Raw genomic sequence first — 63,891 nt, forward strand, 5'->3', positions numbered from 1 at the left:
TATCATCAACAGTCAGAGGTAAAGCGGCAGTTAGGTTTTCCGATGCTGGAAAATCTTCATGATACAGGACTTTGGGTCACATGGCTTTTCAGCAATATGACATGTTGCATTTTTTGTCTTATTAACTCTAATAGAAAGAAAAAGACCGTGTGTTTGGCTTTAGTCTTCAGCTGCATATGAATTCCTGTCACCGTTATCAATGCACTCTCTGATGAGTGTCATGTGTGTGCCTTTTAAAAGGTCAGGTGTTTACACACTTCTCTACCCTAATAATAACCACACACACACACACCATGCACAGGTGCTGACACTTATATTACGCAGCTGTCCAAACACAACACAGATGCATAAACAAAGCAGGACACCTTTCACTCTCTCACGCTTTGCATTCTGCCAATTCCAAAAAAAAAAAAAAAAAAAAAAAAAAAAAAACATCCATCACGTCTCTGCCATTAATATGTCAATGAGGAGAATAAATGCTCACTGTCTAAATATTGATTGGGACAAATTTATGGCACCACTCCTTCTTGCTGATGAGGTAAACCAATCAGAGCTGATAAACTAGTCAAAACAACCGTCCAATCAGTCATCCACCTGAGGGACGACCTTGGCGGTGTCAGAAATTCCTCATACTATATACCAACTCGAGGAATTTTACAATTCATGAGATTAGAAATATACTGTGCAGTCATTAATGAATGACACCTTTAACTTGTTTTTTTTCCCCCACTTATAGTTACATTTAATGTTGTGGAACCTCCATGGAACAGAATGGACCTTGTCATGTTACTGAAAAAATACACAGTGTGAAAGTCCTCTGTCCTGAAGACTCTCCTGTAGCAGAAAACCCGACAGAAAAGTTACAGCTTTACCTGTGACTGTTACAAAACACAGGCACAAGAGACGATCCATGCCTACTTACAGAAAGTTTCACCACATCAACATTTACACATTGTTAAATAATAATAAAAAAAATACCCATGGAAAAATTATACCAATTTAGAGTCACCGATCCACCAACAAGCATGTTTTTGGGACTTGGGAGGAAACCGGAGAACCCAGAGGAAACCCAAATGGACACGGGAAGAACATGTGAAACTCCACACAGAGAGTAACCCAAGCTCAGGATCCAATCAAAGACCCTGGAGCTGTGAGGCTGCACTCCCTAAAATCAATCACAGAGCGAGGCACATCCATCAAGATAAGCCGACACAGAAGGATTAGCCATGTGAAAGCAATTTGTTAAAGAACTTCTATGAAGTAAAAGTCTTGCTCTGGGAAACAGTCTATACAGTATATTGGCAAACAAGCATCATGTTTAAGACGCAGAGCTACCTGTATCTCATCAGTGGGGGATATGACAAAAATATTATAAATTCTAACCACCTAGATCCTCAGAGTGCTTCATTTCTGACGGTGTGGTGCTGGACAACTAGAGATTGAAATTACTGTGATATTGCGCAACATCGAGCAATTATTGTCAGATTTTTCCATCACTAGGTCAGACCAGGTGCTGCTAAAAAGCTACTAAAAAACCCACACAGACAACTGTCGAATTTACCCGACTTCTTTGTGCCGCCTCACCGTGCAGACGAGCTGTGTTTTGTCTGCAGACACAAAGCGGAGCAGACGGGTCAGTTTATTGAAGGTTTACCAAGGAATACCAAGCAGGCTTTAATCCTACTGAGACAGCTTATGAGGAGTAAAGAAACCAGCTAGACACAGAGCCGACAGCAACCTCTACATCTCCCCCATGTCACACACACAGAATACAAATGTGCATGAAAGATACAGACTGTAACAGATAAAAAGGGCTGGTACATCATACAGACTCATTTTCTAGTTGACCTTGTTTCACCTTCACATTATGAGAATACTAGCACAATGGTGTAGCATAATGCCACTGTCTGTATCCATTTAGTGTTCCAAATATCTGTATCTGTACTTGGATTTAAACCCGAAATGAGTGTTGTTTTTCCTGGCAGTTCCTCAACCTCAGCTACATCACCCTAGTTCATAATTAGTCTCACCTAGAGATGTTCCCAGGACTGTTTTTTTTTTTTTTTTTTTTTTTTTTTTTTTTTTTAAAATCTCACTCACGTAGTTATTTTGGTTTGTACTTTCCCCTTGATATTTTCTAACAAATTTAATTGATTTCATTTCCCAAAATGTAAATAAACTAGCAGCCAATGCTAAAACACCACAATCCAGACCAGGCAGTTACTAAGGATGAATGAATAAACGCTGTAAATGCATCATACAGCACTGCTTGTTCATGTTAATGAACATGGGCTTTGTTTTCCTACTTTCACGCACTCAAACAAGTAAAAACCTCCCGCTTGGGCAAATATTTGCTACATCCCACAAAATCTCAATCATGATGCATAACTTTCATCTCAATCAGATGCTCTGTGAACCTTTAGGAAAAGAGAAAGAAAATCCTGCACCTCCTGTTCGTATCAGTACTTGTATCTGTTTAGAACATATTATCTGTTCATTTCAATGACATATTCGGTAACACCCCTAGCAAACACACACGTTTTTGTCCACCTGCTTTCATGCAAACACACTGCATGTGTGAAGGGAGTGATGCATAAAGGAAGAACCTTAGTACAACCTTTGTTCTTGCACCGTGAAACGTAATCCCTCATGACTTCAGACAGACAGACATGGCCTCCAGGCTCAACCTCAAAAGACCAATCGATCCACAGTAAGAGTGGCGCATGAAAGCGTTTGTGTGTGTGTTTACAGACAAACCCATGCTACTGAAAGCCCACTTGCAGAGTTGGTGTACGTACGTGAAATATTGTGTTCAACCTCATCAGCTGCTGCTGCCACTTCAATACAGTGACCTTCTCAATGACGAGACTTACAGCCACATAGACACTCATACACACTCCTCTAGGACACACATTCATTCCACGCAACCTTCTCCTAAAACATGTCCTTTCAAACCAAATATAGTCCATGTACAATCTTGCATAGTTTGTTTTTAAACCCCAAGAGACTACTAAAAATAGCTGAGAAAAACCTCGAAACATTTACCTTCTAGATCTGTGAATGCAGTACTTTCGTCCTTTAGTCTGTCCAGCTCGCTTACCTGTACATCTGTCCACTCTGCTCAAACAGATCAGCTATTAAAGCCTCAACTGTCATGCTAACACCACCATCAACGCCATCACGCTAATCATCTTGTGGATCACTAACTAGCTGAGCCGAGTCTCTGTGTCGTAATTCAGCTCGACTGTATCGTATAGCATTTGCACGTCTGTTTTTAGGAGCTAACTGCAAAACCTGACCGTTATCCCTATGTTTGAGATTGTTGAATTTTTTTTCCTATTAAAACAACACTGCAGCTACACTAGCAATGTCCCTCTGTGAAGCTAACCTCTCATAGGAACCATAAAAACAGCACCAACCAAAAAATTTGCACCATCTTGCTAAGCACATTATTTATGTATTGAAATATTTGTTAGCTAGTAAAGATATGCAGTTAGTTTCCAGTCATTATGTTATCCAATAGAAATTTGTATTTCAACGCAATGATCAGTTCTTCTCTTGGATAGATCAACCTAGCCATTTAAACAAAAATAAAAACAAAAACACTACATGGTTTAGCTCAGTGCTTTTTTACACACACACACACACACACACACACACACACACACACACACACACATTATATATATATATATATAAATAAAACACACACACATATATACATACACACACAGTATATATTTATTTGTTTACAATTTGTAGTGATATGTCCAATGCTGTATTTAGCAAAATTAGAGACCAAAATTTTTGCTAATGTTTGTTAATGACACAAAACCAAACTAAAGAATATCCTTCATCTTGCTATTGGAAAAATACAGCTGGTTATTTAAGAAACTAGCTTTGCTAACAAGAAGCTAGTTTTGCTAACATTTTCTAATGTCTCTGTGGCTAAACAGGGACACAAACAGGGCCATTTTGTGCAGCATCAGCTATTCATGCAAGCTAAAAGCTAAAAGCTGATGCTTTGAGAAATTTGTGTCAAACTTTTGAAGCAAATTTTACAGCATCAGCTTTTGGCTTACATGAGAAGCTTATCCTGTGAGAATTTTCCCTCAACTTTTGACCCAGAAACCCAGAAATAAATTCATTCAACATAAAGTAAACTCAAGCATATGAGCACACATGTAAACCACAAACCAAAATTTGCTACATAAACACAAAACCTTACAAACATTACATTTTATTAGAAGTTTTATCAGCCTTCATTGCAGTTCCTCCATACTGGAATACTGTTAGCGTGTAATATTTGTATCTTCTTTGTCTCTGTACGATTCCTCTCACTCATTTACATTCTATCTGTCAGTCTTCCTTACAGGGGTCAGAGGTCACCTGCTCTGCTTTCGCAGTGGTAGACAGAGGTGATGACCCTGATTTTGAAGAGAAAGCTTTGCTGACTCTACACTACTTGACAGTCTGAGAATCCACCATCACAACTGCTTCCATTCTCAAATGCATTCACCGGCCACTTTAATAGGAAACATTGTATAATTGTACATTCATGCATTTATCTTACCAGATAATCATGTGGCAGCAGCACAATGCAGAGAATCCTGCAGATTGCAATACAGGCTAGTTTGAGTATTTCATAAAATGGTGTGAAAAACAAAAACCATCCAGTCAGTGGCAGTTCTGTGGGTAGAAATGCCTTGTTAATGAAAGAGATCAGAGGGGAATGGTCAAATTGGTTCAAGCTGACAGGAAGGCTATAGTCAGTCAAATAACCACTCTTTACAACCACGGTGAGCAGAAAAGTATCTCAGAATGCGAAACACATCAAAACCTTGAGGTAGATGGGCTACAACAGCAGAAGACCCCAATGGGTTCCACTCCTGTCTGAGGATACAGTGGGCACAGGCTGACCTAAAGTGGACAACACAGATCTTTTCAATTAAACAACAGTTACAGTTGTATAGCTAGGAATTGTAGACCCTCTAAAATTAGGCTGTAGGGCCTGAGATTCTCTCCAAGCTTTCACCTCAATAAATATGTCTCTGCACTGAGCAGTCAAACAAAAGTCATTTAATAGCTGTGGCACAGACGAGGGTGTGTCTGCAGACCGCAGACAAGTGGGCATGTCTGACTGGGACATCCTTACGGGTCTTTGATCCTATATATAACAACTCTGACACAGCCTTCATTACTTATGTCTGGTAATGAACATGATTAACATTCATGACCAACAATCACCTGGCGGACATGTTGGTGATAACTTCTCATGGGAATAATGAAAAAAAAAACATATTTAGCAAGAAAATCACTAAACACATCACAAATATTAAAGTATAAACATATTTAACGTTTCCTTTTAAACTCTTCATATCAGCCGAAATGGTTTTAATATAAGCCACTTATTCATTGCATTACACCCACAACCTTTTCAGCAGTCATGAGCTGTCAGAGTGGAACAATCTCTCTAAAAGTGACCAGCTCCTTTTTATTGATATCATTAACAAATGCAATGAGACACATGCTCACCAGGTTTCTCAGTTTATTGTTGTCTTTCATCTTGGCTATGACCAATGTTTGACATTTTTATGAGTCAGTGTGCTTCCTCTATATAGGTGGATTCATCGGTCAATCAGCATTACCTATTTGAACTGATCTGACCAATGGGAACATGGAGACCCAGCCAAAGGGGTGGAGTTTTGGCCTTAAAAGCAGCACAACGGAGCCCTTTATGTTAAACAATTGGCTCACTTCCTGTTTGTTTGCGCCACTGTTAAGCTGTTTCGATGTTGGTACTTAGTCCTTGCCCTCTCCAACAGTTACTTTGTTTGTTTGCCATTTATGTGCTAATTTCTCTCTCTTTATGCTAGCTCCCTTGTACTGAGAACAGCACACACCTACACATCAGCACTAAGACACTACTGAATGTCTAGACTTACTTAAAATATAGACTTGTTTTTGTTCTGTTCTCTTCTTCCTGAAAAAACACTGACGCACGCCTCCACGGGCTATGGAAATGTACTTTTGAAAATCTAATATTGCAGGTGGATACAGAATTTTATGCAAAATCTGCTATACTATAACATCAAGATTCAACCTGACTTAATGAGTGACAAAATTGGCAAAATGCTGAACAGCGACATTGGCAGATTCTGCAAAATCCGAATCTTTCTAAACATGGACTGGGTAAAATCAGGTGAAGCAGCGCTGATTAGGAATTGAATATGGATGGAAACCCCATTAAAAGGCATTAATTAATCATCCAAAAATCCCAGTGGAGTATAAGCAGCCTTTTACCAAATTCACTGACGATGTACATTGTTTACCAATCACAATTTTGATAATGGTAAAATAGTGCATTGTGAATGTGCACAATATAACTGTATGTTTGTATGAGAAATAAACACTGAAATAAATCAGCATCTGGTTCAGTTTGTATGCGATTTTGTACAAACAAAGCTTCATTGCCAATTCCCAAATCGCTGTGTAGATACACAGTAGCGTTGCTGCCATGTATATTAATTTCCTATAAAGTTAATGACCTGATGCGAAGAGGAAAAACAAAGCAAATGACTGTTTAATGCAGGAAACGCAGGAAAAAACTTCATCACGGTTTTAAACTTCTTTAGAGCAAGATGCAAACTAATAATAGACCCGAAGTGTGAAGTTTAAAAAGACCATACTTCCCAATTCATCTCTCCAACTCAATCCAACTCAACTTTACTCTCCTGAACTGTATATTTTCTTCCTCCAACACACCCATCGAGGGTTTATTAGTGGGCTGATTAGTCCAGGGTGATAAAGCAGGATTGGGAAACACTAAGATAAAAAATAAACCTTCCCCATTAGGTACGATAACAGAGGAGCAGAATATAACAATGCACTATAGTCTAATTAGTGACCCATGTCTTAAAAGCAGTAGGAATAGCAGATGAGAGGGGAAACAAATACTCCAAATCTTCCGATTTGTTCAAAAGGTTCAAGCTTTTGAAATATAGAATACTTTGTTTATAACTAGAAGCTGTTGGCTATAAATCTGTGTTGGAAAAACACAGCAGTGGCGCTAAGGAGAGCAAAGTGGAGACAATTCTCTTAGGAGTAGAAAGGAGACCTAAGGGGGCCAAAAATTATGCCTCACACCTTTGGGGCTTTTTTTTTTTTTTTTTTTTTTTGTATAAGCACAACTTCAAAAATTAACCAGGTGACAATATAAAAGGAAACCAGACTCCAGATGAAATGATTTGGAAATTTCCACAGCCCTGTTTTAGTTACTCTTGGCAAGACAGTCAGGAATGTTAAAATAATTCTTTGACTTTATGATGATATTGATTTCTGTCTAAATTTGCATAAATATTAATGATACTTGCTTTGGAAATTAGAATCGGATTACAGCTCTATTGTCAAGTGGAATAACAGGTTATAAGCTGTTTCCAAAATTAGGGGTCCAAGCATAAAATGTAAAAGAGTACAGTTACATGTTTAATATTTAGGGGTCCAAGCACTGAAACACAAGCACAGAACATCAAGAGGTCATCACCTAGAGCACAGGTTCCTAACCCTGGTCCTGGTGAACAGTGTTTTCCCTGCTTACCCACTTCAACTCAGGAAGGGCTTCTAATTAGCTGATTAGTTGAATCAAGTGGCTGAGAAGAGGGAAAACACTAAAATGTGCAGGACAGGGGGTAATCCAGGAGCAGGGTTGGGAACCTGTGACCTAGACAACAGGCTACAATTAGGGGTCCAAGCACTGAACCATAAGCAGATATCATTAAAAGCTCACTCAGAGCAGTGTCACTGATACATATGTGAGCCAGATATATGAAATATAGGCATCCGACCCTGAAAAACTATTGATACCATCAATAGCTACTACAACCAAGATTTGGTTGGCACACAAACACATTATGGTGCATTTACTTGCTTTATGCAGCTCTCTTTATGCAATCATTTCAGTCCAAGCACTACCAAGTACCAAGCATGATATGTTCATTATTTTTCCACAATCCTGTTTTTATCTTGCGACTACCTGTGCTAGGAAAGCAGAAAAACCTTTTCACATATATTTATATATGTTAATAGCAATAGAAATTCACTTATATTCACCAACAGTTCACCATATTCTCATTGCTTTATACAGCTTTATCCTGATTCTCCAGTGGAAAAACAGGGTATTACAGTTTACAGACCCGTTTAATCTCATGCAGGGCTTATTAATGAGCTGATTAGTGGAGTCTGGCGTCTTAGAGCAGGAAGAATACTAATACGAGCAGAGCAGGATGGGAAAACACTGCATCAGGAGAAGTACGAACAACAATAAAAAAATAATTAATGATCAATGTGTCTTCTAATTCTCACTTTGTCTAAAAAAAAAAAATCATGCCTACCACATTAAAAGCTAAATCAAGCAGTAAATCATAATGACATACTCCTGAGAGACAGTAAGGTATAGCCTGGACCTCTAGTATTTGATGAATTAACAGCTACACAGTGTAATGCACAGTGTAAGAGTTAATTCAGCAGTGAGGACTGTGTTGTGTGATGATGCATAAAGGCACCGCAGAAGGGACCAGACAAAATGTAGGTCAAAGAACAGATCCTGACAATTGATGCGCCTAGAGACAGGTGCATGCAGCTGTGCAGCTGTGCAGCTGTGCAGAGGCGCGTGCAGCTGTGCAGCTGTGCAAATGCGCATGCAGCTGGATCATCCACACACTAACCTCGCAGTCGTACAGCTCGCTCAGCTGCTCGATGATCCACTCTTCCAGCACGAGTCTCTTCCGCAGCTCTTTCCGGTCATACTTCACGGTGACTTTGCCCTGCTTCTTCTGCACCGGGTCGTCCCGAGGCACCGGGCCGTTGCCCACGCAGCCCACACCGGGTGCCGTCTGAAAGAATACCCGGCCCGGGGACGTGGGGATCTGCGCGGACGGCTCGGGGCTGGCGGCGGACATGGCGCAGAGGTCACGAGCGAACAGCAGCAAAAACGAGCGGCGCCTCAAACACCTGCTATTTAAAGCTCCGCGCGAGCTCTTAAACTCTGTAGGCGGGGCTTCGCTGCCAAATTAACGCTGTGAGCGATGCTGATTGGTCAGCGGTTTCCCCTTCGCGCCTCTTATTGGCTGCCTTGGCTGTTGTTGATGAAGCACGCGCTGTAACAGACTAACAGGGATGCACTCGTTGCCCTTTGTGGTATTTTTATTTATTTATTTATTTTGGAGAGCTCGTAGAAAAATGTAAGAATTTTAAATCGTGTTTGAAACAATGAAGTATAAGAAATAATGCAAAAAATATATATAACACCAAGTGATACGTTATATACACCTGTTTTTTTTTGTTTTGTTGTTTTTTTTTAATAAGGAAATGTAATCCATGTGAAGGTTCTTTTGTCCACAGAACATGTACTAGGTATATTCACCATATGGACCACAAAATAAACTGAAATTTTTTCCCTTTCCTTTTTTTAATGTGTGGCAATCCATTATTAGGTTTGAAAGCAATCCATGCAATTCCTTACAGCTGTAACACCCCATGAACAAGACATATAATTGGTTATTTGTTGCCACAACACAGCCTTAGCCTCAGTGTCACCCTCGAGATCATTTTGCACTTCATTAATTCTTTTCCCACATGAACACCCTAAAGATTTGCACAACCAAAAACCATTTATGCCCAGGTCTCACCCTTGCATCAGTGTATACACCATGTATACTGGTAGATTTATATTCAAGAACTGCTGCTGCAATCATAAAGACTCTCTCATGCTCATCCCAGGACTCTGGTTCATAATTTGCACATACCGTACATCTTTTTTTTACACTGAGTACTATTTTCCTCACCACTTTCGCCTCTGGTTTGGTCATAAGGGATCTAAATCTACATCCGGCTTTCTGTAAAGCTGCTTTGTGTCAATGTATATTGTTAAAAGCACTATACAAAGCATTGTATCGAGATTGGAGTTTGTGCATTCAAGCGGCTGTGAGTTCAAGAATCAATACCAGAATCTGGCTAAACAGATAATCAATGAAAGATTTAGTCATTGGCTAGAAATCTCTTTACAACATCAGTATTGCAAAGCCAATATTGATTAATTAGCAGACAATACACCTTATATCATACATCATCATTTTACACACACACACACACACACACACTGAAGCATAGAGACTATGTGACGAGTGCAGGAGAGACAGAGGCATTAGTGCTGAGGGAACAGAGAGGTGTAATATTGTTTAGATGGTGTTCTCTGTGTCCCTGGCTAACCTTCATTCAGTCCTCTTATCACCCAGCTGCCCGTATTGATCTATACACAGCATGGATAAAATAAATAAATAAATAAAAAAACCTGCAAACACACAGACACACACACACACACACTCACACACTCCTCGAGGTAGAAAAACAGAACACAATTTTTGTTTTGAGTCTGCGCCATCTCATTAGTGGGAGTTTCATTAAGTTATATAAGCCCATAATGCTATTACTTTCTCACACACACAAACACCACCACACACTGTGTACACCAGGGGCGGCTGGTATAAATGGGCTAGCTGTGCTAAGTGCCCCCCGTCTTTCTAAGATTAAAAAGATATGAGTGTAGGATTTCATTTTTCGCATCCCGATCAGATTAGGTGCTGTTAATAATTGTTTTTAAAGCCGATTATTTTGGATTTTTATGGAACCAAAAAGCACAGCAGCACTTCCAAAAGTTGTAATAAAAATACACAGAATGCTAGAAGAAGTGATGCTGAGGCTGATTTCTTTCTAGCCCAGACTGTAGATTCATGCAGCCTATCAGTGACAGTCATGTCAGGTGATTACACAGAGTGACACGCCCCCTAGATTTGATCACCATTTGGGCTGACGGTTTTCACACAGCTTCACTGACACATCTGTAACACATCAACAGGAAGGTGCCATCGATGAGACCTCTACTTTAATTCTATAATTAAATAATAATAATAATAATTGATTCTATAATTCTTTGCACTGAATACCCTAATAGTTTTATTGTCAAGCTATTGATTTATAATAGATTGAGCTTCCTATCTGGCTTAGCACTGTTGATTCACACCTCTGGGGTTGGGGGTTCGACTCCCACCTCCACCCTTTGTGTGTAGAGTTTGCATGTTCTCCCCCTGCTTCGGGGGTTTCCTCCCCTACTCCAAAGACATGTGTTGTAGGTTGACTGGCATTTCCAAATTGTCTGTAGTGTGTGAATGGGTGTGTGATTGTGCCCTGCAGTGGGTTGGCACCCTCTCCAGGGTGTCCCTGCCTTGTGCCCCAAGTCCTCTGGAATAGGCTCCAGACTTCCCTGCGACCCTGAGTAGGATAAGCGGTACAGAAAAATGGATGGATGGATGAGCCTCCTATCTAACATCACCACCAGCAGTCACTATTTGTACAATATTAGAAAGACTTGGTTCTGATGTTTCTAAAAATTCTGTACTAGATTTTGAGGAAGAATACATACAGTAGATCGCCATTGAGAAAGCACATATTATACTGTACATCTTTGCATAAATACAATGTGAGGTTGTGTGTGTGTGTGTGTGTGTGTGTGTGTGGAGAGAGAGTTCTGTGTATACTTTAAACAAGTTTAAAGTGACTGTTAACTCATACATCTTTTGTCTGCGCTAGTTATCACAATGTTGTGAAGTCAAATCCCATTTGCATGAGATATTGATGGTTTCATTAAAAAACCCAGAGAAATGTTAGCAGATGGTCTCATGACTGTAATAAATCTCAGTCTTTTACTACCACTCTTACTGTGAGACATATTGGTCCGAATTAATCTATTTTATGACAGCTAACTGACAGCACACTGCCTTTCTGATCTCGTACTTTCTCAGTTTTGGAAGAATAGTATCATCTTAAGGAATAGATTGCATTATAAGGGCATTCGTACTTGGTTGTGAGTTTGCTGCTGTAATCATGAAGACTGTCATCCCAGGACTCTTACTCACAATTTGCTCATAATGAACATCCTGTAAAGACACTTAGTAGCCTACTGTTTGTCTTTACTCCTCTACATCAGTATACTGTAACGATTTCTAATCACACTATCCGGTGTCACCCAGATGAGGACAGGTTCAAACTTTTCTGGAGAGAATTATACACTGAACTCCTAAAATTGTACCAAGATGGATACCACACACACACACACACACAAACACACACAGTCACTACTCTTACTACATTTTATGTCACTATATTTATGGATGATTCAATGACAGAATTCAGTCATCTCATCAACTTCCACACCATCCATTATTAATTTGGAGTGTTAGAGATGGAAAACAATGACCTGAGCCCTGACTGGATGTGCATACTGTATGTGTGTGTGTGTGTGTAGTCAAGGACAAGTTTGTGAAGAATTGAAAGCATGAATTGTGATGCAGCGCCCCTCTCTGGACACTGAAATTGTGCACCTATAAATGCAGCTCAATAATCCAAAGCTCACATCTGGAAAATCTGAGGAGGAATCTCAACAAATTCCAACAACCCACCTTTGGTCCACACACACACACACACACACACACACACACACACACACACACACACACACACCAATACACACACCTAGGCACACTCACTAATGTTATGCTAATTAACCTGACTAAGGTAAATGTAAGCAAAACAGGCAAAGCAGATGTGCACAGTGTTTCACTTTCAGAAAGGGCCATTGTAAAGTTATCCCTAAATGGGATTTCGTCATTACACACTGGAAAAGCACTTAAAGTCATATAACCTCCAGCACAGAACATGTTATGGTATCCTTTTTTATTCAAATTGATTGGTCATGTGATCAATATTTTGGCTACAAGGATATAAAGAAACAGTTTGGGTCAAAGTTAGTAAAAAGAATGGAAAATGGATGTAGTCCCTTCTTTCAGTGAGATCGAAGGCATTTTACATGTAGACTAATAAAAATCAAGACCCCACAGGACAAAAAAATTATTCATTAATCTTCAGTACCTTGTGGTGGATCTGTAGTGGGAACACAGCACCTCCTGGATGAAATGCCAGTCCACTGCATGGCCAAAATGACATTTATGAAATAAAACAATGTTTCTATGATGTTTACCACAAATGTGGCATAGCATGTAGTGTTGCCAAATCACAGATCCAGGGTTTCCAGTTTGATCCTGATCTCAGGTTAGTGTCTGTGTGCATGTTCTCCTCGTGTCCATATGGGTTTCCTCCGGGTTCTCCAGTTTCCTCCCGTCTCCCAAGAACATGCCAGTAGGTGGACTGGCAACTCTAAATTGCCCTTAGAAATCTCAACTCTAAATTGCCCCTTAGGTGTGAATGTGTGTGTGTGTGTGGTGACTTGGTGCGTTCCTGCCTCGCACCCTGAGCCAGGCTTCAGATCTACATCATCAAACACTGGCCTCCAATCAGGTTTAGCTCAGTAATACCATTTTATTTATTTATTTTTTAACTTAGACAGTTTCATAAAATAGCAGAAAAATTCTAGTGCCATTGTTCTTAAAGTGGGGTCCATGGTGTACATTTCCAGGGGAACTCTGGATCCCATGGCTTGAAAGAAAATGGGTTAAAACTCTAAAACTCAGTCTGATGCTATTCTGGACAACACCAAATCAAGATGGATACTATTCCTTTCTTTTTCTTTTTTTTTTTTTTAGCCCTGTAAAGTCAATTTGCAGAGACAGCAGTGGTTTAGTGTTACATTTATATACAAAGATTTACAACTGAAGTAGCTTGGTATTACAGAATAACCCATAAGCTGAATAATTATTACATCACATCCTATATACTGACTTTCTGGCTGACTGAGAAATCTCACATTACTTTAACTGTGATTTAAAAAGTGACTTCATCATCATCATCATCATAATCTTCGTCTTCTTCTTCAGTTTATTGGCGGTTGGAGTGTAAAGCATCGATGGGAAATGAGAATTATTCCTCTAATAATAAGTAATAAAAAGTAAATAATAATAAAAGGAATAACTATATTCTTGACTCAACTCCTTTTGCTTTTAAAAACCCCAAAATCATTCATTGGTATTCTCCCATGGTTTTTAGCCAGAAGATTTTCAAGTGACATTATATTAATTTCCATTTCCTGCAACTTTTCCTGTAATACTTCCCTTTCATTATTATTATAATATACTGTACAGTGTAGAATGATGTGTTCACCTGTTTCCAGTTCATTGCACTTCCTGTATATCCCTGTAGGATGCTTATTGATTCTATGTAAATAGGCATTTAACCCTGTGTGTCCTATACGGAGAGGGTTAATTATTGCTTTTTCACTTCTGCTAGATACTGAAGTCAAATCTCCTGTTCTCACATTTAAAAAGTCACTTTTGCCTTTTCAGTCCTTTCCACAGCCAGTAATGAAGAACAGTTTAGCACCACTAGGTGGCAGCAGTGATCAACCTTCCTATAGCTCATTCATTCTTTTCTGCTCTCTGGTTATTTATTTATTTATTTGTTTGTTTGTTTATTTATTTATTTAACATCCTTTATGCAGAGACTGACATCAATAAATGTGCATACTTTATCTGGTGTCCTGTATTTTATATTTTATTGATATTTGTGTGAAACTGTGCATTAGATGAAACTATATATGAGTTGACTCTTTTGGGAGGAAAAAAGCAGCTCTGTTTGAAATGCATGGAGGTAAAACTCATTTCCGGTTGGAAAGCTGTTTAAAAAAAAAAAAAAAAAAGAAAAGTTTATGCTGAATTTTGAGTTGTGTAATGTATCCCACTGTTGTTATTATGTACATGACATAAAAACAAACAAACAAACAAACAAACAAAGGAGGCAAGGCAAATTCTGCTACATGGAAATAACGTTGAAAATGTAAATATGAAAATATTTGAAAATATTGAAAATATTGTTGTCTGAAAGTATCTTTGAAATTCATCAATACACTTCAGTTTTTTTTATTATTATTATATTAAATTAAATTAATATATAACATTATATATATATATATAATATATAAATTTATATATAAAATATATAAATTTTAATTTAATCTATTATTTTAAGATTATTATTTTTAATTATAATTATTATTTTTATTTATTTTTGCATTGAAACGCATTGTATTAGGACTATAAAAGTATAATCATCCTAAAATGTAAACGCTTTAATTTTTTTTTTTTTTTTTTTACCTGTCCACTAGGCGCGCGCAGGATCTGATGACCGGCTCTGCGCTCGCGCCCGGTAATCCTTTCCCGTGACGTCGCGAGAAATGGCGGAGCGCGAGGCAAGCGACGTCTGTCGGAGTTCCAGCCAAGGTGAGCGCGATTTAACTGAAAACTTTTTTTTTTTCCTCCGCTGTCATTTTTTTCCTTACAACAAGAATAAACAGTGTTTCAACCCGTCTGTAAAGGCGGATATTTAAAAAGGAAAAAAAAAAAAAACATGGCAGGTGAATTTATTGGTAGAACATCGACCGGCTCGCGCTCGAGCGGTCACGGGAACCGGATTAGACTCGAATGAGATTCTTAGTAACTGCGAATTTGTCTGAATTTCACTCAGAAAGCGCACTTTATAACGACTTTCCCTGACATTGCAGCCTTATTGTACTGTAGCATGAAGCTACATCCGGGTGTTGAAAGTTAGCGAGCGACCTGAAACACCTGTTTGAGTTTTGTTTGTTTGTGTTACACTGAGAGAGGAAGCTGTGGCACAACAAACAACACCTCAGCCACTTTAAATGTCTTAAATATCAAACATGAAGCAGGATAACAGCCATTTGAAGAGCTTCGGTGTAATATTTGGGAGTTTATTTCACCTGAATTATTTCCTCAGTGCTGTCAGTGCACCTGCTATTCCAGCTCATAATCAAATAAAAGCCTCAGTGTTGAACTAACCGCCGTTTAATCAGCATTACCAATGAAGGAGTCGAATAATAGGAGTCGACTCATGATTCATTTCTAGTAGCTGTATGTAGAAATATGTGTTTTCAAGCTTTTTATACGACTCTGTTGGTACTCTAGACATAAATAAGACAGTATAAATATCAAAAAACTGTTTTTTTTTTTTTGTTTATAAAAGATAATCTTATAGTTTATGATTTACAGGAGAACTGTAAACAATTTTAATGATTCATCCTGTACTTGTTCAATTTGCATCCAATCAAATGCTCTCCAGAACACATTTGCCCCGCCCCTTGAAATAACCTAGGTTATGCTGCGTTCAACTTCCCCCTCTTCGAACGTTGGTACGTATGAGTTCGGAGGTGGTGGTGATTACGACATGTACTGCGTCTTAATTCGCCTACACCCTAAATAGTATCCGAGATTAGAATTAGCGTGTCCCAAATCGTAGTATGTTTAAATAAGTGTCCCAAAGGTACCTGGATGGTCTACGACTTCCGGTAGATTTTCCAAGTGTGGATCTGTGGATACTTTTTCAGCTAATTTTGCCCACAATTCCTTCCGAGAAGGAGGAGGATTCTTGTGACAGTTTGCGTCTCCGAATTCAAGGACGCATTTTAGAGAGGCATAACTGAAATTTGGAAAAAACCCAAAGGAATGGTAAATTAAATTATATAGTATAAATTATATAAGGAATAATGAATGAAATGCAACAAGGACTTTGTTTACGATGACATTTGTCCTCTTCCGGGTATCAGCGTCCTCCTCTTTTGCATGACCTGTTACTTAGTATGTCCCAGTACTTGCATACTCTTGCTACACACTCAAAAGTATGTACTTGTTCTTCACAAAAAGAGTACATACTTTTAGTGCATAGGATAAGTAGGCGAATTGAGACGCAGAGATGGTGGGTGTTCAAGTGGCTTTGGTCAGAAAAATATGGATGGCGTTAGAAATTTTATGCTTTATGTCTTTTTTAAATTATTTATTAATTTGTCTCTTTAATGACAAGAAGTTGATTTAGCGTTCCTATAAGAAAATGAAAAACTGAACAGTTAACGTTCAGAATTGCCATTTAAGTCTTACCTTCTGTTGTAGGCGTTGCATTTGTATCAGGGGCCGCCATGATACGATGCTGCCTTCAAGTCCTGTCAGAAATATCATAACTGTGAGGTGAATGCACATAAACGCCACCACAATGTCGTAATTACCACTCGAGAACTCATTTTTTGGGGGGACGTGCCAATAACAAGGAGCCATGGTGATCGTCAATATGATGGTGTGGTAATTATGCATGTTAACTCTTCAGATACAAAAACAATAAATAAAAAGAAAGGACATTTTCTCAAAGTTTTTCTATGACCAAAATCACTTGAACACACACCATGTTGTAATTACCACCTCCGATTTGGTACGCGCAAACTTCCAAGAAGGACTTGAAGGCAGCATTTTTGTTATTAACACGCCCCCAAGTCAGAACTTCAGGCTCATAGAAAAATCAGAGCAATTACGACACTGTGGTGGTGTTCAAGTGCGCTCACCTCGTGATTATGATATTTCTGACTGGACTGGAAGACAGCATTATTCTCTACAGTAACAGCAAGTTAGCATCGATGTGTAGTCGTGTTTGTGCAGACTTTGGTATGTTATTCTCTTTCCAAACCAGTGTTTAACAGATGGGTGGAATTCCGCTCCTGTCGTCCGTCCTTTTGTGTTAGTTCCGCTTTGACTGGACAAAATGTGCTTTTTCCTCCTTAATGCAAAAAAAACAAACCCTAGATTGTGTAAATAGTCCACCTCGTTCATATTCATTACATCCACAACTGCATATGTCTTCTTGACATGCTTTACGGATGTGTCTGGAAAAAACATCAGCCCAAATGGAGAGCAAATCTAGGGGGCGTGTCACTCCGTATAATGACACAACTCGTCACTGATAGGCTGCAATGAATCCACAGTCTGGGCTGGAAAGAAATCAGCCCCAGCCTCTTCACTATTCTGTATGTTTTTATCCTAACAGTCAAATATTTGAATACTTCTGTAATGTTTTATCATTTAATGACAAAAAATGCAAAGTTTGAAAAGTGGATTGAGGGGTATCATAAAATATGAAATTCATTTCAGTTATCCTACTGGGGATTTGTATATTTGTTGTAATAAAGTATAACATTGTTTGTGCACTATTGAGGCAGGTTAAAAAGTAAAGTTAGGCTTAAACTCTGGGCAAAGATCAAGATTGCTCAAGTCTGAGCCCTTACTCGCTGATGTGAACGGACACCGTGTGTGTGTGTTTGTTTGTGTGTGTGTGTGTGTGTGTGTGTGTGTGTGTGAGTGAGTGAGTGAGAGATAGTGCACCTTTACTTGGGTGTGCAGATTTCCGCATGGTGGTTCAGCCGAAGGAAAATCCCCAGTGGTGCGCTAATGAGTGAGATGCTGAATTGCATAAACCCACAGCTACTTTAGTGTCAGTACATTCGTATCCATATACCCAGTGACCACAAAACAAGGACCAGAGCGATCTTTTTCCATAGGAAGTGTGGAACATTTGAATTGGGAATGTCATGGTAAGGTTTCCTCACTACAAACAGTGTGTGTTCTGCTTTGATCATAATAACCAGTGAAAATGACTAAAGGCCCTAAAGGCTTTATTAATGTCCTCACAGTCGCTGAGCCTGCTGATGGAGAGAACATGCTGTTTCAGCGAGTACACGCTCATAACCTGTATGAGAAGCGCTTCATCGTGAGATGCGAGTGTCTGGAACGTCACACCGTCAAATTTAACGACGCTTCTTCGTCCTTGATGGTGTGTGATATTTGATAGACCAGAGAGCCGGAACGCCATATGGTGTGTAGCGATAAATGATGTTTATGACGTTTGCTTGTTCAGCAGGTTTATGGTTTTATGAGTGATAGCAAACTGAAAGACACACTTCCTGCATGTCTGGAATATATGTGAAGATGAAAGGATTAATCATTTAAAAAAAAAAAAAAAGTGAACAAATGATTTAAATCATATGATGGACAGGAAAAGCTTTCATCAAAAGGACATAGTTTCATCTCTGGGTGTTTTGCATTTATGGCTTTATGAGAATAGCCACAGAGTAACCGTAACCATAATGGAGCTGTGTGTGTGTGTGTGTATATGTATGTGTGTGTATGTGTGTATGTGTGTGTGTGTGTGTGTGTGTGTGTGTGGAAGAGGATAACCAAAAGAGATTAGTCCCAGGAGTGATGACAGGCTCCTGTGTGCTGTTGAATTGCTTACGATGCATATTTATATTAGACACACACAGACGGGAGTGTGTGTGTGTGTTTGTGTGTGTCAGAAGAGCAGGAATAATTATACTATTTTTGTTCCAATTGTTTCAATACCCTGTCACTCTTTTGTAAAACACTTTAATTTAAAAAAAAAAAAAAAAAAAAAAAAAAAACCACAGTAAGTGCCACTATAGGTTTTAGGGCAGCTTTTTTTTTTATTTTTATTTTTTAAAATTAAAGCTGCCCTAAAACCTATAGTGGCACTTATTGTTTTTTTTGTTTTTTTTTTAAATAATTTTAATAATTTTTCCCATCTTTAACTGTCCAGTTTCAGTGAACATGTGCCCACTGTAGCCTCAGGAGTGAAAACCGATGTGGTCTTCTGCTGATGTGGCCCATCCACCTCAAGGTTTGCCGTCTTCTGCGATGCTTTTCTGCTCACCACGGTTGTAAAGAGTAGTTATTTGAGTTGCTGTAGCTGTGCGATCTGAGTCTCTGATCTCTTTCATCAACAAGCAGCAGAACTGCGACTCACTGGATGTTTTTGTTTTTCGCACCATTCTGTGTAAGCCCTGTGTATGCAAAAGCCTGGGGAATTGGCAGTTCTGCATCAAAGTGACAGCTCTCTTTCGTGTTATTTTGGAAGAAGGCGTACGCTTCATCCGTTCATCTGTCCATCCGTCCATCCATCTATCCATCTATCTTTTTCAACCTTGTGTGGTTGTACAGCGATCATTAACTGACTGGCTCACCTTGCCCTATTTCCCTCCGCACTGAATATTTCAGTAGGAAATAGAGAGGCGTGTGTGTGTGTGTGTGTGTGTGTGTGTGTGTGAACCAGAGAGAGAGGACGAGCAGTACAGCAGCAGTACAGACCTTGAGAGAAAGTGGCAGCATCGCTGTGGCTTAGAGACTGATAAAAGCGAAGAAAAGAGGAAAGACTGAGGATTCTGTGACGTTCTGTAACATTCAGCAGCATGAAATGTCTTCGCTGAGCTGTTTACCTCCTGGATTAACAGATTTCCTTTTTGTAATTCCTTGTCAATTATTTTATCCATCTTTCTGGATCTATCTGCTTTTAGTCACTTCTTGTCCTGCTATCTCATTTCTCGCACACTGTCTCTTGCTCTTGCTGTCTTTCTGAGTGCACTTGGATCAGATGAGCAGCCTGAGTGCTAGTAGTTAGCATTAGCGTGAGTAAGCTCACTGGACGGAAGCACACACACTCACGGAGAGGGAGAGAGAGAGAGAGAGAAAGAGAGGAAAACACAGAGTAGAGCCAGGACGAGGGCTGTGCAGAGGGACGGAGGATGCTGTTGCCCCCCAGGATAAGGAGGGGGGGCAGCAGGTCGGTCATCACCTCCCTCACCACCATCACCGAGGAAGACGAGGAGCAGCGGAGCCGGCGCAAGAAACGCAGGAGAGGAGGTGAGAAGGAGGAAGAGGAAGGCAGAGAGGAAGAGAGGTCACAAAGTGATGGACGGGTGGGGAATAGGAAGAGGAAATCGAGATCTGCAGTTATACAGGATTCAGTTCGAGCTCTAATCTAGGTCTGATCCGGTTAATCGAATAGACTGATTATCTTTAGCAGGCGATGTGGATTAGAGCTGCAACTAAATTCTGGAGATCACAAGAAACGGGGTTGGGGATCAGTGATGTGGGCTAAAGTCGGATTAAGTAGCCTGCCTCAGAGATATGCAAAGTTGCGCAGTGAAACTTCAGATTTAGGCTAGAGCGTGTGTGTGTGTGTTTGTGTGTGTGTGTGTGTGTTTGTGTTTTCCACTGGTTTGTATTGTTGCATTTATTTATTTATTTTTTTTATATAAAGGTGGCACAGTAAAAAAAAAATTTCTCAGTAACTGTCACAGTATTAATCAGCCACTTGAAAACACATGCTGGTAGTAAAAATGAAAGGAAAAATGGATTACAGAATATTTGCACATTAATGTGTGTGTGTGTATATATATATATTTAAAAGATTAAATACACCAATTGTTCTTTTTTTTTTCTTAGAAAAATAGTTTTGAGAACGACAACTCCATTAAATCTCTTACCCTGTCAGTATTTATCACGTTGTTGTTGTTGTAAGCTGTGAGGAAAGGTACGACTGAGTCCACAGGGAAGGGGTTGCAGAATATTTTGGGGGTCATAGACGAACACAACACTGATGAGAACCACTGGAGTAAGGAACCTGATCCGTGATTAGAAGTGGTCTGGGATCCTGACTGAATAATAGAACTTTAAGAACAACCTAAAATCCAAACTGACCTCGTGTCAGATTGCGCATGATTCATCTGTACTAATCGCTTGAAAGACAAAAAGTAGAAGTCCTCCATGATTGACTGCAGGTTAGCTTCTTAAAGCGGCAGTCTGGATTTTGAACATGCACTCGTACACATTTTGATGCAAGAAAATCAGTACTAAAATATCAGTACTGAAGTTGCAGTGTTTAGTGATGATAGTTGCATGGCAGTCTATCATACTTGAGTATGCATGGTTAAGTGAGCAAGTGTGCAGATCTTTTCTCTAGATCTATCCGGTATAATTGTGATGTTTGGGTTGTTTTGCCGTGTGTGTGTGTGCGTGCGTACGTGCACGCACATACCTGTGGGCTGGCCTGAGGTTTTGTCTTGACTGTTCTTTGTTTTTTGTACCCACCTGAGTTGTGTATATGATTTCATCTTTTCAAATATCAGTTTTGATTTTATTCTTATATGCTGCTATTGTTAAATTAAGTCATAAGCTAACTTCCTGTGAGTAGAGCCTGGGTTTATTTGGCTATTGGGAGCGGCTTTGTTTAATGTGAACCATTAAAACTGCCACGCTCACATCAGCTCACATGACCCGAGGGCGGAGAATGTCAGTAGTAATGACGTGAGGTGAGGTGAGGTGAACATGCCGTCTCCTGAGTGGCAGACAAACTGGATTGCCAGAACGTGCCTTGTGTCACTTTTGAATTCAAATATACACGGCAAAAATATTTAAGCCTTCAAGCCATGGTGGTGGGAGGAACTCTGATTTTACTATTTTGATGTACCTGTGCGCTCGAAAACGTGATTTTTTTGCATAATTAACTCCTGTTGGACGGCTGAATGTTATTGTATTGATTGCTGATTGGTTATAATTCTTAGAAATTTGCTACTTTTTTCATTTAAAGCCAAGACTTTCTCAGTACTTTTATATAAAACTGATTCAGTAAGCATTAAGTAAGAGCTCAGTGTGCGGTGTGACATCATAACTCGTCATAACGTCATAAGCGTCATGAGCCTATCATGTACAATATGCAAATTAACCTGCGATGACGACGCAGTACATGGAAACTTCTCTGGAACCAACAGTACCTGCGTGCTAAATATTTGACTAGCTAGCTAAATTTTGGAATAATATTATATTAGATATTATAGTATATTTTGATAGGTTTGACTATTTGGAAATGTGCATGTTCATGCATATTCAAATATCCATGCATTTTTAATGAGGAGAAAAGTGTAGAAATGTTGAATCCATTTTTAGTATTTTTTATTTTATTTTTTTTAAAGTTACTACCATCTGTATGGAGTTTTGCATGTTCATCTCATGTCTGTATGGGTTTCCTCCAGGTTCTCCGGTTTCATCCCACCTCCCAAAAAACATGCCAGTGGGTGGGCTGGTAACTCTGTATTGCCCCCAAGTCTGAGTGTGTGTGTGTGTGTGTGTGTGTGTGTGTGTGTGTGTGTGTGTGTGTGCGTGCGCGTGCATGGTGCCCTGCAATGGATTGGCGTCCGCTCCAGGGTGTATTCCCATCTCGCACCAAATGTTCCTGGTGTATTCCGGTATATTCCCTCCGCAGGACTGAGTGCTTACTGGAGACGAGAGAGATGAGATCATTGAGCACTTTCATTTTTAGTTTGATCCAAGAGCTGAATCATTTCCAGAAATATGATTCACTGAAGATGATATTTTTCGGTACTCAATATCTCACTTTAGACTCTTTCTAGTTAAACGTTCATACACTCATCGATTCAGTCTCTAAGAATTAGCTTTCAGGAAGTGCTCTAATGTTCTAATCATGGATACATGGGAGAATGAAATATCAATACTTGCTCCTATTTTGGAGTCAAGAAACATTTAATGTAAAGAAAAAAACTCAGGGATAGTGTGTGATGGTGTATGTGTGTGTCTGTGAACAGTCCTTTGTGCTTTGTCCTTGATTGAGCAAGCGTCCTCCTGCACTCTTTCTCAGATTAGTGTAAGGAGATGCTAAGCTGCTCAGGTCTGGACTCGGAGGCCTTATCCTTCTCGTTACACACACGTACACACACGTACACACTCATAGATTGGTGCTGTGTAGACGTGAGTCTCCATCTCTGGAATGATCTCTTGTCACTCTTGTCTCTTATTGACCTATTCATACTGCACATACACACAATAATATTAACCACACACACTAGGGTGTGTATTAGCTAACATTATCACTTTTTTGACTGGTGTTTTTTTTTTCCTTGTCAGATGGGTGGGTTAAAGGTCACTTTTTTTGTTTTCTCACTGAACTCACTCTAACATGGTCTCTTCTATTTATTATACCACAGCACTGTTGAATTCTTGAACCTGATTGGTCAGAAAGTGTTGATTAATTTTCCATAACAGCAACACAAATCACATGTTTATGTTAATTTATGCTTGTTTAATGTGTTTCTCTAGTAACAGTTACTTCCCTGGGACTTGTATAGTGGAACTACTGTGTTTCAAAGATGTTCCACAACGGATAAAAATGGATAAAAAGTCCCATGAGGCATTCTTTAATGAATTTAAAAAAAAAACTTGTGTTACTGTGGTGTGAGAGGAATAAAACACTTCAAAGACCAAAGATGTGAAAAGATATCGTTTATGTCTACATGTGAGGTATTTGGAGGCACATGATGTGTATAAAGCTGAGCAGGAGTAGTGATATGGGAGGGGTGGTCATGTGTTTGCGTTTAGTGGACTACACACTAGCATAGAGGCTCCGAGCGGGACAGAGAATCTCTACTCTGACCTTTGAACGCTGAACAAAGTCAAAGGCAGGGAGGTGAGAAATAGGAAAAAACGTGTTGACGTTTTCAGAGAATGTACCATGAAGAAATGCAGGAATGAATGGAGATTGTTGAGAACAGATATTCAATTCGATTGTATTTATATAGCAATTTTGACAATAGACATCGTCACAAAGCCACTCGGCAGAAATCCCGATCGCAAATGAGCAAACTGGACGTGACAGCGGTGAGGAAAATGTCCTTAGATGATATGAGCAAGAAACCTTGAGAAGGAATCCATCCTCTTCTGGGTTACACCAGATAGTGGGATTGAAAATCATTACAGTAAACAGGCGTAAAAACACTACATTACTAAGTGCGTTCAGGATGTTCAGTATGAATAGATTGAGATTATCTCACAAATTACGCTTTCACAGCGTCAGAACCCCTCGTTGTCAATGACCGCTAGCGGCTGATCATCAAGAACAACATCCTGGATAAGAGCTGGTATTTTCATTCACCTAGGCTTGCTGTACACTTTTCTATGGCTAGCAAAGATCTCCTCATGCTGAGTTAAGGTTAAGATGTTTTTATGAGTAAATGAGCATGGTGTCAGACGGATACCCGGTATCGATGCCTAGTTAATCTCCAGCTAATTTATAGATACCGATAATGAACAAGCACCAAACAAGCTGCAACTATTCTATCTTTTGCTAAATAACAGGTAGCTAGCAAGTTAGCCTTAGTGGCTTCGTAGTTTATCAGCATAAGCTAGACACATAGATATCTACCAATAATGGGCCTCATTTATCAAGCTGGATATGAACGGATTTATTCGTAAATCTCTTGTACGAGCATTTATACAAAAAATTTGGTATTCGTGAAAATCTAGTAAAATTCGGAAGAACTTTGTAGCGCGCCCCAGCTCCTGAGTGTGTGTAAATTTATGCCTAAGAAAACTAACTAATGTAAACCTCGATTGATTGGCTTAATCAATATCATTTGTGATGAGTTACTGCACTTATTTCAAATACGCTACAAATTAAATATTTTTTAGACTCATCATTTCATAAATCCTAAGTGCCATTAAGGAAATATTATATATGTATATAAAAATGACATAACATAACAGTACTTAAACTTCTGCCTCAGAGAAATTTACAATTTTGTGTTTTCCGCTCTGTGAACTTGGCCTTTTATGATGTTTTGTGGGCATCACCAAACGCAAATCAACTATGGCGTGCACATGCTTGGTAATTTACGGGTGATTGACATTTATCAACATACACGTGAGAATATGAAGAAAATCTGGCATAAATTTTTAGTTCGGATTGGCTTACGCAGACGTTTACACACAACTTTACTCCAAGGTTGATGAATGAGGCCCACTGATCGTTAAGCAACTGACTTGCGTTTGTAAACACAGTCCTAAGCCAGAGTGCTAGTTTTAACTGCTAACCGAAATATGCGATTGTTTAGACTGAGAAGGCTTTATATAATGCAGTCCAAAAGAAGGAAAACATAGAGGATAACTGCTTTCTGAATATCACAGCCCTTTATCTCAGAAGCGTTAAAAATGATCTGATCGTATCTATAAAACTCGAACAAGCGTTGATTACTTTTCTATTAACCGCGTCTACATTTTTACGTGTGCATGTAAATTCACGGAGAGCTATTCGAGGGCACTGAGAGAGGATGTTCTGCTAAATCCTCCTTAACCCAGTTAGCCTGCACCAGGAATAGATCCCTAAACGTAATGTAATATTGGACTACATTTTTAATCTGGCACAGTGTTAACATCTCGTGTGTAGAGTCCAGTTTAGCGCTGTTTTGAGTTCCCCTTCTCTTTCTGGCAGAACTGGCTGTTGTTGCTCTACAAGTTCTGCTTGTCATAGATACAGTCTAATTTTCGGGGGGTGATTTGGTACATATTTAATTCCTAATCACCGGAATAAATCGTATACTGCTGGACCCAAGCGAGTGAGGGAAAGAGGATGAGGCAGCAGCTTTTTCTATTGATCAGCAGGCTGTCTGTCTGAGAGAAATTGAGAACCATTGGTTGTGGTTATCACAATCACATTTCAACTCAAACTGAATGACGTGCTAAGATAATATAGCATTCGTGTGTTCATCTTGCTGTTCTCTATTCTTAGGGAAACAGAAACCTCTTCATTTAAAGCTAATCATTATTGGTAATGTGTAAAGCACAGAATTTATAGAATTTTAATTATTGAGTCAGGAGACAAAAAACTGTATAACCCAGGATTATTCAACTAAAATTTCTAAAGGTCCAGTTGTGTATAATTCTTTGCTTCCAAATGAAATAAGTGACTAACATGACTGAATGGCGATAGTAGTTACCTTTTAATGCATACCCTTTAATGATTAGTTTCTGATAACGAAACTGATACTGAGACTGAAACCTTAAACATCAGCTCATATTGATACCCTTCTAGTATCTATAAATTGATATTGATGCTCTTAAATTACAGGCACTTAAAAATACAAAAAAAAATGGCATAGCTTTAAAAACCACTTGGACAAAACATCAGCGTTCATGCAGTCACTTTTCCAAGCTTTTCCATTTGTTACAGGATTGGGTTAAGTTCATTGTTTTTTTCCTCTGAAATCCAATCCACCATTTTTTGCTGATTTCGTCCGGTACCTGATTCTGGGTATCGGCTCGGCACCATCTCTAGTTTATGGCTATAAATTCAAACTCAAAATGGTTACGTTTTGTTTCATGGTGGTGCTTCACATTACCAGTTTTGACTAGATGCCATGGACTCTGAAAAGATGAATAAACACTACTATACACATAATCATCTCTTTTCATTGTAGATTTTTCTTTAAACAAGCTAATTTAGTTTGCTAGGTCACTAATCAGACCAGGGAGAGTAAATAAAATGAAAATCGATGAAATTCAGTGAAAACCTCTTTCATTTCTGAGCTAATGTCCCTAGCTAGTCTGTAGCTAGTCTCTGTAGCTAGTTTCCTTCAGTGAAATAATTCACATAAATGCATGTGATTGGATAAACTGAAAACACATAATCTGCTACAGAAGTCAAACTGGTTCATGTTTACGAAACTAGAGTTGCCAGACTTTTTTCTTGGTTTTTGCTTTGTCTCTGCTGTAGTATTATTTCAAGTACTCAGTTCAAGTACTCAGTCCACCACTTGACGAATCCTGGTACAGTATAATACGATGTTTGTGAGATGCTGTCAATGTCCCTGGCAATCCTGTAACTCAGCACCCCAACAGCCCTCAGCTTACAGTTCCAGCATCAGGAATAGCTGTAGGGTGCAGACTATAAAGTACTCTGTCGTATTCTAATTCAGTAGGTCTCTATGGGGAACGAATACATACAGATTAGATTACACTGATGTGCTAATGAGATCTGGAGCTTTTATTATACATAAATTCCCCACAGGTGTTTCAGCGGTACTACCAAGACCGAGTGATATAAGATATTTTTTCTTGCTTTTTGTATTTGACTGTATTTCTGAGGGGATAAAAACTATTGTTCATCGATATAAAGGTTTGGAAATTGATACCAAGTAAATGGGTCAAGTGAAATTGGGGCTTTTTATATTTGTGGAACAGGAGTGTTGCTTGAAAGGCTTCAGGCCTAGAGGAAAAGGGAATCTGGAGCAGACGGTGGCCATTTTGGACTGCTGAAGTCACTGAAAATATCTATATTTTTTTCTTTCTGCCCCAAATGTTAGATCATTACGTCTGTTTGCATCTGTACATGTTTGGCAAGTTAATAAGTCGTCATGACTCAAAGCTGATTTTGTCCGTTTCAGATTTGAACCTATGCCTTGTTATGGTCTTATTTATGACGTTACCTCTAATTGCAAGAGCAGTCTGCCTATCTACCCGTATTATTATTGGATGCACTTTGCTGATTGGTGATTGGATTTTTTTTTTTTTGGATTGACAGCAGTGAGAGTAACACCATCCTTCCCACCCAGAGATCACTCTCCTGGGCTCCCAGCCAAAGATGGCTTTGACATCACCGTGATTTGACCTCGTGAACTCTTTCCTGGCACGTCATTCAGAAAACCAGTTTTCCATATGTATGTTAATAAGAAGCCCTGCATCAAAACATCAGCCCTGAAGAACACTACTAGCGTGATCACTGAGGATAATTACAGTGCACACGTTAGGTAGGAGAAGGGATATGTCTAAAAGCACGTTAATAACCACACCAGTCCTGAGTGCTACCGGTGTCTTGAGAGAGTTCATGAGAGTTCATAGACCACTTTTTCCACTGAGTTTGTCTCCTGTTTTTCGTGTTTAACCTGCTGTAAAATTGAGGTGCAGCGATTTTGTACGGCATATAGTCTTCCTTTAAATGCTTAATACACCTTACAGCTGTCATGCTGGAGCATAGGATTGTCAGTGTTATGTTGAAATGAAATAACATTACTCAATCTACACTACTGCAGGTTATATTTGACTGGCAGCTTAAAGACTTTGGACTTGACGTGGATGTCCTGAAGAGTGTGTGTGTGTGTGCGCGCACGAGTGTACTCAACCTTGTCTTTAATGTATGTGACTTGACTGCACAACTGCTAGATGTGAAATGTGCAAGATTATTATTATTATTGTTATTATTATTATTTATTTATTTATTTATTTATTTTTACAGGATTCACACGTATTGCATGGCATTTGATAATTTTTTTCTCAAATTACTGTGCTGCATTATGCGTTATGTAAAGTATACCTAGTCCAGATTTCCTTATTATGGCATAACATCATAATCATGCTCATAAGACCAGGAGAATCGAAGAGCTCATTAGAATAATAACTCTCACAGTCTTCAACCGTGCTGATTCAGATCAGATGGAGAGGGTGTGAATACATATAGGAGAGGCAACATACACACAGGGGGTTGTTGATTGCTTTTAAAATAGAAATCAATATGGACCGGACTGACCTCAGTAACTGGTTGATAGAATGTCAGTATCCAATATGGCTGATCAGCAGTTTCAGATCAGGGTCTCTGTTTTTCTGCCTCCGTCATGCCTGTATTTATAAGCTAGGCATTAAATCTGAACTGAATCAGGCTTTTTGAATTAGTTATAATTCTTTGGCTTGGAGGAGAATCTGATTCTCGATCTGACATCTGCCATTCAGGAGTAAAAGTATCTGAATCTGATTTAGAACCTGCCCCTGTTACATATTTATGCTGATATAGGAAATAAAAACAGTTCTCTGACCAGTATGCTTGTCAGGATTGCAAATGTTTGACTATCGATTGTCATATGTTAAGGATGATCTTAATGCTAATTTTATAATATAAGCATAACAGTAGTGCATTCAACTTTTTCTCGTTCGATTTCTGATTGCCTTTCTAGACTAAATAAACGGTACCACGATTAATAATTATGCCACTGTCCTATTGAATTCTCCATTCTACAGAAAATGTAGTCCCTCGTTCAGAACACACCTTCATCCTACATCCTTCAATAAACTTCCTTTCACATTCAAACCGGATCGCACATAAAGGTAAAGTCAACATCACCTGACCTGAAGTCAGCAGGCGAGGCCGAGCCTACATGCAAATAGACTGCAGAGACAGTGCTGATTTTCCTAACAGCTTAACGCTAGTTCCTGACTGGGAAGCTCTCTGTAACTGGAAAGCTTTTGAGGATAATATAATGAACTGAAGATGTGATTTACTTAAGACCTTATTCTGTGTCTGTAAATCTGGTTATGTATGACAGAAGATCTTGTTAGTTGTTGTAGGCGTGCTGCAGTGTTGCTGTAGACGTGTGGAAAAAGCCTTTGGTTTTTTTTTTTTTTTTTTTTTTTTTGCTTTAGAGATGCACTGATGTGAAAAGTCTGGGTTGATGCCAGCAATCGACTCTACAAACACGGCTGAAGCTGATATTTTGGATCATCTGTGTTTTAGGTGTATATATGAACAACGTGGTTAAACATTAATGTGAAAATGTCAAGCATTTAGTTTTGTATTGAAGCGGAGTCTAGTGTGACAGGATGAACAGGGAGTTTTATTCTGGCTGACGAAAATAATGAAAGTAAATCCATTCTTGTTACCCAAACAGGCAGGGCAAGGTCAAAATCAGAACACAGAAAACAAGACGAGGAGTGTAAACGAGAAATTAGGCAAGCAAATAAGCTGATCAAAAGACTTTGTGAAGTAAACAAAGTATGTACCCTCTCTGATGACTGTTCGTATGTCTCAGTATTGATACACCATCGATATACATCCACAATGTGACGTCTGGTTGTTTGTGTTCTCGCTAATCATTCTATAAAAATCTACGGCAGTCTGTGTGTGTGTGTGTGTGTGTGTGTGCGAGAGAGAGATGCGCTGGGTTTTTGTAAACAGTTTATTCAAGGCTTAACTTTTTTTTCCCTTTTTTTTGGCCCTTTTCTGTCTTTCAGACTCTGACTCCCATCTCAGAGGCGACGAAAAGAAACCTTTAAGTCGGCCAGACTCGACAACCCCTGGACACAACACGTACATTATATCCAGCTCTACGGACATACAGAATACAGGGAGGCCAGGTGACACACACACACACACAAACACACACAAATGAGCGCACACACACTGGAAAAGCATTCCTAGAAATGCATTAGAGTACTGAAATATGTTGAACTAGTTGAACATGTACCAAAAAGGACAGAAAATCTCAAGTTTTCCTTTTTTGTGTTGTCTGTTGATTCACTAAACATGTGTGTGTGTGTGTGTGTGTGTGTGTGTGTGTGTGTGTGTGTGTGTGTGTGTGTGTGTGTGCATGCATGGGCGCAGAGGCTCTGGTGCTCAAACTCGATGAGAGACAGAGACTGGCTCGAGAGAGGAGGGAGGAGAGAGAGAAACAGAGTGGTATGACACACACCCACACAGATACCCATTCATACTGCACTTGTTTTCTCACAAACACACAAAAAGCACACAATATTTTAAAATGTTTTAAACTGTATGCCAGTGCAGAAAGATGTTCTTTCTTTCTGTCGTTCTTTCTGTCTGTCTGTCCTTTTTGTTTTCTCTGGGCTTGTATGGCAGTTAAAAAAAAAATGACGATGTATAGTGTAAACCTTCCTAATAATGGTCATTGTACAGCGTGTGCTTCTGTGCAAGTGTAGGTGGTGATGCCTCTTATTTAGAATCGTCATCTATTTTCTCCCTAATTTGGTCTCGGCCAATTCCCTAACTAAGCTAAGTAAGCCTATCATACAGCAGCTACCAACCCGGGAGGATAAGGCTAAGACGTACTTCCTCCAGGACACGTCAAGTCAGCTAACCACATCTTTTCACACTGCTGCGTCAATGGGCAGAGGGAACCTGCTGTCGGCCCTCTTCTGCATACATGAGCTCACAAACACCCATTACTGGCCAGTGTCTCTGTGATTGACAGGGGAGAGAGTATGCAATGTTGCTGTCTTGGACTCCCAACCACAGACGGCTGTGGCATCGTAGGGATTCGAGCTCAGGATCTCCAAATGATAGGATAATGAACTCGGTGTCATCGCTGCTGCTTGTGGGCTCCATTTTGTGTTTTTTGTGCAAACTTTTTTAACTTTAAGCATTTTTTGCTTCAAATATTAGCAATATTTTTTGAGCATGTTGTTTAGGGTTGTAATGTTAATAGAAGCTCTTGCCAATATTTTCCAAGTTTATGTCTGTCATTAATTTCTTTTAAAAATTAATGACAGTTCATGAATAAGCCTCTAAACTGGCATCTTGTGCAGGTTAGGTTGGACACAAAAAAACCTCCTAATTGCTGGATGAGAAACGTGGCTTTGATGCTGGTTCATTTTCACGTGGCCAGCTCAGGAACAGCTTCAATTCACATCAGATAAAATCACTGGCTAGAAGATTAAGGACGTGTATTAGGTGTATTAAATCCTCACCCTGAGAGTCACTCACGTGCTCTCTTGCTTTTTTTTCTTTTTTATTATTATTTTCATTCCACGTTGTAGATGAAGTGTGCCTGGTGTGGCTTTTTGTGTGTGTGATCTTTTAGGAACCGCCCTCTGAGTATAGTCATTGTGCCAAAATAAATCTCACTGCACAGAGAAGATTGAAATCATTTTCAAATCACTGATTAAACTGCAAGCACACACTCTTTCTGCATGATTAGGTGAACGTGGCAGGTTGCTGTGGTGAGGTTTAGTCATTATGTAAACTTTTGGTGGCCTGGTTGCCATGGCAGCCGCAAAGAGTTATGTAAAGTCTCTGAGTCATGAAGTGAAAGTTTAGGCCTGATAGTAGATTTGGTTAATTTGTTTATTTTTTAATGAATATGTAAAAGTAGGGGCTGATGTTTGACCAATGGTTGGACAGCAGCTTTGAGGTAGTGCTGGGTTTTTGTGTGCTATAAATAACCACATCCTAAGGCTTGTTGAATCTGTACACTCACTGAGTTTAGGCCTGATTTGTGTGTGTGTGTGTGTTGTGTGTGTGTGTGTGTTGTGTGTGTGTGTGTGTGTTGTGTGTGTGTGTGTGTAGCTGCGCGAGAGGCTCAGTTATTGGAGCGTGAGGAGCGAGCGAGGCTGTACTATGAGAAGCAGCTGGAGGACAGAAGGAGGCGTCTGGAGGAGCAAAGGCTTAAGGAGGATAGGAGGCGCGCGGCCGTGGAGGAGAAACGAAGGCAGAAACTAGAAGAGGAGAAGGTGATGGCCGTATCATCATCATAAACACTTTCCTTACATTTTACATAGTCACTATATATATTTACCACATTCTACACAAGGATATTTGCATATTTACAAAACAACTGCAGAACAATAGATGCATATTTACCAAAATCTGGACAAGAATATTTGTATATTGATAAAAATGAAATACAATACAATAAAAAAAAATCAGCAAATGTATCACAATCTGCACATACAAATGCAAATGTATTAAAATCTGTGGAAGCATATTTGCTTGCTTATCAAAATCTACTGAAGAGTATTTGCATTTTTATCAAAATCTATGCAGTGATGTTTGAAAATAATTTGAATAAAGTGTTTTACATTTTGAAAAGAAAAAAAAAACAGAAATAAAAAAACAAAAGGTAGGAGTAAATGATGATGATGATGATTAATAATAATAATAATAATAATAATAATAATAATAATAATAGTAGTAATAATAATAATAGCAGTACCAGAAAGGAAATATTGTGTAAAAATAGTATAAAAGTTCCACAGCATTGCAGGGACCATTAGTGTTATGTACACAAACTGTGTGAGAGACGTGACATTTCAGCTTGTGGTACAGAAACACAGCCAAGTCTGAGGTGATTGAGGACACTTTCTAACCCAGCTCCATGTACATGAATCACTGTGTTACTCTTTTAGCCCTTCCTATTGGTTAGGGACAAACTCAGTGTAACAGTGCTTGTGTAAAAGAAAATGTGATATTTCAACATTCCACTCTCCTGGTCATGCATTCTAATCATGCGGTAGTGGTTTTTTTTTTTTTTTTTTTTTTTTAATTTCCAGAGAAAAGGGATTTGACCAATCAGCATTTTAATACAGCAAGAGCTCCTGAAAAGTTCCTTGTCTGCAGAAAAGTACCTACTCTGTAGCAGGAAATCTTATGGTTCCTGGAACTATGGATCAGGAACTAAAATCAGTTCCTGAAATGTTTGCTGTGATGGAAACATGTCTGAAGTCTTAATGTTATCAGAAAAGCACACCTGAGGAGCATGCCATTTTAACTCTTTTTCTTTAAACGTTTTTCTTTCTTTTAAGAATAGCAATTTGTTTGCATTTATTTAAAATATTCCTTAGGGGTGTTAATATATTTTTGAAAGAAATTGTTATTTAAACAGTTTTTACTTTCTATACTATTTTTTGCTCATTTTTTTATGAAGGGTGCCATTAATTCTGAAGGCAGCGTACAGTATGTGTGTAAATGGAGTTTGACGTTTTGTGTGTGCGCGTGTACGCACGCATGCATGTGTGTGTTCCAGGCTCGGTATGAGGCTGTGGTGAGAAAGACTCTGGAAAAGAGTCAGCGCGTCAGACCGAAGCAGAACCGCTGGAGCTGGGGAGGAACCCTAACCTCCAGCACCTCGCACAACAGTGGTAAACACACCGCAATAAACACCAGCAACCACCGGCACTACACTTCATCATGTAGGCAGAACGTTATACACTACTGTATGAAGATAAAAACCCAAACACTGTGGCTGTTCCGTCCTGTCTTTAACAGGATTCATATGATTCTGTGCTCTATATGTGTGTGAAATATGTTTTACTTTGCGTGTGTGTGTGTGTGTGCGCGCGCAAGTGTGTGCAAGCGTGTGTATGCGCGTACGCACACGGGGATGTGTGTATGAACGCATGAGCGTGTGTGCATAAACACATCTGATTTGTTCTCTGCATCTCTCTCCGCTCACACACACTTGCTGACTCAGGGCCCTGCTTCGATCGCCACTCCCTATTGTTTCTTTCTGTTGTTTTTTTTCCCCCTCCCTCACTCTCTCTGTCTCTCTCTCTCTCTCTCTCTCTCTCTCGCCATCTCTCTGTGTTTCTCTCTGTCTCTTTCTGTCTATTATTCTTTCTACCTTTCTCTGTCTCTCTTTTGCTGTCTTTCTGTTCTCTATTTGTGTTTCTCTCTCACTTTGTCTCGCTCTAATTCTCTTGCTGTCTCACTCTCTCTGCCTGTCAGTCAGTCAGTCTCTCTCTCTCTCTCTCTCACTCTCTCTGTCTCTGTCTCTCTCTCTCTCTATTTTTTTCATTTTATATAGATATACATCATTCTGTCTCACATCACTCTCTCTCAGGATTTGATGACTCTGCTCTCCTCTTCACACTGGACCTGGCTGGACTGGAGTGTGGTGGTGTTTTCAGTCCGGCACGTCAGCAGCGCCTGCACACACAATGTGAATATGACTCAGAGTAGAGCAGCCCACTAGCCATCTGACTAGCATCGTCAGTTATAGCATGTAGCGTCAGACTGTAGCGCACGAATATCACTAGTGAAATGGTGAAGAGGCTTGTCTGGGCTTAGTGTTTGCCATAGAGGTTATTTAGTTGTGTAGCTTTAGCATTTACTACATGTGTGTATATGTCATCTGAAGTAACTGTAGAGTGGGGAACGAGTTTAAGATGTCGAGTGAAATCTAATGAACTTTTATGGAAGGAAACACAGAAAAGTGTGAGCATTTGAAGGGGGCAGGTTAACCAAGTCACATTCAAAATCCAGTCATGTAGCTGGGAATACTGTAGGTGCATGTCGTCATCATAAGTAGTAGTTGCAGCTACATTAGAGTTGCATGAAGTAAACATAAATGTGGTGTGGTCCAGTCTGAAGAAGTGTGTATCCTGTAACCAGTCCCCATACCATTAACTAGCTAATGCTAGTTTCACATAAGTGACTTTAACTAGGGAGCGTTACCAAGCTCTCTGCTAGTTTAGGGTGCTTTCTTACCTGGTGTTATTTCTCATCAGCTACATTTTCCATGTAATTCTATGATAAGTCGCTGCTTTTAAAAAGTTGGGTTTCTAAAAGGTGTTAAAAATAAGTTTAACTTGCACCAAGTGATGTCATCAATTTTTTTTGATCAATCAGGTTGCACGTTGGGAGGCAAGCGAGAAAAACAAACATGCTGGTGAATGATTAGTCTTGTTAGTGAGCATTGAGTTAAATATTTAATTCCCAATATTTCAACATTGCAACATAACTAAGAATAAGAGCTTGTCTATTTTTGAGACATTCACCAGGACATGATGTGACGTCCTGCTTTAACTGTGGCTGCAGACAGTAATATCACACAAGCAGCTTAAATTTTCTTGATTTCCTGCCTCCAGAGTTATCGAAGCTACTCTTCATTGGCAGAGTTACAAAAATCTTTATTTAATCTGTGTTACTGATATTAATCTTGGTTGCAAGCTAGGTAAGTTAGTTAGCTGCTGTTAGCTAGGACTAGGAATGCTTGAGCTAAATTTGTGCATGACTGTATCGTCAAAAAACTTCCTATTTGTTCCTAAATAATTAAGCAATCAAAACACTTACAGTACGTTTCATATGAAAGTGACCCATAAAAAAATGTCTCCCATGTCTCCTACACCTTGCTTTTACCTGGGCTTGCTAGGGATACATGAATAACGAATGAGTAGAAGTTGGTATATGCAAACAGTCTGGTGATGATATGGTGTATGTATGTGTGACCTTGTCTACACCACTGAAACATTCTGTAGAAAATTAGAGTAGAAAATGTTACCACTCTGTCCTTCTCTTACCCTGTCCTTACAGCCATCATGCTCTCTGCACTCGATTAATCCTGTCTGTTCGCCCGGTCTGTGTTTCTGTACTGAGCTCTCTGTTCCTGTTTGGTCCTTTCTGTTTTGTGTCTCATGTTGGTGTGTGTCTGTGTCTGTGTGTTGTTGTTTGTTGGTGTGTGTGTGTTTGTAGATGCTGACAGACGGTCAGTCTCCACCATGAATCTGTCCAAGCACATAGATCCAGTCATAAACAAACGACTGTCTTCATCTTCTGCCACACTGTTAAACTCACCAGATAGAGGTAAACACACACAGATATACACAGACTTACACACACTCGCACACGCTCGTCCACCGCTGTTCTTAACAAAACACACATTCAGACCTTCTGTCCTGGGTGCGTTATTACTCTGTGACTATTTTTCCTTTTGTTTATATAATAAGGTTGACTTAAACACACTACACACTATACACTTTTGCTCAGATGCCCCTTGAACTTTTTGCAGTGTTACAACCTGGAACTGAAATGGACTTAATTGGAATTTGTTAGAGAATATACCTAAACTAAGAGCATCATGAAGACCAACAAGCTATTAAATCAAAGTTCTGGAAAAGTATCAGAGTTTGGTTGTAAAGAAAATCTCATTTTGAACATCCTGCGGAAACTCAATTATTAAAAAATAGGCACAGTATAGCACAACGACGATTCTAACTAAAGGAGGCCATCCACCAAAAGGCAGGGACTGAGTAAGAAAAGCATTAGTTAGACAGGAAGCCAAGAAACCAAGGGTAACTCTGAAGGCACTGGAGAGATCCCCAGCTCAAATGCGTGAATCTGTTCACAGGACATCCGCAATTCATTCCACAAAGCTGGGCCAGAAGAAGGTCAAAAAGTCATATCTGAGACTTAACAAATGTGTGGAAAAAAGGATCTTTGGTCTAATTAGACCACAATTGATTGTTTTGGCCCCACAGTGAAGCATGGTGGTGGTAGCATCAGGCTATGTAGATGCTTTTCATCAGCACAGACTGGGAAACTGGTTAGGGTTGAGGCCAAATACAGAATCCTAGAAAAAAAAAACTATTCTAGTCTGAAAGAGTCTTGAGATTTGATAAGTGTTTGGTGCTACACAGGGTAAAATCAGCTCACACTATCCATACATGATCTATATATATATTTATAGGATGTCACTTGATCTTATGTAGTGATGAGTAATTCTATTCAAATGTTTAAACATTACTTCCCTTTGTCTCAGTCTCAGTCCAACCCGTAATGTCTGGTTAACACGTGTGCGGTTTTCGTCTTGTGCTGTTGGTCTAAGGCTTACAGAAGCAGACGTCCCTCTCCTCCTCTTGCTTAGTAAATAAAGTTCCATCTAAAGCTCGTGCGTCCAGAGAGAAGATCCATCAGGACAGACCTGCAGGTGGATTTAACGCAAGACAAGGATTTTTTTTTCTTTTTTTCTCAGCAGGAAACACAAATTCACTGTATGCTACTACCTGGAATCTTGAGGTTTGATGGCATATTTTAAAAATAAATCTTAGAGTGCTTTTGAATGGAACTGCATTCTGGGGCAGACCAAAATAACCAGTCAAATGAGGCTTTTGCTGTGCTGTTACACATCTTTCTGATCATCAGTAAGCCACTAGACTTAAAATTGTTCCATAAACATGATCCCTAGTCCTCAGCCCAGGTAGTGTTTTTGTGAATGTGTGTGAGGAGTTACTTCAGGGCAAACTGGCATGTTTTGAAAGGCTGGTCTTGGGTCTTGAATGTTTGTGAGGAGTGCCCGCCCCCCCTTTAATATTTCTGTAACTTTACTTCCTGTCTTTTCCAGCTTTGGTCCAAGGACAAGCTGTTGCAACATTTTAATCTGAGTGCATTAAAGGAGCAGTTTGTAATTATTTTAAAGCCTAGATGAAATGCCATTTAGAAGAAAGCTCTTAACTCTTAATAAACTCCACCCCACTCCATTAAAACCACACTTGCCTCATGAGTTGTCTTGGGGCAGAGATCATTTCTGGGCCAGAAAAGAACAACCCGAATTGAAGCGCAGCGTTTTGAATTAGCGGTGTTCAAGGTAACTTTGAAATGGTGTTTTTATTAAAGATCTAGAAACACTTTTACAAACTGTACCTTTAAGCGTATTCAGCTGAGCAGTGCATGCATTCCTATAGCATGCTAATGACTTCAGTAGTATGGATTAGCATGGGAATGGAAATGGGTCTTGTATATGCTTGCACTGTCACTCTTCTGTGGTGTGTTTTGGCTTTGGCTCTTCATGCTCCATATTTTCAGCTTCCCAAATGTTCCTTTAACTAGCGTTAGTGAAGAACACTAAACTAGTATAACTCGTAAGAGGTGTGTGTTTGTGTTTGTTTCAGGTATGCGTCGTATGCCTCTAACCCCATGGGAGAGCAATGTAGTCAGTCGCTTACAGACACCAACGCACTCATACCTGGCCAGAAGCCGTAGTGCTGTATCTCTGTCTGGAGATGCAGGTAAAGCAGCATACACACACACACACACACACACACACACACACACACACACACACATACACACACAATTTACTCTAACTTTTCTTGCTTGACTGTATGGCAAGGAATTGAATAGACAATTTGTTGGAAACCGGATTTTATCGTTTTCCCCAGTGAAGTCATTAAGCCCGGACATTTAGGATTTGTGTGTGTGTGTGTGTGTGTGTGTGCGCATGAGCGGGAGGAAGAGAGGTGTGTGTTAGAGAATAGAGCTCTGTTTGGCCACCTTTCCCTTTTCTCTCTGAAACAAAATGGCTCTTTCAGGGTTTTTCTCTCTTTAACTGTTACCAGGGTTACTGTCGATCTGGGGTGTGTGTGTGTGTGTGTGTGTGTGTGTGTGTGTGTGCGCGCGGGTGCGTGTTCATTGCTTCATTTAAATCTTGTGTACAAAGGCTGCATGTGGGAGTAAACATTAGAGTCTTATGCTACTTTTATTCCTGTTGTTGTCTTTGGGGTGTGTGTCTCTCGCTTTCTTTCTTTCTTTCTCTCTCTCTCTCTCTCTCTCTCTCTCTCTCTCTCTCTCTCTCTCTCTCTCTCTCTCTCTCTCATTCTCTCTCTCCCCGCCTAATCTCTCTCCATATCTCTGACTGTCTGTCAGTCTCTTACTCTCTCTCTCTCTTGCTCTCTCTCTCTCTCTCTTTCTGGTATATTCTAATCTTTAATTAACAACTGGGGCAAAAAGCTGCTAACACGCAGAACGCGATCATCACTGAGTTCTATTTCAGGAGGAACAGGCATGCTAGGCCACACCCACTTTTCTGAACTCAATACTTTCAGCTCCTCCCCTCAGTCAATTCAATTCAATTTTATTTGTATAGCGCTTCTAACAATGGACACTGTCCCAAAGCAGCTTTACAGAAATAAATGCATTCAGGATATAAATTGTAAATGTATGAATTTATCCGTAATGAGCAAGCCACAGACGACGGTGGTGAGAGAAAACTCCCTGAGACTTATATGAGGAAGAAACCCTGAGAGGTACCAGACTCAAAAGGGAAGCCATCCTCATCTGGGTGACAAAGAATAGTGCGATTATAAATAAATCCCTTTTACAACAGTGTGCTACATGGTCAAATAGTGCAACTGTGTAACCAGGAAATTCATTACAGTTTTCACATGAAGTCTGATTTGTTGAATTTATCAGCTGTTCAGGGATGGAGACTTGAGTGCAAAACTGTTCATGGCAATTGCAGTCCTAAAGCTATCATAGCAATATGTTTTCAGACTAGACTGAGACTGTCTGTGCCCCGAACACTAATTGGAAGGCTGTTCCATAACTGTGGAGTTTTGTAAGAGCAAGCTCTATCCCCTGCTGTAGCCTTCACTATTCGAGGTACCAACAAATAGCCTGCACCTTTTGATCGAAGTAGACCAAAAGTTTGCTCAGGGATTGTGGCGTGAGACCATTCAGTGCATTATAGGTCAAAAGTAGCATTTTATAATCAATGCGAAGTTGAGCCAGTGCAGCGTGGATAAAATAAGGGTGATGTGGTCGTATCTTCTGGTTCTGGTAAGGACCCTTGCAGCTGGACTAACTGGAGCTTGTTTATTCAGGGATGATCGTAGTCACTGCGTGACCTTTTATTGCTTTGTAGATGCTGACACGCACTTTCTCTTTCTTTCTTTACCTTCCTCTTTCTTTCTCATATTACACTCACATTTCCTCCTCCCCCATCCCATACCTCCCTGTTTAATAAACTCATACTCCAAATGGCCTGCTTGGCTACTTAACCTTTGACCCTGGTTCAGTGACCCCCATTTGTCCTCGCTCAGCATCCTGTCACCAAACGAGCTCACTGTCCATCAAGGCCCTGCAGTCACGCAGCACCGAGCGACCAATCAGAGCCGGCCTCAGCCTTGAGCGAGCGGTCAGAGCCGCGCCGGATGGCAACACATGCAGGAAGGCAGCCCATGCTATGCTGGTAAGAAGACACACAAGAGGGCTGTCAGAAAGGATTTCAGATATGTGAAAGAAAATAAATCCCATATTCAGTTCTTTTAGACCCTTAACAGGTTGTTACTTACATGGGGGGGAGGGGTTTACTCGGAATTGGACTCTTATTCAGCTGTTGAATTTTTAATATGGTTTAGCTGTAGCGGTTTAGCTGTAGCATTTATGATTATTGACACAGCGATATGGGAAACACTAGAAAACTACGCTTTTGGGCTTTTTCAGCTAAGACACTAAGGAAAATCCAGTTCACTGAAGGGGAAAAACACATTTGCTGTTACTTTCGTGTTTTTACGGCAACTTTATCTACATGCCTCTTTTCCCTTCAGTGAATTGAATTTCCTGCCAAGGTGATTAGATAAAGTAAATTTGACCGTTGCAATTAAAGTCATTTTGAGCCTTGACCTTGTGAGCCAGTAGAAAACAAAATGGCGACGCAAAATTGCATTTCTATGTGGACACGCTTTTCAGTGATAAAAGCGGCGGTTACATTGTGCTCTGCGTCGTCATTTAATATTTTATTTCAGTATGTATCGTATAGACCATGGATTATTGTCTCCTAACATATCCTTAAGGTTTTTTCCCTCTCTGTTAGATGTTAGACCTCTTAGTACACTACACAGGTACTATCAGGTTAATGTCGCACTCTATGTAGTGAGCATATACAGTGAATAATAAACAATTCAGAATTCAGTCCTACTGTGTAGTTTTAAATAAAGACGAAAATAATGAAAAATGAAAGAGATTCTCATATAGATACCATAAATGTGAAATTATGATGGTATGTACAAACACATAGCATTAATGTGTGCTGTTAATGTGGCAGTATAAGAATTTTTGATGCATTAAAATGCAAATAAAATCTATTTCATGTGATTCGAAGAGATTTAATTCATTTTTATTAAAGGAAATTTGACGTGTTTGTTGTTTTCAATTGCTTGGATTAGCGTTTAAGCTCCACAGGAAGTTCTTGTTTGACCTGATGGCCACACACACACACACACACACACACACACACACACACACACACACACACATATCAGCCTTTGGATGTGTACAGTTTGCCAGGGGCTTATGGTATTAAAGACTTATGTCTGAGACCCAGAGCCTCTGACCTGCTTTGGACTAATTCAGGCTGTTACACAGGCGTCAGTGCCGAGCCGAATCATACTCTTTTTTTTTTTTTTTTATCCCCTCAAACGACACTAAACAGCACTTATGCCAACTCTTACCATTTCTTTACACACAGACACACACACACACACACACACACACACACACACACACATATACTTTACACCATGTTATTCTGAAGACCTGGATCAGAATCTGAATAGCACTGAACTGTTTTTCTGTCCAAAGAAAACTTTATGAAACTTTCTCATTATTTTATTTATTTATTTATTTTTTTAACACAAGCCCAAGGTTATAAACTTTGTCCAGCAAGAAAGGAAGATATTGTGCTGAGCAAATGTGTACATTACCCCTATGTCATTTATTTGTAACCTTTTTCTCAATAGTGCCATCTGCTGGACACAAGCCTTGATAGGTTGAAGGTTAAAGTAGAAATGATACAGTATGTAATACACCCCAAATCTGTAACATGATATAAAATTTTAAATTCCTCCCACATACATGAGCATTTCGTATTGCATCTGCTCATCATTATTAACACTCATTAGTCATTATTATTGATGATCATTTTTGAGTGATGTAATAAGGTTAGATGCGAGCAGTGTAACAGTAACAGTTGAGAGAAATGTGTCGCTGCTGTGGGATAAATTCCTGCACGTAAAAACTGAGATGCCTTCAAGATTCTTCTTTTCTTAAGATTTCTGTATTTGCACTATTTATCTAACTGTTTTGTTGTTGTTGTTGTTGTTCTTGCATGGTTAGGTTGATAGGAAGGATAAGGACTACGTGCGCAAGTCCTGGAGTAATCTGTCCTGTCCCATGCCAACTCTGAACCTCACCACCACTAAGAGAGCTCCCTCTCCTGGCAGCCAGCGCACTAAAGTCAGCCAGCCGTCATCTGCCAGGTACTGACGCTTGACCTCGTTTATCAATCTGTTAGTAAAGTTTTGTGTGTAATTCTTTTCGTAGTCAAAGCAGAAGTAAAAATAAATATCCTGCAAAAATTTCAGTTACACTGATTTTCTTTGTACTCACATGTGTATGTTAACGCCAGTCAGCCATATGCATTCACAGCTCAGCTGATTTATGTTTACTGACACCCACAAAATTCCATAAAAGGCAAAGCTCACAGAGAGCTGAAAATGACAACTAAACAGTGAAAGAGCACTTAAACACACAGCGAGTGCTAAATCTTCCAGTAATGCAGCTCAGTGCATCGGTTACCATAGACACACACTAGCTCTTCCTCCTTTTCTGCAGTGCCATTACTTTTGTCCTAATTGGATGGCTAATGGATTTGTTTTAGACTGCTTTCTTTCAAATAATGAATATGAAACAACGGACTTTCACCAAATTTTCATTAAATTTCTGTGTAATTGAAATTAATAAGAGATTTAAAGTTGACAGTGTAATCCGTAAATAAAATTGCGTAACTCTTGACAGTTATACAAATCGAAGCTGTGCAATCAGAGTTTATATTTATATAGTAAGTAAATTTACACAAAGATTTTCTCTTCTTTATTCCCTATCAACTATTTCTTGCTGTGTGACTTCAGGAGTTCCACTAAACCACCTCAGAAGTCTCCGATGTCCAAAAGATCCAGATCTCCTCCTCCTCCTCGATCTTCCATGCCCTTATCTCCTAGCAACCCTTCCCTGTTGCCTGGTAACCTGCGACCCAGCCGGGTGACATCAGAGAGCCCGAGAGTGAGTCTGGAGGACGAGAAGGACCTAAAGGAGGAAGAGGAGGCCAAAAGAGAAGAGACGGAGGGCAGAAGGGAAGAGGATGAGGAGGCAAAACAAGAGAAGAAGGAGCAGAATGAAAGTCCTGCTAAAGAAGCAGCTGAAATCTCCACACGTAAAGCAGAGTCCAATGGTTAGAGCGACTGCTGCTGTTCTCTATACACACACACACACACACACACACACACACACACACACACGAGTATTGTGGACTTCATTTTAAACTTTTCCTGTTTGTCTCAGGTGTAGAGAGGGTGGCGAGTCCTCCAGCAGTCAGAGTCAGTGCAGGAACCACAGACCCAGAAGAGGCGTCTCGACTGCTGGCTGAGAAACGACGGCAGGCCAGAGAGCAGAGGGAGAAAGAGGAGGAGGAGAAGAGGCAGCAGGAGGAGGCCGAGAGGTTCAGATCCACTGATTGAATTGAATTGCATAATGAATAAAAGACACTCCAGGAGTTTTTAAGCTGTGTGTGTGTGTGTGTGTGTGTGTGTGTGTGTGTTCTTTGACGGACAGGCGACACAGAGAGGAGATGGCACGGAAGATAGCTGAGGAGAGAGCGAAAAGAGAAGAGGAGGCCCAGCGTCTGGCTGAGGAGAAGAAACGTAAGGAGGAAGAAGAGAGGCGCTTAGAAGAGGAGAGACTCCAGAGAGAAAAAGAAGAAGAAGCAGAACGCCTGCAGAGACAGGTCTCTCTCTCTCTCTCTCTCTCTCTCTCTCACACTCACACACACACACACACACACACACACACACACAGGTATGTATAATAATAAATGACCACACAGGTGAATGCGTCATACACGTGCAGTGCACACGCACACAACTCTAACCCGTGTGTGTTGGTGTTACAGAAAGAGGAAGAGGAGGCTCGGCAGCGTGAAGAAGCAGAGCGTTTGCGTCAGGAGAGAGAGAAACACTTCCAGAAAGAAGAGGCTGAGAGACTTGAGAGGAAAAAGGTACAGGTTTTTTTTTCTTTTTCTTTTTTTTTTGGAGTTTACATATGTTCATCAGTGACTTAAACACACACTTCATTTCCGTAGCGTCTCGAGGAGATCATGAAACGCACACGCCGTTCAGATCAGGTACTGTTCTGAACACACACACACACACACACACACTCATATTGTTCAAAGATTTGTCGCTCGTGCCTCTTGTATAAAATGATGTTTTAATTCTCTCTGTGTGGCGTGTTTATTAGAAAAGCCCCGGTCAGAGGAACGGAGACGTGAGTCAGCAGAGTTCTCAGGACACGGGTGAGACCGATTTCATGTGTTTTATACTTTTTCGCCCAACTTTAGCCAGGTTTATGTTTCATTCAGAGCAGGATTGTGAAGCTTTGGAAAGGTTGGGAAAAGGGTAGAATGCAGAGAAGAGGCAGTTTGGTAAAAAGTCACCAGCAGGTCACACAGCTGTGCAGCATTTAACCTGCAGGCGTGTGTGAAAGGGGCATTTTCACATGTTCCTACTTCCTGTTTCCTGCTACACACAGGATCAAAAGTTTGCTAATAGCTAAGAACCTCCTACTGTATAAAAAAACAAGAACTGTGCTTTCTTTCTGATCCTTATATATCTCTCTCTCTGTCTGTCTTTCTTTCTGTCTCTCTTACTGTGTACCTCTCTGTGTATGGGGTGCTCTCTCTCGCTCTCTCTCTCATACTCTCTCTCTCTGATGGTCTTTCTCTCTCTCTCTCTCTCTCTCTCTCTCTCTCCTCCTTCTCTCTGTCTCTCTTCTCTTTCACTGTCTCTCTCTTCTCTTGCTCTGACTGTCTCTCTATCTTCTCTCTCTCTCTCTCTGACTGTTTCTCTCTCTGTGACTGTCTTTCTTCTCTCTCTCTCATTTCACATTTGAATTATATATACAACATATACACACTGTTCCGTTATTAATTTCTGTAATTTCTCTTTCTCCCTCTCTGACTGTCCATCTCTCTCGTCACTTTTTCTCTGACTGCTGTCTGTCTCTTTTCTCTCGCTGTCTCTCTCTTTTCTCTCGCCCTGTCTGTCTCTCTCTTCTCTCGCCCTGTCTGTCTCTCTATCTTCTCTCTCTCAGACTGTTTCTTTCTCTCTCTCTCTGACTATCTGTCTTTCTTCTCTCTCTCTCTCTCTCTCTCTCTCTCTCTCATTTCACAATTGAATTATACATACAGCATATACACACTGTTCTGTTATTAATTTCTGTAATCTCTCTCTCTCTCTCTCTCTCTCTCTGACTATCTGTCTTTCTTCTCTCTCTCTCTCATTTCACATTTGAATAATACATACAGCATATAATGTTCTGTTATTAATTTCTGTAATCTCTCTCTCTCTCTCTCTCTCTCTCTCTCAGTGAATGTGGTCCCTGGGATCCCCTCAATCACTGTATCAGCTCCACAAAATCCTCACGCCACACAGCACAGTGACAGCAATGGACACACTAACCCTGACCTCAACGTACACACACTGCCCCCTGCTGGACACAAGTAAGTACTGCATCTACAGCTCCACTTCACTCCTCAGATCAGTAGCGATAGAAAGCTAGTGAAGGGAATTTTTTTTTCCCTGCTGTACTGTATACTGATTGTAACTGTTAGGAATCTCTAATTGATGATGAACCTGCCCTGAGAAAAAAGTCAGCCTTCATGGCACCATATTTGCATCTCTGTTCTGCCCTCATGGGCTATAATGTGTCACTACAGGTGTCCCGCTAGCATTATTATATATAATTATTATATATAATAATATAATATAAAAAAACCGCATTATATCGGGTCCAATCTTGTGTGTCTTCTTTGATTCTAGATGTAATTAACATTGTGAAATATATACGCAGTTAGAGCTGTGCTACATTTTTATCAGAATAAGCACCGAAGCCCAGCTTCAAGAAAACGGCGTCGTCATGGAGACCCCGGCCTTTGAGGAAGTGATCGAGGTGCCCATGGTGACCAAGCTGTCCCGTCAGGAGGGAGACGGAGAGGAAGAGGACGAGAGGAGGAAGACGCCGCTGCTGGCTTTCAGAGAGAACGGAAGCACACATGACCTGAGCACATGGGAACAAAGCCAAGTCCAGCACCATGCAGGTGAGCCGACATGCCGGCCTTCCTCATCCTCATCCTCACTTTACACTTTATAACTCTGTCTTGTGATTGTTTTAATCATAACTTTTATTAGCTATCCCACCCGGCTAAATAAGGAATAAAACACTTTGTGGTCATGTTGTTATAAGGAAATAATCACAATCAAATTGTCCCAGAAGACAATCAAAACCAATATTTATTGTGAAAGTCACAGACTTTTTATCATTGTTGTTTTTCCTCTGAATGTTTTTTTTTTTTTTAATTGCATTCTCTGTCATCACAGGTGATGTCTGAAACCCTCAGAGAGCATGATGGGAAACAAAGTGTGACTGACACCCACTTAGTTTTCTCTCCCTTTACATTTTCTCCACATAGACACCTGGTTACTGTATGTGAGGAGAAAGTAACTATAACACACTCTTCTCAAGTTGTGGACAGCTCTCTAATCAGTTGTCCTTGCGTTTCTGTGATGCAGCTCCTACCTTCTGACCCCTCACCCCCCAACCCACCCCCCTCACACTAAAGTGGTATGTTCCTGGAACATAGAGGCTCAGTTGATTAACGTGCTGTTAGTGTGTATGTGGAAGCTCTGTGGATTTCAATCAGCTGTAAAGTCTGATCTAATACTTGAAGTTTTTTGGTTTGTTTGTTTCTGTTGAGGTAAAATTCAGCAAAGTGCTAACCGTAGTGAGAGCGTTGGATGAAGGATGACTTTTGAAATGTTTAGAAACATCTGGGACTCGTTTTGCTCTGAGTAAACCCAGGAATGATGTGTAACCCATTGAACGCATCATGACTTTTACAAGAATGAAGAGAAAGTATGAAGAAATGGTATTTTCCTACTTCTTTATAAAGCTTTAATATACATTTGCTTCATGTTGACAGTGTTGCACTGGGGATCTTTATAGAGATGCACTGAAATTTAGAGTGAAAATTCTTGGCCAAGGAAAGGCCCTTTTTTCACTTTTCATTCACTGATCATTTCCCGAAAGAGTTAAAAATTCTGAAACCTTTGACCAGGAAAGTTTTTATTTCACCAACAATACTCAGACGTACAATAGTTTCATGTTATTTTATGTTCTCTGCTCACATTTTTGGAGAAGTATCCTGTTGAAAGCACAAACATTATTATTATTATTATTATTATTATTATTATTATTATTATTATATTTTTGGCTGATGGTCCAGAAAAACACTTACCTTTTTACCTTTCATTTTTTCATCCCTTAATAGTTCAGAAAGTTAACATTGGCAAATTACTATGGTATAAAAAGAATAAAAACACTTCAGGACATTTAGGTTTTCGGTTTCAGTTTTGAGCCAAGAATTTATTTCGGTGCATCACTACCTCTGACCTGAGTGAAGGCTCAATCCAAAGATCTCACCCACAAAACACTGTCTAATCTACTGTCTAATGCAGCAGATTTATGAGCTTTTTTAATTAAGATATTAATTGGCTGCCATGTTTGGAGAGGATTGGACGGTGCATGTTGAGGAAGAGGGCAGGGTTTCTCTGCTGTGTGCTGACACAATCATTACATTAATAATAAGTAAAATAATAAGTGAAGACAATAAAAAGAAGAAAGATGAAATGCTGCTATGTGTATCTTCCCTATGCCTTATCAGATCAGGACACGTGTGTTTGGGGTTTAAGGGCTGATTATCACCCTCCACACCACATTTCATACATTTTACAGCCAGATTAGATCTTTGAGGCTTCATCTCGATTTGCTCAGTGTGCATACCTGCTCTAAACACCGCTGGATTGAGGATCTGCTCCAAGTTCGCTTTAGCTCTGTGAACGTTTGATTGACAGCAAATCCTGTTGCTGTTGTAATGTAATGCTAAAATGCAGTGCTAAGCTACTGTATAATGTGTTCAATGGAAACACTGTAAATCTAGATTTGTGTACAGTAAATACAGATATGACTATATTGTACAAAGACTGAAAAACAAGACGAGCACGACGGCTATCTGATATTAAACTGTAACCTGGTATCTGTACCAGCTAGAACAGAGAACTCCTCTTATCCCATAAATCACATAAATAACACTTAGTTTTAGTTTGGTGGAGTTTCTAAGCTCTCCACATTCATACTCTTGTTATCTTTATCCAGACTTCTTTTTCCTCATCTCTTTACTCCTCATTCTCATTTTCCCCCAAGCAGTCACATCTGTATAGCATGTAAAAAATTAAAATCAATAAATAATTTTGTTTGAACAAAACAAACCCAAGTCTACTTTATTTAAACTTTTTTTTGTAGTTCTGTTTCTATGCAGTACTGAGACAGCACAAAGTACAAATAATCACAATGCTCCTCTACATATACTACGTTATGTTACATATCAGTGATTTCCTCTTTTATTTGAGATTTTTTTTTTTAAAAAAAAGGTAGAAATATGTCATGAAGGTAAAAGGAAAAAATAATTAATACTTAGGCATTCAACCCTTCCATGCATCTTTTTTTTTTTTTTTTTTTTTTTTTTTTTTTTTTTTTTTTTTTTTTTTATAAAGGAACCTCTCAATGACATGTTTCATTTGTGTGTTTAAATCTTTTAGCAACTCTTAGAGGTTAAACTCGTAGTGGTAAGTGTGTAGTCTGAGATGGGTGTGTGATGTGGTTACAGGAATATTAATAGAGGATCAAATAGCATGACATGACAACTGCAAAATCAAGCAGCGAAATCATGAGCTGCATTTCAGAATTGTGGTCAAAAAAAAAAAAACACTGCTGATGAAGAAGAGGGGTTAGTTCTTTTTTTATTGAGAAATAAAATCCACAGGAAAATATTAATTATCAAAATGTAAAAAAACAAATCTATTGAAGATGCAAGTCATGAGAATGAAGTAAAATTCATTCACACTCTCATTTTTGCCTGTATTTGCCTTATTTTTTTTTTTAAATTGCAGGTTTTGTTAACGCTTTTTTCTTTTTTTTTTGTTTTGCTTCTGGAATCACTATTTAATTTTTTTTTGTTCTGACTTCTGGCACATTTTTTTCATGGTAAGGGCTTGGGAGGAATCTTAGAAGATGATGTTCACCTTAAATCTCTGTTGGTCTGTTGATTTTTGAGTGGGCGGTGCTCTGAAAGTTAGCCACACCCACCCCATTAACCATTAACTGTTAGAATGGTGAGTTACCAGTTTTAATACAGAATTATTTAACTGTAATGGTTTTACACACAACACACAGAGGAAAGGTTTATTCTGTGATGTCAGTAAGGTTATTCTGGTCACTACTGAATCAGAGACAAATAACACAGAACAGCAAATACTTTGCTACCTGAAAAGTTTTGGGTGTATCTTATGGATTTAAGGGCTGTTGAGCATCTTGAAATTTTTCAGTTTGGGTTTTCGATCTTTAATTTCAATGTTGCCCACAATGCAAGTAAAGAAATATTTCCTGGATATGTCCAGACATGCAATGCAGTTTTCAGTACTATTGTATATAACTATAAATATACCAAGTACTATTGTTTCATTTATGAATAGAATATCAGTGTTAATTTAAAGGGTCCAGTTATATTAAAAAGAACTGGCCATGCTGTAAGCAGATGCTTCCAGGACAGAAAGGTGTGGAGCATAAAGCACTTTTCAACCCAACAAAGTATTTTTGCCTCCTCTTCTTATAAACCTTGGGCTGATGAATTTTTTTAACAAAAGCAATGAACAAGGAAAAATAAAGGATTTCAATGCTTCAGACGTGTTTTCCAAAATAGCTGGTGCCAAGATAAAGGAGGAATTTTTGTTCTTGGTCCAGAAATCAAACGATGACAGTTTGAAGGCAGTTCGAAGAACTTCTAGTCGGGCCGGAGAGAATTGCATGGAAGGCTTTCAAGAATGTTTCTGAAAATTGTCTCGGGAGCTATAGAGCATCAAATGACTGTTTGATCCAGCTGTTTTGATCCAGCTGTTTCAAAATGTTTCAATTCATTTTCTGCATTCACATTTAGATGACTTCTGTGTAAATCATGGTGCAGACAGTAATGAGCATGGTGAAAGGTCTCCAGATGTTGTGATGATGGAAAAATGGTACCACGGCAACCGGAATCTAAAAATGTTGGCAGATTATTGTTGCACACTTCAACAAGAAACATCAAATTTAAAATTAAGAAAAAAAAAAAAAAAAAAAAAAAAAAATGATGACGATGCATGATGAGATGTGGAACGTGTTAGAGTATTCTTCGAAATGCTGGCTACAGATATACGCTGCCTCTTACAATGTTTAAATGCTCACCCACAAAGCTGTTTCTCTTTCACAAGCACATTAGTGGTAAATGAGTGAAAGCTCATACAGAAAGTACAGAAGTTTCTTTTGAATTATTTGTGCATTTAGAGATGCAGCAGTGACATTTTGAGCTGTATTTGCTGCCACTGTTCACTACTTTTAAGTTCTTTATCCTTTTTTTTTTTTTTTTTTTCTTTCCCCCCACACATGTAAGCATTCTCTGTGGTTTAGTAGGTACTGAGCGTGTGTGCTTAATTTCCTGTATACATGCGGTCATGCTAATCTGAGGTGAGCAAAATTCACAGATTCACCCACAACCAAGGCATTTTGGAAATAAGAATTTTACCGTAATGACTTGTGTTTCTGATATTTTCTTTAACAAACTCTGGGCTCTTCCAGGAACATATTTATACTGAGCTCACATTACACTTTAAATGTGCACAGATGGACTCCATTCCACTAATTACACATCTTCTGATGGTTGACTAATAAGAATGAATTTAGGAGTTTCACTTATGCAATCACAAGTTTTTTTTTTTGTAAACAATTTAGCAAAATATATTGATGTTTCTTCCCACTTCTGTGGGTTATTTTGGGTAGATTAATAATAACGTAGACAAGTAGTTCTACAAATTAAATCAACTTGGGCCTAATATATTCTGTCAATGGGAAGTTCAGGAAAAAGAAAAAAAAAAATTACTGGCAACAAAGAGACGTGAGTGCTCTCTTTGATTAACAGAATCGTCCACATCAGTTTCTGTCTGCATCATCACCTTTCATTACAGTTTACTGTTTACAATTTTATCCATTTATAGTTACATTGTAAAGTTAGTTCTGAAGTTATACTCTGGTATAAAGAACAATATTTAGCATTAATGGCTTTCTGTTTTGTATGCAACAAACTGACATTCATTTATTTTGTAATATCAACACTGTTAGAGTGTGATGAAGAAGTAGTAGACCTGGTCCCTGACCAAATAACTACTGTTTGTTACTCATCAAGTTTGTTACTCATCAGTGCTGTTGATGGTGAAAAATTCTAGTTGAAAAACAAATTCTTACCCATTTTCCTTTCCTGAGTTATGACCTGGCTCACTGACTCAAATAAAACAAATCAGTAACTAAAATCACTGAAGTTCCTTTCCTTGTTGTACTGAGTACCTGTATTATTCCTGCTGTTGCTACACTGTGCTGTTTTACAGCGACACTCAGAGTAAAATCAAAAGGTTGAACCTGTTTATCTGCAGTTTGAGGTTTTGTGAGGTTTTTAACCGGAAACCCCAGCCTTGTCTGGTTACCATGTTTTGAGAGTGCTATCTGATCTCAAAATTTAAATCAGATATTCCAGTGAAAGTACAATGAAAGTACAAAATGTAAATTTTCACAGATCTTGCCTCACTTTACTGAGCCAAAAAAAAACCAAAACATCCAAATGAAAACAAGTTGAACTCGACACCAACATCATCAGGGATGGCTCTACCAACAAGTCTACTCCTTCCTGTTACTAATGTGTATGCCAGAAATACTCTTAAAATATACTTCAGATGTCAAGGAAGCTATTGAAGAAAAGCGATTTCAGACAATTGACCTTGCTGTGACCTTGACCCTGTTTGGATCAATTCCAAAATCTGATCGGCTCATCTGCTGGTTACAATGATAACGCCATATAAATCGTACAAACATTCAACCACTTGTTCTTGAGATATCAAGTATCTGGGATGGACAAAGGAAAGGACAGATGGACAGATGGACGGATGGGCGGATCAGCAGACGCCCAGAAAACATAATGCCTACCTCACTCAGTGGCAGAGGCATAAACGCCACCTGAATGAAAATTATATAAACTTCACAAAAGAATAGAGAAACAAAATAGGGCTGGGAGGAGAAAGAGGAATGTGACATATTCCTGAATGTGTCATACATAACTGCTGATAATGATAATGCTGATAATGTACAGTGACTTGCATAAGTAATCACCCCCTGTGAATGTTTCCACATTTTGTAGTGTTATAACCTGGCACTTAAATGGTCCTAATTGGGACTCTATGCCATGAAACTACACCAGAAACATAATACGTGAGAGTGTGTGTGTGCACTATGTGTGGATTACAATGACAGCCTTTGCACCCTTTGTAGTGCACTATATATCAGACAGGCAGCCTTTTCGTGACACACGTCATTTGAGCATTATTATTATGATAAAGTACTTACTTCTAAAACCCCTTTAGTGAATCCAGTGCTGCATTATGTACACTTCTCATTTATTGTATGACACAAAACAAAGATTATCCAGAAATAAAACAAAAATTGCTGTGTTGTTACAGTTAGACAAATTAGGAAAATGTGTGATACATTCTTACACATACTGTACCTTATTTCAATAAAGGTAAAGTTAGTACCAAAAAAAAAAGTGATGAAGACCACATCAGGTTCCACATCTGTCAGCCAAGAACAGGAATCTGAGGCTATCATGGGCACAGGCTCATCGTGTGTGTGTGTTTAAACACTTACGTGTAAAAGGGTTATGCAGTGTTCACAGCAAACTTTTGCTTCACTGTTTTCTTACTGCTGTTTGCCGGATGTCTAAAAAAATTAGCTGTCTTATCCACTGATGGTTTTTGTAGAAAAATTCTTTTTTTTTCTCGCTTTCTCTTAGGATTTTCTTCGTAGCAATATTAGCAACTCTCTCTAGAGCCTCAAGAGAGAGTCCAAGTGAAGTTACAGCTCACCAAAATCCTGCTTTGCTTAAACTGACCCAAAACTGTCAGAATGACATTCTTCAATCCTGATTTGTGCGGAGTTTAAAGGAGCTTGCCTATGAAAAATCTCTCTCACTGCTTTACGAAATTTTACACCAAATAAACCATAGATCACTGGATTGAGGCAGCATCGGGTGAAAGCCAGAAGATGGCAGATGTACATGGCGTAATTGAGATGTTTTAAGACCTCAGTAGAAAACTGTATTGGATAATAAGTTAAGGTGTCCAGAAAATTCACTATGTTATAAGGAGCCCAACAAATAAAGAATGTAGCTACCAGAAAGAAGGCAAGTCCAGCAGTTCTGTGTTTGTGGTTTGTTGGTGATTTGAAGATGGTTTGCAGAATCCTGATGTAGCAAAAACCCATGAACAAAAAAGCGCACACAAAAACAATGTTCTCTTTATAAGTAATAGCAATAAATGCAGGATAGATGCTGTATGTACAATGTCCTGAGTAAGGAAGTGCTACAGTCCACGCCATGACTGGAAATGCTGCCAAGATGCTCACTACCCATGCACAGATAAGGACACATGTGGCGCAAGGTCCTTTCTTCCAGCCTGAGAGAGGGTGCACCACGACCGTGTATCGCTGAATACTCATCAACACCAGGAACACGATGTTGCTGTAAAATCCAGCTGAGGAAACAAAGTGAACCGCTTTACACGCTGCATCTCCACGATTCAAACCCCAGATATGGCTACAGACCTTGAATACCAGTCCGACAGTGAACAGCAGGTCTGACAGAGCCAAGTTGAGTATGAAGATGATGGTCAGTGATCGAAGTCTCATATAGAATACACTGATCACAACAACCAGGATGTTACCAATGACACTGAGGATGATCACAATGCTGAGAATTATGAACAATTCAAAGTGTCTTTGTACAGCGTTGAAACCACTGGTGTGCAGTTCATAATCATAAAATGAATTAATATTTTCATAGACATTGTAGTCAAAATTCTCAAATTCTAAATCTTGAGTCTCCATCAGTGTGCTGATTCTGAAAAGCAAAGCAAGGATTAGTTAAAAAAAAACATCTTTGCCATCCTGTTTCACTCACATGAAATCCATTTGATTTTTTTGAGTCCAGCTCGCTCAGTAGTTGTATCCTCTGACATGAGCCCAAATGTGATTTTGACATTTTCTACTGTATATAGTTCTGAATTCTGACCTGAAATTTGTTTTTTTGATGCATGTATCTGAAACAGAAGTTTCAGAAGTGAAAAGCCAGAAAACTGCATTTAAATATTTAATTCCAATTCCACAGAAACATGCTCCGCCCACCAGGACATTCATAACATAATCTACTTCACCAGCAAATTTTGAAGAATCATAAAGTGCTGACCCTGGAGACTCCTTCCATGAATGGTAAATAAACATCTTACAGAAAACGTCATCATATTAACAATTCTTCTTGTTAAAAAAAAAATCTGTTTATTATGCAGGTTTAGATTACGTGGATTGGATGTATTATTAGAACGAGCACATTCATATAATTAATGTATTCTAACAAGAGCATTAATATAAACCTGGAATTTGAATTACAGTCAGAATTATTGTCAGAGTTGCTGTTATAGAAAGTTAACCAACACCTTCTAACCAATCAGATCAGACAATTCAACACTGTGTGTGTTATTTAAAATGAATGGCTTTGTTATTTGTATGCAATAAACTGACAGTAGTTTTATTTTATAACGTCAGTAAGGTTAAACTGTAATAAGGAAGTGAGAGTAGATGTGATCACTACTGAATCAGAGACAAATAATCATTCAAGACTGTTAATTATCAGTGCTGTTAATGGTGAAAAAAATTCTAGTTGAAATAAGAATTCTTACCTATTGTCCTTTCCTGAATTATGACCTGGTTTACTGACTGAAGTCAAATGAACAACTTAAATAACTTAATCACTGAAGTTCCTTTTCTTTTATTTGTACTTAGTAGGATGATCACAGTGTTGTTCCACTTCGTCTTCCTCTTTTTACACTGTTCTTCAGACAGCTGCATTTACCACCACACTCCTTTTTCTGCAGTGTAAGGTTTTCAGGTGTGAGTAACGGGAACTCACAGCCCAAAAGCCCTTCCCCCGTTTCCTGTTTATATTTCCTGTGAACACTTCTATGTCTCAGAAGAAAACAGTTTGGGGTCAGATCATAAAATAATTTCCAGTAACTGTGAATGTACAATGTGATATATACCTGCCTGATATCATGCAGGTCCCCCTTTTGCCACCAAAACAGCTCTGATGAGACATGGACTCCACAAGACCTCTGAAGGTGTGCTGTGGTACCTGGCACAAAGACGTGAGCAGCAGATCCTTTAAGTCCTGTAAGGGGCCTCCGTGGATCGGACTTGTTTGTCCAGCACATCCCACAAATGCTTGATTGGATTGAGATCTGGGGAATTTGGAGGCCAAGTCAACACCTTTGTCATGTTCCTCAAACCATTCCTGAACAATTTTTGCACTGTAGCAGGACGCATTATCCTGCTGAAAGAGGCCACTGCCATTAGGGAATACCGTTGCCATGAAGGGGTGTACTTGATCTTCAACAATGTTTAGGTAGGTGATTCGTGTCAAAGTAACATCCACATGAATGCCAGGACCCAAGGTTTCCCAGCAGAACATTGCTCAGAGCATCACACTGCCTCTGCCAGCTTGTCTTCTTCTCATAGTGCCTCCTGGTGCCATTTCTTCTCAGGTAAGCGACACACACACACCTGGCCATCCACATGATGTAAAAGAAAATGTGTTTTCTCAGACCAGGCCACCTTCTTCCATTGCTGCATGGTCCAGTTCTGATGCTCACGTGCCCACTGTAGATGCTTTGGGTGGTGGACAGGGTTCAGCACGGGCACTCTGACTGATCTGTGGCTACGCAGCCCCTTACACACCAAGCTGCAATGCACTTAACATTACAATACACTAACAATAACATTCTATCATAGCCAGCATTAACTTTTTCAGCAACTTGTGCTACAGTAGATCTTTGGACCAGACGGGTTAATCTTCACTCCCCACATACATCAATGAGCCTTGGGTTCCCATGACCCTGTCACCGGGTAAGCAGTTGTCCTTCCTTGGACCACTTCTGGTAGGTTGGATATAATCAATGCTATTCATTTCACCTGTCAGTGGTTTTAATGTTATGGCTGATCAGTGTAAGTACGTATAGAAAAAGAAAGTAAGAAAAGAAATGATGTATATAACTGCTGATTGATTATGTACAGTGGCTTGCATAAGTATTCACCCTCTCTGAATTTTTCCACATTTTGTAGTGTTACAACCTGGGAATTAATTATGGTAAAGTTCTTACTTCTTGAATCTGTTGCTTTCATACAGTATGTACAATTCCTATTTTTAAGGATTGAATTTTATCTTTTGACAGAAGGCAAAGATTATACAGAAATGGTTTATTGATAGGCTGTAACAGTTTATATGTATAAATGTAATACCAGACAAAAACCTAGCATCACCATGTTTTAAAGCATATATAGCTAATGTCACTAGAATTACTAGGTGATCACCTGTGCAAAACATTTAAACTTAATGAACATGAATCGTTGACAAAATTGCTGTGGTATAAGAGGAATAAAAGGAATACATGTTTAGATATATATTTAGCACTATAATTATAAACCCAACAGTGTAGCTAACTGCAGCATGTCCGCCTTTATAAAATACAACCAATGCCAAGGGAATGATTTATACAGACTACTGCACACATTACAAAATCATAATCGTTGGCAAAATTGCTGTAGTAGAAGAGGAACACAACACTTCGAGATGTCCTAGTGCACATGAGCACTAGAGAATATCCAGCTGTTAAACATGGCCCCCTGGTGGTTAATATAATAGATCTTTTTTTTTTTTCTCATTTTAGGCACCTTTAAAAAAAAAAAAAATAAAAAATAGAAGAAAATTATCTGCCAATAGAGTAAGAAGAGATTTTTAAAATGCTTACAATGAACAATAGAATGTAATAACAGACCAAATATTCTTCCATTTGATTTAATATAATTTTATAATAAGAAACATTATATAAATTTGCCTCCACATATACTACAGTGTTACATATCGTATATATTTCTTCTTTTATGTCCCAGACTTTAAGCTAATGTCACCTTTATAAAAAAAATACACTTTGTATATTTAAAAAAGGTATAAATATATCATGAGATAAATCATACTTTACCAAAGAAGAAAAAGAAAGAAAAGAAAATTCTTTTTCAAGAAAACACCTATTTATTAACGCCCAGTCGTTAAACCCTTACATGTATTACACAATAATGTTGTGTGTGTGTGTGTGAGAGAGAGAGAGAGAGAGAGAGAGAGAGAGAGAGAAATGTAACTTTTAGGAACCTATCAATAACAGCATGTGTGTTATTTGTGTGTTTTCAATAACTCCTCTAACACCTTTTAAAGAAAAATCCCCTCTTTAGAGGCAAACATTGTCCAAGCTGGGGTCGTAGTCACAAAGAATCACAAAGCTAAATGCAGCTTCTAACTGTCCAGTTAAGAGTAAAAGTTTAAGAGTAATGATTGTTTTCACATAAATGTTGTCTAAATCAAGTGGTACAAACCCCCGATTTACAGTTGTCGGTCAGTAGGAACCAAGAAGCCAGGACTGTGGTCTCTGAGGTCTTAAAAAAATTAAGCAATTCACTGAGCTGCTTATTATTCATAATAGTCAGAGCACAATATTTGCTTTGATGTTTTCTTATTGTTGCTTTGTGCACACGTGAGAATTTTGTTAGGATTTTCTTGTTAGAAATGTTGGTATCTCTGAAGTCAAATCTCCAGAGCGAGAAATTACAGCTCAAAAAAAATCGTAATCTATGTCCAGCTCTGGGACTTGATTATTTGAATTGACAATAGTCTCAGGATTAAGGTCTACCATTCTGATTTGTGCAGAGTTTGAAGGAACTCGCTTTTGCAAAAACTCTCTCACTGCCTTACGAAATATTACACCAAATAAACCATAGATCACTGGATTGAGGCAGCATCGGGTGAAAGCCAGAAGATGGCAGATGTACCTGGTGTAATTAAGATGTTTTAAGACTTGATTATTAAAAAACCCAATCTGATCATCTAAGACCACCAGAAAATTCACTATGTTATAAGGAGCCCAACAAATAAAGAACATAGCTACCAGAAGGAAGACAAGTCCAGTAGTTCTGTGTTTGTGGTTTGTTGGTGATTTGAAGATGGTTTGCAGAATCCTGATGTAGCAAAAACCCATGAACAAAAAAGCACACACAAAAACAATGTTCTCTTTATAAGTAATATCAATAAATGCAGTATAGATGCGGTATGTACAATGTCCTGAGTAAGGAAGTGCTACAGTCCGCGCCATGACTGGAAATGCTGCCAAGATGCTCACCACCCATGCACAGATAAGGACACATATGACGCAAGGTCCTTTCTTCCAGCCTGAGGGAGGGTGCACCACGACCGTGTATCGCTGAATACTCATCAACACCAGGAACACGATGCTGCTGTAAAATCCAGCTGAGGAAACAACATAAAACGCCATACACACTGCAAATTCAGGAGGCAAACCCCAGACATGGTCATAGACCTTGAATACCAGTCCGACAGTGAACAGTAGGTCTGACAGAGCCAAGTTGAGTATGAAGATGATGGTCAGTGATCGAAGTCTCATATAGAATACACTGATCACAACAACCAGGATGTTACCAATGACACTGAGGATGATCACAATGCTAAGAATTATGAACAATTCAAAGTGTCTGTGTACAGCGTTGAAACCACTGGTGTGCAGTTCATAATCATAAAATGATTTAATATTTTCATAGACATTGTAGTCAAAATTCTCAAATTCTAAATCTTGAGTCTCCATCAGTGTGCTGATTCTGAAAAGCAAAGCAAGGATTAGTTAAAAAAAAAACATCTTTGCCATCCTGTTTCACTCACATGAAATCCATTTGATTTTTTTGAGTCCAGCTCGCTCAGTAGTTGTATCCTCTGACATGAGCCCAAATGTGATTTTGACATTTTCTACTGTATATAGTTCTGAATTCTGACCTGAAATTTGTTTCTTTTGATGCATGTATCTGAAACAGAAGTTTCAGAAGTGAAAAGCCAGAAAATTGCATTTAAATATTTAATTCCAATTCCACAGAAACATGCTCCGCCCACCAGGACATTCATAACATAATCTACTTCACCAGCAAATTTTGAAGAATCATAAAGTGCTGACCCTGGAGACTCCTTCCATGAATGGTAAATAAACATCTTACAGAAAACGTCATCATATTAACAATTCTACATTGTTGTTACAGAAATACAGTTTTTAATTAAAAAAAAAATCTGTTTATTATGCAGGTTTAGATTACGTGGATTGGATGTATTATTAGAACGAGCACATTCATATAATTAATGTATTCTAACAAGAGCATTAATATAAACCTGGAATTTGAATTACAGTCAGAATTATTGTCAGAGTTGCTGTTATAGAAAGTTAACCAACACCTTCTAACCAATCAGATCAGACAATTCAACACTGTGTGTGTTATTTAAAATGAATGGCTTTGTTATTTGTATGCAATAAACTGACAGTAGTTTTATTTTATGTCAGTAAGGTTAAACTGTAATAAGGAAGTGAGAGTAGATGTGATCACTACTGAATCAGAGACAAATAATCATTCAAGACTGTTAATTATCAGTGCTGTTAATGGTGAAAAAAATTCTAGTTGAAATAAGAATTCTTACCTATTGTCCTTTCCTGAATTATGACCTGGTTTACTGACTGAAGTCAAATGAACAACTTAAATAACTTAATCACTGAAGTTCCTTTTCTTTTATTTGTACTTAGTAGGATGATCACAGTGTTGTTCCACTTTGTCTTCCTCCTTTCACACTGTTCTTCAAATAGCTGCTGTCGAGAAATATTATAAAAAATTTGCTCAATCAGCTTATGGGCAGCTTAGTAACCAGCTTTGACCATATTAGGAGACATATATATATAGAATAACCACGCTGGGGCGTAAAGCTGAGGACATAAACAGTTTATTAAAAGTAATGAAATAAGAGTTATTATTATGAGCCACAGCCTGAGCGGTAGGCGTGGTTTGTGTGAGCTCTTCAGAAGTTTAATCTGGTACACGATGCTCGGAACAGGAAGTGAGCTCAGCTATAGGTTTTCTTTCGGTTTGTCTGTGAACCTGAGCTAAAGTAGAGCAGAGAATGAAATTAAAATGAACACCAAGGGAGTATAAATGAGCATTAAAGCTAGCTTTAGCTAGGCAAGATACACTAGAAGCATTATCTCTTGGTACAGGTTAATGAAGCAGACCACACGTAAGCTGGGAAGCATAAGCAGGAGATATAAACAAGCAGTATGAGCACGAGCAGCTAGATGCATTTTAATCGTAAAACAGCCGCAGCCATAAAACAACAAAATGAATAAAGAATATAGCAAACTTTCATGTAGCAGAAAGTAACTCTACGCGTTGTCAATTCGGTAGAAAAAAGAGTAGAAAATAAAGCGAATAGAGGAAGCTTCTACATAAGCGCAGTTTTCATTTTAAACTCAATAAGGGTAAGTGAGAAAAACAGGATGTGGAGTCTAAATGTGGAGTCTCAGAAGAGAAAAACACGATGTGGAGTCTCTGAAAATAGAAGTGACTGGGTGACTGGAAATTAAGGGGAAATTCTAAGAAGATTTTGTATGTAAATTAGGGTATAGCTAAATATATATATAAATAAGTTAGGGCTTCTGGATATATATGCAGGGGAATTTGGAGGACTCGGGGCACTCAACTCTCCTGCGTGAGACTGTTGTGTCACCGCTGCAGCTATTCACCTTCTTTGAGCTCATTGGAACGTGTTGTATTGTTACTGCAATAAAGAAAGTTGCTTCTTCTCATCCAGCGACTGGGGAATCTTCATTAAGGTTCATTTTTGAGTGAGTACAATAAGAGAGATACGGGTAATCAGCAGATGTTACAGTCCGCCCGTCGATGTGTCCACTCAGAAGGGGATTCTGCTTTCCGACACTGCGTTTACCACCACACTCCTTTTTCTCAGTGTAAGGTGTTCAGGTGTGAGTAACAGGAACTCACAGCCCAAAAGCCCTTCCCCCATTTCCTGTTTATATTTCCTGTGAACACTTCTGCGTCTCAGAAGAAAACAGTTTGGAGTCATCATAAAATAATTTCCAGTAACTGTGAATGTACAATGTGATATATACCTGCCTGATATCATGCAGGTCCCCCTTTTGCCACCAAAACAGCTGATGAGACATGGACTCCACAAGACCTCTGAAGGTGTGCTGTGGTACCTGGCACAAAGACGTGAGCAGCAGATCCTTTAAGTCCTGTAAGGGGCCTCCGTGGATCGGACTTGTTTGTCCAGCACATCCCACAAATGCTTGATTGGATTGAGATCTGGGGAATTTGGAGGCCAAGTCAACACCTTTGTCATGTTCCTCAAACCATTCCTGAACAATGAAAAATGCACTGTAGCAGGACGCATTATCCTGCTGAAAGAGGCCACTGCCATTAGGGAATACCGTTGCCATGAAGGGGTGTACTTGATCTTCAACAATGTTTAGGTAGGTGATTCGTGTCAAAGTAACATCCACATGAATGCCAGGACCCAAGGTTTCCCAGCAGAACATTGCCCAGAGCATCACATTGCCTCTGCCAGCTTGTCTTCTTCTCATAGTGCCTCCTGGTGCCATTTCTTCTCAGGTAAGCGACACACACACGCCTGGCCATCCACATGATGTAAAAGAAAATGTGTTTTCTCAGACCAGGCCACCTTCTTCCATTGCTGCATGGTCCAGTTCTGATGCTCACGTGCCCACTGTAGATGCTTTGGGCGGTGGACAGGGTTCAGCACGGGCACTCTGACTGATCTGTGGCTACGCAGCCCCTTACACACCAAGCTGCAATGCACTTAACATTACAATACACTAACAATAACATTCTATCATAGCCAGCATTAACTTTTTCAGCAACTTGTGCTACAGTAGATCTTTGGACCAGACGGGTTAATCTTCACTCCCCACATACATCAATGAGCCTTGGGTTCCCATGACCCTGTCACCGGGTAAGCAGTTGTCCTTCCTTGGACCACTTTTGGTAGGTTGGATATAATCAATGCTATTCATTTCACCTGTAAGTGGTTTTAATGTTATGGCTTTAATTATAGTGTATAATGCAGTGTGATGAGTGTATCAGGCTTAGCACTGACACAACTGGTTAAAAATCCCACCAGTGCTACATTCATATTAAGCTTTTGTAAAATAAAGAAAATATACAGGGTGTGCTTTCAGCCGTCTCAGTCTCTGCGCATATCTGTTTGAAACGCGTCACTAAAATGAACTGAAACTCAGCGAATACTCAGCGAAGACACACAGATGAGAAATATATCTATGGAAAGCTTGAGGTGTCTACTTTTAAATGAAGTGAGTCAAATTGAAAACAAATATTCTCAGTTTATGTAATCCATATGAAACCAAGGAGAGGTACAGTCTTTCCGTCTCACTTCATTATCTGATAATGACCTGAGGCGGGACACATCCACACGCTTTCACAGGGAAAATAGTTCGGTGATTGACGTACGAGGCACACGCCCCCCTCCTTGCATATGAACTTTCTATACAAAAAGTGTCTTAGAAAATTTAAATCAATATATTGTTTTCTATATATATTGAATGAGTGAGCAGGATGATTTTCATGTCATTTTGAAGCAAAAACTCTAGGCTACAAGATCCAATTCTCAAAAGTCTCGTGGACAAATGTTTTGAATGAGTTTTATGGCCTTGTTTCAGTAACTTTTTTTGTTTGTTTTTTCAATAACCACTCATAACTGTTATTTTCTCCAAAATACAAACTTGTACATATATTCTGCCTACATATTATTGTAGCCCAGTTTGTGCTGATTACAGTGTAATCAGACTTTAGCCATTTATATTTTTGTAAGCAAATGAAAAATGCACAGATGTCAGGGCATGTCAAAACTTCTCCAGGGCCCCGAAACACCCTCAGACCCCACAGGGTTTACACCACAGACCATTCTTAAGCTGCACTGGAGACTCCTTCCATAAATGGTTTCTTTGTTAAATAACATGGTGTTAAATTAAATTTATTATTAGAGTTTGATTACATGGAGTATCTATCATACAAATGTCTATA

General features: G+C 39.2%; 4 protein-coding genes across 10 annotated transcripts in view; 1 reads left to right on the forward strand and 3 right to left on the reverse strand.

Moving 5' to 3' along the window:
- Nucleotides 1-9,026, reverse strand: part of ppp1r14c (protein phosphatase 1, regulatory (inhibitor) subunit 14C) — a 16,847-nt gene extending 7,821 nt beyond the window's left edge. The window contains exon 1 of the mRNA XM_034311567.2: nucleotides 8,724-9,026. Coding sequence (XP_034167458.2) covers nucleotides 8,724-8,957 — 234 coding nt within the window. The 5' untranslated portion in view covers nucleotides 8,958-9,026. The remainder of the gene's footprint in view (nucleotides 1-8,723) is intronic.
- A 6,131-nt stretch (nucleotides 9,027-15,157) lies between these two features.
- On the forward strand, nucleotides 15,158-48,950 carry map7b (microtubule-associated protein 7b). Of its 7 annotated transcripts, none has more exons than XM_053240827.1 (20): nucleotides 15,158-15,281; nucleotides 30,537-30,659; nucleotides 30,907-30,981; nucleotides 32,608-32,771; nucleotides 34,064-34,178; nucleotides 34,880-34,978; nucleotides 36,511-36,621; nucleotides 37,643-37,744; nucleotides 38,706-38,822; nucleotides 40,635-40,783; nucleotides 42,709-42,851; nucleotides 43,503-43,822; nucleotides 43,933-44,089; nucleotides 44,203-44,374; nucleotides 44,540-44,644; nucleotides 44,729-44,770; nucleotides 44,887-44,941; nucleotides 46,015-46,147; nucleotides 46,524-46,744; nucleotides 47,025-48,949. In XM_053240827.1, exons 1-20 carry the CDS (start codon nucleotides 15,236-15,238, stop codon nucleotides 47,033-47,035), a joined length of 2,460 nt encoding a protein of 819 aa, XP_053096802.1. In that variant the 5' UTR covers nucleotides 15,158-15,235; the 3' UTR covers nucleotides 47,036-48,949. The 7 variants fall into 7 exon arrangements, with proteins under 7 accessions (XP_053096802.1, XP_053096801.1, XP_053096800.1 ...); XM_053240826.1 differs by lacking the exon at nucleotides 15,158-15,281 and adding an exon at nucleotides 20,041-20,552 and having other exon boundaries at nucleotides 46,530-46,744; nucleotides 47,025-48,950; XM_053240825.1 differs by lacking the exon at nucleotides 15,158-15,281 and adding an exon at nucleotides 20,045-20,552 and having other exon boundaries at nucleotides 47,025-48,950.
- Nucleotides 48,951-53,214: 4,264 nt separating this feature from the next.
- LOC117599250 (chemokine XC receptor 1-like) lies at nucleotides 53,215-55,799 on the reverse strand. The gene is made up of 2 exons (XM_034311818.2): nucleotides 55,566-55,799; nucleotides 53,215-54,730 (listed from the first exon to the last, which is right to left on the reverse strand). Exon 2 carries the CDS (start codon nucleotides 54,715-54,717, stop codon nucleotides 53,716-53,718), a length of 1,002 nt encoding a protein of 333 aa, XP_034167709.2. The 5' UTR covers nucleotides 54,718-54,730; nucleotides 55,566-55,799; the 3' UTR covers nucleotides 53,215-53,715.
- A 1,933-nt stretch (nucleotides 55,800-57,732) lies between these two features.
- Nucleotides 57,733-60,597, reverse strand: LOC113530508 (chemokine XC receptor 1-like). Its single transcript, XM_026920601.3, has 2 exons — nucleotides 60,461-60,597; nucleotides 57,733-59,601 (listed from the first exon to the last, which is right to left on the reverse strand). The coding sequence occupies exon 2, from the start codon at nucleotides 59,586-59,588 to the stop codon at nucleotides 58,545-58,547; it is 1,044 nt and encodes a 347-aa protein (XP_026776402.3). The 5' UTR covers nucleotides 59,589-59,601; nucleotides 60,461-60,597; the 3' UTR covers nucleotides 57,733-58,544.
- Nucleotides 60,598-63,891: the final 3,294 nt, after the last annotated feature.

Source organism: Pangasianodon hypophthalmus, chromosome 16 (genome assembly GCF_027358585.1).
Source record: "Pangasianodon hypophthalmus isolate fPanHyp1 chromosome 16, fPanHyp1.pri, whole genome shotgun sequence".
Classification (NCBI taxonomy): domain Eukaryota; kingdom Metazoa; phylum Chordata; class Actinopteri; order Siluriformes; family Pangasiidae; genus Pangasianodon; species Pangasianodon hypophthalmus.

What these genes read in the sequence shown, in the direction of transcription:
- LOC117599250 (XM_034311818.2), bottom strand. Translation starts at nt 54,717, where the DNA reads ATGGAGACTCAAGATTTAGAATTTGAGAATTTTGACTACAATGTCTAT.
- map7b (XM_053240825.1), top strand. Translation starts at nt 20,435, where the DNA reads ATGCTGTTGCCCCCCAGGATAAGGAGGGGGGGCAGCAGGTCGGTCATC. An exon ending in ACAGAATACAGGGAGGCCAG is followed by an intron (nt 30,660 to 30,906) that starts GTGACACACACA and finishes GCATGGGCGCAG; the next exon opens with AGGCTCTGGTGCTCAAACTC. An exon ending in CAGAACGCCTGCAGAGACAG is followed by an intron (nt 44,375 to 44,539) that starts GTCTCTCTCTCT and finishes TTGGTGTTACAG; the next exon opens with AAAGAGGAAGAGGAGGCTCG.
- LOC113530508 (XM_026920601.3), bottom strand. Translation starts at nt 59,588, where the DNA reads ATGGAGACTCAAGATTTAGAATTTGAGAATTTTGACTACAATGTCTAT.